Genomic DNA, 72,089 nt, shown 5'->3' with positions numbered 1-72,089 from the left:
ATTTAATAGCTTTGCGGGGCCCACTTCCACGAAGCAGTCTTAACGCTAAGATCACCTTAAGTGCTTAACTAACGTAAGGAGATCTTAGCACTAAGAACGGGGCCCAGATCCATATGTAAAACTGCCAAGACATTACAACTGAAATTAACTGATTAAAAATCGTCTCTAATTTTTTTGAGGTTCTTGCCTGTTGATTTTAGGGTTAGCTGTAATGCTCATTCGAAAAAGTACAAATAATCAAATATAGCGAAGGGGCGACAACTCATGTTTATTTGTAAATAGTATGTGTGCGTGGTGAATGGAACAGTTTTCTTACAACTTGCGATGATGAAGCGTTTACTTGACAATCATGGATTTTAAAAAATAATAAATTGTTTTTCATTTCATCGTGTTCTCCGATCCAGAGAAAGCAATACATGTTTGTTTTGGGGGGTTTTGTGTGGTTTTTTGTACGTTTGCCAGTCATGATAGAAAAATACTAAATAGTATCCTTTCAGTTTGGAAGTAGGCCATGGGCGGATCCAAGGGGGGGGGGACCAGGGGGACGCGTCCCCCCCCCAAAAAATTGTTCAAGTGCCCTCAAAATGTCCAAGTGCCCTTTTTGTTTGTAGAATTTTTTTTTTTTTAAGTAAACAATTATATTGTAGATAAATGAAATCAAGATTTTCGTGTACATGCGCAAGCTTGCAGATATGTGTCTGTGTTATTGAGTCTCAATGGGGCCCCATTGAGGTTCTAACGCGAGTGACGCCAATTTACTTCATTATTGCTAGTATATTATGACGTAGAACTGTAGGAATTCATATTAATTGTAAATATCAAAACTTGTAGTAAGGTGCCCTTTTGACGAGTCAATGTGCCCTTCTTTTTTGGTCCCCCCCCCCCTAAAAATATTTCCTGGATCCGCCCATGTAGGCTGCTCTTTTATTTTTATCTATACGAGAGAAGATCTTATTATTTTACTATAAAATATTGGTGTTAAGTTTGCTGGGGTTTTGTTTTTATTTGTTTGTTTAGGTTCTTTTATTTGTTTGTCTTTTTTTCTTTGGTGTGTGAGTGGGGGGGGGGAGGAAGTGTAACTCCTTCAGGAACGGCCTTGAATGAATATAATTAGCACATCCTTCTGCTTGATTTCGTATTCTTGTAATACCACGTTTTATTTCTCGACAAGAACATACCGGCATTCCATTTCCACTGTAGGACACACTGAGAACACGTCAGGCCGGGAGGTAATTTCGCCGTCACGATGACGTCACCCTCGGTGCCAATCAGGTGGTGTCTGGTACCGCCTCCTTCTAGCTGCAGCAGGTGCTGGTCTAAACACGACTGCGTAATGACCTTCGTTGGATTGTTGTTTGCGCATAACCGGAACTCAAACCAACCGCCGTGATTGGCTGTGATCTGGACTGAAATTTGAATGTCTTGGCCAGTGGTGTAGGTTTTCGTTATGATTCCTTTGCCGTACAGTCCTCCTGCTTCGTTATTTCTTGGCGTCGGGTCTTGCCACACATCTCCGCAGACGCCACATTTCCCGTGCAGTACATACCATTCATTCTAAAAATAACAACCAGTAAGAAGCGCACGTAAGCGTCAATGCAGCAGTCACAACCATATGCATCGGAATTGGGGATAGGGTGGGATATCTCTAAAGATAATAAAATGTTTCCCAATACCCACACACACACACACACACCACCACCACCACCACCACCAATGCTGTTATCTTTCGACACCCATGTGGGTGTGGTGACATCTTATTACAAACCCAGAAAGGCTGAAAAGAAACAAAGAAAGAAGGCAAAAAAAAGAAAGGGGTAAAAAGGTGGAAAAAACACGTTCTAAAATAAAGATGAAGAAAGGAAATGTTTTATTTAACGACGCACTCAACACATTTTATTTACGATTATATGGCGTCAGACATATGGTTAAGGACCACACAGATATTGAGAGAGGAAACCCGCTGTCGCCACTTCGAGGGGTGTGTAAAAAACAATGTAGGTCTAAGAGAGTAATGCGAGAACAAAACAATATTAAAGGCATACTGTCACGGATTTACGGACCTTATTTCTCTAAAAATGGATAATAAATTAAAAATTACATTAATTGTTGGAAACCAAATCTAGCTATTGCATCACCTTAACTGAACCATGATGCAGTAAAACTCATGTCAACCCTCTCAGCAATTTTATTTTTTGAATTATGGACCATTGCCATAATTCAGTTATTTTTACAAAATATCACTAATAAATGGAGTATGGTGGTTATGAAGATGATTGAATAAAGTACATTTAGGGACAAATCAAATTATTTTTGTTCAGGTAATACTTTGTTAGACCATTAAATAGGTCAGTGGTCTGTGACAATATGCCTTTAAATAGGTTTAGTATCGCAATATTCAGTTTCACAAGAAAATACTAGTACATGTAGTTTGAAGTATGAATGGATGGATTGATGAACGAATTAAATGAGTGACTGTTTAACAACACCGATGGTGTAGCCCAGTAGTTGAGCTATCAGACCCAGGCCTGGCAGGTACTAGGTTTGCATCCCGGTACCGGCCCCAACCAGAGTGAGGTTTAATGGCTAAGTGGGGACGTGCAAGACCACTACACCGACTATCCCCTCACTAACCACTACCACTCTGTCCTGGACAGAAAACACATATAGCTGAGAGATATGCCCAGGACAGCGTGCTCGAAACTACTTTAAAATGAATTGAAATATCTCGTGAGAATGCAACCAATTATGATTTTATTCTGCTTATCGGAACTAGTCCGTGTGATGGCTGCGGGTTTCTTTTCTTACACCCTTGTAACAGGAGGTGGGATTTAGCCTAGTTGATAGAACGCTCGCCTGATATGAGGTGCTAGGGTCGTAACATTGAACATCTTTGGCGGATGCATTGATTTTTTTCCTGTTCCAGCATTTGCCCCACGACTGGTATATCAAAGGCCGTGGTATGTGCTGACCTGTCTGTGGGAAAGTGCATATAAATGACCCCAATGAGGCAGTATAGCCAAAGGATATCAAAGAATGGTGTGTGATGGTAAATATATTTTGATGTTGATGGTCTGGGACCTAATTCACTAAACTCTCACAACTTTGCGATCTCGCAGTGCAATGCTAAAAGACTTGTAAAGAGAATGCTTTGTTATCTAGCAGAGCCTAAGAGAGCTTTATGAATTAAGCCCCTGATCTATAAACATTGTAGCACCCTCAATAATTCCAATTTAGCTTGACGTAAAAAGAAAAGAAACATTTTTTTGAAATTACACAAATTTACTATTATGATTGGTGGGGTGTGGGGGTGGAGAAAAGAAAAGAAAGTAAATTTTTTTTAATTTACGATTTAAATAAAACAGCAATATTCATGTGAAAAATGTCGTCTGTTCACGATGTTTGAAGCAAAAAAAAAAAAAAAATAATAATAATAAAAAAAATATAATAATATTTTTTTATTTGTTATATTGTATCATTATTATTATTTTATGGTACATGGGATGAATTTTAATCAAGAAATTTATATATCGACATACCAATGTTTTTTCACAAACTGCATTTTAAAATTGTTTATTAATTTTAGTATTCACATCAATTTAGAATGGACGTGTTAAATTGATATAACATAAGCTAACCTACTTACAGAAAACCCGCCACAGTTGAGAGCGTTATCGTTGTAATTAGGTGGTGTTTTGTAGCCCAGTCTCCACATAGACGACCTCGAGGGTGGATCCATCAACCGCCCGTGCCCCAAGACAAATGGCAGAAGTACAAGCACAGTAAACGTTATGCCACAAAACCTGTGCTTCATGGCTGCACCTTAACCGTTATTGAGAAATGAATAAAAACTTATTTTGAGGTGTAGTTTTATAGATATCTCTCAGTATTCCAGGTCCGTATACAGGAGGGGTGCACGTAAACTAGCAAGACGTGATTGTTGGAATACTCTACCCATTAAGGTTTTGAATGTCATAGCAATAAATATTTTGAAAACATAAAAATATCTGATGGCAAAAAAAAAACACCACACAAAAAAGCACAAACGCCCCCCCCCCCCAAAAAAAAACCCCAAAAAACCCCAACCAAATTCAAAATGTATATATATTTTTTAATTAAAAAAACTCGCTCCCCTCGCTATCAACAACAACAACAACAAAACCCTCCTTTGAATAAAAACTAGATTAAGGGTACTAAAGCAGGTGCATATCCGATGAAGGGGACCAAGGGGACTAGTCCACATTAAAAAAAAGAAGAAAAAAAGTGCCCCTTTTTAACCTTTTAAATTGTTTACAATTTACACTGAAATGCCTCTTTCAGTGAGTTGATCCATGTGCCTCTTTGCTATTGGCCCCCTTCCTGAAATATTTCCTGGATCCACCCTTGCCATATTAGATGATCTTCCCCTGGTAGACAAAAAGGATACTGCTAAAATGAGGGGTTTTTGGTTTTGTTCAGTTAGGTACGGACCTGTTGTTACTGTTTCTTGCAACTGTCAGTTTTTAACAAACACACACCCCCTCAAAAACGTTTGACTACACCCCTATATCTATAGAATTGTATTTAATTTCGACAAACAGATATCAACTGCACCATTAATACCATAAGCCGGATGTTGATATCTCGGTTTCTAAACTACTAAAATGTTCGTGTACACAGAAACCCAGGACATTAAAGGAATTTTTACTTGAATCCATTTTGTTTTGTGATACTATTGTCTACAGAACAAACATGGACGTCGATATAATGTCTTCTATAAACCAAACTGTAATCAGGTTGACGTCAGTCCGTGGAGTTTGTCTCAAACATACCACTCGCACCCATCAAATTGTTGATATATCCATGTCTGATTAAAACATGGCACTAGAAACAAAACACGAATTAATAAAACAAAAGATTAAATTGTTTTGAAGTTGTACAAACTGCATGGTACATGTAATACTTGTTTTTATTAAACACGTGTGATTCAATGCCTGACGTCAGCGGTTAAACCATTGTCCTTAAAGTTTGTTTTGTTTAACGACACTACTAGAACACATTGATTAATTAAACGTCTGCTATTGGAAAAAGGGTTTTGTTTTGTTTAACGGCATCACTAGAGCACATTGATTTATTAATCATCGGGTATTTGATGTCAAACATTTGGTTATTTGACATAGTCTTAGAGAGAAAACCCACTACATTGTTCCATTAGAAGCAAGGGGTATTTTATAGGCACCATGCCACTGACAGGAACGCCTATGATATACTAGTCGTGGGGCATTGGCTGGGACGAAAAAACGCCATTGATCTTACAATTAGTAGGCAGGGGCATAGCGTGATCTGGACCTGGGTGGGGGTGGGGGGTTCGAATATGATACAAGTAGACTTTTTTCTATTTTGTTTTTGCACCAACAGAAACTCCATATCTATAAACCTGTATGTTTTAGTTCTGAAAGCGGACCATTTGCTTCAGCTGGGAGGGGGGGGGGGGATTCGCCCGAATCCCCCGAACCCCCCTAGCCTACGCCCCTGGTAAGTATTGGGATCACATCCGGTACCAACTCTCATCAAGAATGAACAGTAGCGACCCAATGGGGAGATATAGAATCTCGTAATCCTTCGGCGCTCGCGTTTGATGACTTCCGTTTACATGAAATGGGTCTACTACTCTGGAAAAGTTGCTGAACTTTATGTTATGTATAATCATGTACGTTATAAAAACGTGTGATACTTGCATACCATATCGAGATATAGGACTTCTCCCTATGCTTGTAATTGTGTATCAAAGTACTGATGGTATCGCTAACGATCTCGACCAATGTTCTCAGGTACAAAATACAGTTTTCAAGGTTCCGTGTCACTAGCTACTAACAATTAAACACAGTGTTCAACGTTCTCTGTCACTAACTACTAACAATTAAACACAGTGTTCAACGTTCTCTGTCACTAGCTACTAACAATTAAACACAGTGTTCAACGTTCTCTGTCACTAACTACTAACAATTAAACACAGCTTTCAAGATACTTTTTCACTAGCTACTAACAATTAAACATAGTTTTCAAGGTTCTCTGTCACTAGCTACTAACAATTAAACACAGTTTTCAACGTTCTCTGTCACTAGCTACTAACAATTAAACACAGTGTTCAACGTTCTCTGTCACTAGCTACTAACAATTAAACACAGTGTTCAACGTTCTCTGTCACTAACTACTAACAATTAAACACAGCTTTCAAGATACTTTTTCACTAGCTACTAACAATTAAACATAGTTTTCAAGGTTCTCTGTCACTAGCTACTAACAATTAAACACAGTTTTCAACGTTCTCTGTCACTAGCTACTAACAATTAAACACAGTGTTCAACGTTCTCTGTCACTAGCTACTAACAATTAAACACAGTGTTCAACGTTCTCTGTCACTAACTACTAACAATTAAACACAGCTTTCAAGATACTTTTTCACTAGCTACTAACAATTAAACATAGTTTTCAAGGTTCTCTGTCACTAGCTACTAACAATTAAACACAGTTTTCAACGTTCTCTGTCACTAGCTACTAACAATTAAACACAGTTTTCAACGTTCTCTGTCACTAACTAATAACAATTAAACACAGTGTTCAACGTTCTCTGTCACTCACTACTAACAATTAAACACAGCTTTCAAGATACTTTTTCACTAGCTACTAACAATTAAACATAGTTTTCAAGGTTCTCTGTCACTAGCTACTAACAATTAAACACAGTTTTCAACGTTCTCTGTCACTAACTACTAACAATTAAACACAGTGTTCAACGTTCTCTGTCACTAACTACTAACAATTAAACACAGCTTTCAAGATACTTTTTTACTAGCTACTAACAATTAAACATAGTTTTCAAGGTTCTCTGTCACTAGCTACTAACAATTAAACACAGTTTTCAACGTTCTCTGTCACTAGCTACTAACAATTAAACACAGTTTTCAACGTTCTCTGTCACTAACTACTAACAATTAAACACAGTGTTCAACGTTCTCTGTCACTAGCTACTAACAATTAAACACAGTGTTCAACGTTCTCTGTCACTAGCTACTAAGTATTAAACACAGTGTTCAACGTTCTCTGTCACTAGCTACTAACAATTAAACACAGTGTTCAACTTTCTCTGTCACTAACTACTAACAATTAAACACAGCTTTCAAGATACTTTTCACTAGCTACTAACAATTAAACATAGTTTTCAAGGTTCTCTGTCACTAGCTACTAACAATTAAACACAGTGTTCAACGTTCTCTGTCACTAGCTACTAACAATTAAACACAGTTTTCAACGTTCGCTGTCACTAGCTACTAACAATTAAACACAGTTTTCAACGTTCTCTGTCACTAGCTACTAACAATTAAACACAGTTTTCAACGTTCTCTGTCACTAGCTACTAACAATTAAACACAGTGTTCAACGTTCTCTGTCACTAGCTACTAACAATTAAACACAGTGTTCAACGTTCTCTGTCACTAGCTACTAACAATTAAACACAGTGTTCAACGTTCTCTGTCACTAGCTACTAACAATTAAACACGGTGTTCAACGTTCTCTGTCACTAACTACTAACAATTAAACACAGCTTTCAAGATACTTTTTCACTAACTACTAACAATTAAACATAGTTTTCAAGGTTCTCTGTCACTAGCTACTAACAATTAAACACAGTGTTCAACGTTCGCTGTCACTAGCTACTAACAATTAAACACAGTGTTCAACGTTCTCTGTCACTAGCTACTAACAATTAAACACAGTGTTCAACGTTCTCTGTCACTAGCTACTAACAATTAAACACAGTGTTCAACGTTCTCTGTCACTAGCTACTAACAATTAAACACAGTTTTCAAGGTTCTCTGTCACTAGCTACTAACAATTAAACACAGTTTTCAAGGTTCTCACTAGCTATTGAACAGTTTTCGAAGGCATTTAAAGGGACATTCCTGAGTTTGCTGCATTGTAATATTTATACGATTAAACTTGCATATTAAATATATTTTCTTGTTTAGAATCTGTGTCTGTATATTCAATGTGTATATTCGTCTTAATATTTGTAAGAAGCCCAAACTAGATTTTGTGTTCAAATAATTTCAAATAATTTTCGAAAAAACTATATTTTAGGAAATAAAATGAAATATAACCTAGTACAAATATCAGAACGATCAGAAACACGTTTAATATACAGCCACTAATATTTTATGCAGAAAAAATATATTTGATATGTAAAACAAAATTGGTTATGTGCCAGTTTTAATTTTTTTTACAAGTTTGTTTTGTTTAACAACACCACTAGAGCACAGAAATTATTAACCAATGGCTAATAGATGGTAATTCTAGTATACAGTCTTAAAGAAAACTCATTATGCGTTTGCATTGAAATAAAATTTGTTTTGTTTAACGACACAACTAGAGCACATTGATTTATTAATAATCGGCTATTTGGATGTCAGACATTTGGTAATTTTGACATATAGTCTTAGAGAGGAAACCCGCTACATTTTTTCCATCAGTAGCGAGGAATCTTTTATATGAACCATCCCATAGACATAGCACATACCAAGGCCTTTGATATACCAGTCGTGGTGCACTGGCTGGAGTATTTGCATTAATTAGCAGCAGGCGGTGGGCTTTAGCTCAGTCGGTTGAACGCTCGGTTGGAGTGCTTGCGACGAAGGATCGAACCACCTCAGTGGATTCGTTCAACTGATTGAGTTTTTCTAGTTCCAATCAATGCACCACAACTGGTCAAAGGCCGTGGTATGTGCTTTCCTGCTTGTGGGGAAAGTGCATATAAAAGATCCCTTGCTACATTAGGAAAATGTAGCGGGTTTCCTTTGTTGAAGTACTACGAGTCAGAATTACTTAATGTTTGATATCCAATAGCCGATGAAAAGAAGAAGAAAAAACTATTATTAATTAGCAGTATTGGATTTTTGTATACCCCCACAAACAGGACAGCATATACCACGGCCTTTTGTATTCCAGACGTGAGGCAAAAATGGGTCCATCAATGGGATTTGATCCTACTACCAAAGCACGTCAGAATTTATATAATTATATATAATTGCTTTAAAATAAGGGGAAGCAAAATGGGAATATCCTAAGTATTTATTGTTATATACATAATATACTATATAATATATTTAAAGGGACAGACCCTAGTTTCAAACCGTGAAAATTAACACTAAGTCCAGTTAATCTACAAACCTGTAACACATTTGAATAACGTTACATTTGAGTGAAACATGAGTCTGTGACTTTGAAATGGTGAAATACCTTCAAAAATAGACTAAAACTCGACTCCATAACTGTTTCTTCTCAGACGCAGGCGCGTTTTTAAAAATATGAAAAATGTATTTTGTGATACTAAAAACCAATGACCAAAAATACTTCGAATGTGCGGAAATGGATAATCTAAACAATAAAATCTAAGTAAAGTGTGATTTCAGTTATCAAAAACGGCTCTAATGGTAAAAATAAATGCCTTAGTGTTTAAAAACTAGGGTATATCCCTCATTGTGTGCACTCACTGTAGCCTATTTTCAAATAATAAATTATTTTCGACAACTAAAGTCACATCTTGAATAATCTTTATTGTTTAGAATATCATGTTTTGTTTATCGAATGTGTTACTGGTCGTCCTGATGTTCGTAGTAGTTCGAATTACATTTCACTTATCCCCCCCCCCCCCCCCCCTTTCTTTGTTTTGTACGTACGAAATTATTTGGAGGTAAAGTACAATTTAGGCTACTAGAAACAGTAGGAAAACAAGAATACATTGTATAATACACACACTGACATTTTAATCAAGGAAATATATTTAATATGTCATTTTAGTTGTTAAAAATGCTCTGTTAGTCAACCCCTAGGATCGATCCTCATCGGTGGACCCATTTGGCTTTTTCTCGTTCCAGCCAGTGCTCCACAACTGGTGTAACAAAGGCCGTGGTATGTACTATCCTGTCTGTGGGATGGTGCATATAAAAGATCCCTTGCTGCTAATCGAAAAGAGTAGTCTATGAAGTGGCGACAGCGGGTTTCCTCTCTCAATATCTGTGTGGTCCTTAACCATATGTCTGACACCATATAACCGTAAATAAAATGTGTTGAGCGCGTCTTTAAATAAAACATTTCCTTCCTTCCTTCTTCCTTCCTTCCTGTTAGTCAACCTTTGCGTGTGCTGTCCCTCATCGTGGTGCAGTAAGGATCCCTTCCCAGGATATATATTTTGCAACCCCCTCGGGAAGGAAAAAACTAACCTGGGGAAAATAAAATTTAATGTACACATCACCACGGGGCCCCATGAAGCGCGGGACCCGAAGTATGTTCTACATATGTGCTATTACGATATTAGGATCTCTGCACAGCTCCATACACTGTTCCCATGCATGGTTAAAGTTAAAGTTTGTTTTATTTAACGACACCACTAGAGCACATTAATTTATTAATCATCGGTTACTGGATGCCAAATATTTGGTCATTCTGAGTTATGAGAGGAAACCCGATATATTTTTTCATTAGTAGTGAAGGATCATTTATCTTTGGAACATTTTATTTTCTGGTAATTAATCTTCACATGCTTTATTATATCTTTCAGAAATGTGTCTCTTTGATTAATGACAACACTATTATTGTTAGTAATTTTAGAATTTTACACTGATGTCGATCATCATATTTATTAGTTTGACACCCAATAGCCGATATGAGGTGGGTTTTTTTTTTTTTTTTTTTTTTTTTTGGTGCTGAGGTGTGTAGGTAAAACATGTTACAATATGGCTGAAAACTCAGGACAGTCCCTTTAATATTGTACATTGTGTTGTTGCATATATGTTTGTGTATGTAGGCCTAACTGAATTTTTATTTTATTATTTATTATTATTTTTTAAATTACATATTGCATCACATGTCCGGCCCTCTCTCCACCCCACCCCCCACCCCCCAAAAAAAAGAAGAAAAAAAGAAAGAAATGTGAGCCTAGGTGCATGTGCAGAGGGGGCTTGAAGGGGTCGAACTCCCGGCTCAAAGCGAATTTCCTTCACTCGTTTTAAGAAATAATTTGTGGGGGAGTAATACCTGAAACTTCGCTCAATACAATTTAGACTCCCCCTGCATAATTTCCTGTTAACATACCTGTGTGCGTGCATTGGCGTGAACAGAATTTTGAGTTGAAGTGGGGGGGGGGGGGGAGACATCCTCAATGACACTGTTATTGGGCAACAGGCAAATGTAAAATGGGGGGGGGGGGGGGCACGTATGATTGGGGAGGGGCCATTTGGTGCATACACAGGTACGCGTGTATGTAGTCCGAAGGGACGTAGACAGTGTGCGTCTTACTGTGTACCATGCACTAGCGTGTATGTACAACACGGCTGAAAAACGAATTAATATATAAATGCCCAAACGCATACCTAGTCGCTGACATTAATTATTTTACAATTATTTTTTATATAAATTATTTGAATATACTAGTAATTCGTAAAAAAAATTGGTTCTAGTTTTATGTCCGGTTAGGTTTGAGGTCAAATGTATGAACTTTCGCTGTCACGTGACATTTACTGCTAAACAGCCATCTTGGTTTACACATTTGTGAGCGAGCTCGATACATTGAGTGGTAAAAGCCTTAAACAATATATATTTTACATCTACTGCAGCACCACACTTGTAGAAAATTAAGCTATGTTTATTGTTTTCACAAATGTTTAGTTTGGTATATTTTCTGCCAACTTTGGGACTTGACATCTGGAGTCCCGAAAGTTAACACTAAACATGGCCCTCCCCAAGAATTGTTGCTAAATACGTCGTAAGACACGTTGGCATATGTTTTGTTTTTATCTTTGTTTGTTGACAACGTATGTGTTGGCAGTAAATGTAAAGGAACATTCACTACAATTAAAATACCTTACGGGTATCAAACTATATTATTTTGTGGAGATTACCAGTTTCTCTGGGTCACAGATGTTTATATTAAAAAAATATTGTTAACTTTGTACATTACTCCATTTGATTACTATTGTTTATGTTGAGTAATTTTTTCACACATCAATGAGGTCTGTTATTAACAAACCAGGCAAAAGTACCGTATTTTCCCCCCCTCTATTTTAAAGAAATATTTCTTGGAATTAGTTTAAGGTTAGGGTTAGCGATAGTTATATACAATATATTTTAAAACAATTTGTTCTGTAAAACCAACATGAAGTTTATATTTCGTAATCCAGTATCGCTATGTTTTGCCTTTGAAAAATTAGACATTTTGACTATTCTGTATAAAATTTCTTCCACACGGGTGCTTTTGATGGTGCTTTTGGAAGAAATATAGCACAGAAGACAGAATGAGGCATCATGGGACTAAATCTTCGTTTTATTCCGTACACGTTCGGTTCATTCCGTCAAAATACACCCTATGAGATTTATAAGTATTAAAATGCAGTTTCACTTGTTGATCCACTGCATGGTCGAGTGGATACAGTGGTCGGCTACAGTCCCGATGGTCTGGAGTTCGAATCCAGGCCTAGCACTACATCGTTTGTAGTGTTTAATGCAATACCCAGTTCATATGGTTAATTCAATACCCCAATAGTGGGGGAAAATACGGTACTCTTTCCTGCAAAACATATAGTGTATCTTCTGTTGTACGAGAAATGTATAGTTTGCTGGGTTGGTGGCGGGCTCTCAAGATTTGCAAACGAAGAGTCCTTATGACATTTAAAGTTTTGAAACCAAAATCGCAAACTGAATAACATATAAATTTACATGCTATGGGGAGCTAAAAATTAACTCTCCTTAAACTAGTCTCAGGGGAGTGAGAGTGATACATGTAGCTTCTCTTAATAGACGAGGTCTGTTGTAGTGTACATAGTTAAAATTTTATAATGTTGCTTGGTCGTGCGAGGCGTGGAAATAGTTAAAAATTGCAAAAACAAGACAACTAATGAAAAATAAATTAAGTACTACTCATTGCTGTAAATGATAGACATGTTTTCATATAGATACCAGCTTGTTATTGATTTTAATTGCTTTATATTTTTAGATACTTAGAATTCTGAAGAGAAAATGGCAGACACATTGAAGTTTGGTCCAGAGTGGTAAGATTTTATTTTAACTTATAGCAATATCCATCTGCAGTCGAGGCACAAAGCAAATACGTTTAATTTTTACGTCATCAGCTATGTTAATAGGAAATCTTGTGAAAATTCTACTCAGAATGTTATCCAAAACAAAGACGAAATCTGGTTGTAAGTGTTCACAGTTCAGTAAAAATTTGATTGGTTGGGGGAAATATGAAGAGTTCAGGCACAAATCGCGATATAAACCATTTTCTTTCTAGTTTTTAGTTAAAGCCATTATTGTATGTCAGTAAGGGCTAATCGTAGGCCCGCTGATTTGCTGCAAAACATGATTGATCCTTATGATATTGTATTGGGTAAATCACGTTTTTTTAAATTATTAAAACGCGATATATGCTAATTAAAAAACTCATTTTTACTGAAAATGGATATATCGCGTTTTGCGCCTGAACTCTTCATATCAAATGTGGAAGAAAAAATATTAATAAGGGCTAGCTTTGGCACTTGCCAAATTCGCCGATTGCGAATTTTGAAAGCAGTTGGCAAATTTTATTTTCATTTGGCGAAATAATTTTACATAATAACTAGACATTTTTTTGAAAATAACTGTTGATTTCTGCAATTTTTAAAGTTTAATTGACAATTTGGTGAAATATTTTGCTCGTCCAGAGCTAGTCATGTTAATATTTGCCACAAATTGTGGTAGATGATAAATTATTGTGATAACACAGGAAGTTACTGGAAGAACGTATTGATGAACATGTAGTTAGTATGAGACATCTAACTTACAAAAACTTGATGTAAAATCAGTGAGTTGCAGTACAAACTTGCCGGTACTGAGCAATTCAGACATATAATTGTTTTGCTGATTGGCATATTTTTTATTTTTACTTTCCATCTATATAAATGCCAGGAAAAACAAATCTGATTGTAAAAGATATATATATACAAAATGTAGTTAATTATTCTAGGATGGCACGTCCACAAACCCAGTGTTCGAAATCGGCACTTGTATGTTAGTCCTGACAAGTGATGATTGCTCGGACAAGCAGAATGTACCTTAATGTTTGTCCAGCGGATAAGTAAAAATTTATTGTGCTGTTTCATTTTGAACAATCAAAGACATTGTCCTTGCACTTGATTAAAACTAACAGGAACAACTTATTTGGACTGTAAGTGAAAATATTGGTGGACAAGTAGATCTTTAGATTTTTGTCTGGTGGGCTAGTAAAAAATTCTGCTTCTTTGTATCGCTAAAACCACTGAGGCCTTTTGCTTTTGGTTCTGAAAAAATTCATTTAAAAATGAAAAAAAGGTAAACATTTCATTTGTGTTACTGCATATTATGGACTGTCCAAACCAGCATCTGTGCAATCTGGATTTCTGTGTAAACAAACCATCACAAGCACAGTCCAATGTAGTGACAATAACTTGGATGAATTTTGTTTAATCCGACACAAACTGATTAATAATGCATTAGATTTTGAGAGATCCCATTTAATTCGGTTTAGACAAATAGTTCACTGCACTTACTTTGCTTTGCAGGCGTGATGTAGCCCAGTGAGTGATAAAGCGTTCAATTGATGCGCAGTCGGTCTGGGATCGATCCCCGTCAGTGGGCCCATTGGGCTATTTCTCGCTCCAGCCAGTGCACCACGACTAGTATATCCAAGGCCGTGGTATGTGTTGTCCTGTCTGTGGGATGGTGCATATAAAAGATCCCTTGCTGCTAATCGAAAAGAGTAGCTCATGAAGTGGCAACAGCGGGTTTTCTCTGTTAATATCTATGTGGTCCGTAACTATATTTCCGATGCCATATAACCGTAAATAAAATGTGTTGAGTGTGTCGTTAAATAAAACATTTCCTTACATTGCTTTGCAGGCTCCGTGCCCTGTCTGATGGAAACACTGTTGCCTCGCCTCCACCAACACCGAGTCTGGGCAAGTTTAAACTGGCGGAGTACCGGTACGGGCGGGAGGAAATGCTGGCACTGTTCCAGGAGAAATATGAGACACCCGCAGACTTACTAACGTGCCCGTCAGTCTGTTCGGAAGAAACGCAGAAACCACTGGCTTTAATTCCGCTCTCCGAGGAAGAACAGGTTAGTTGGCTGGACCACTGTATACAGTTTGATGACAGTGCTAGCTCAAGGCCCGTGCTTATAAAACTTTTATAGAGTCCAGACTCAATCTCAAATGACGTCACACACATACAGTTTGTATGGCGTTGTCATGACATTACTGTCTCTGACTCTTTATTGGAGTCGAGTCTAGACTCTAAAACATTTTATAAGCACCAGGCCTGGTACTTGCCAATTGCGAATTTTAAAACAATTTGGTGAATGTTATTTTAATTTAGTGAAATAATTTCATGTAATAATTGATATTTTATTAGAAAATGACAGGATTTTTGAAGTTTTAAAAGATAATTTGGCGAAATATGTTGGTAACCATGTCTGATTATGGGGAGGGGGGGAATGTTTTAACATTTAAAATTTGTAGCCATAGGCAACATAATAAATGTTTAGATATCAGGCAAATTCACAAATGAGCTTTTTAGCAAATTCATTATCCAGATTTTTTCTAGTTTGTGAAATCCATGGGTGAAATGCCAAACCATCACAATTTCTGCAATTCAGAATATATACAGCATGTTTTTTGTCTTTAAAGCTTAGCACAGTCTTCTTAAAGCCTTAATGTTATTAACAGCAGATGAAAAGTTGTGAATATTCAGAATTGCATTTCAAGTTATTTTAATCAAATTAAAGCTTTGCATATCAAGGGAAAACTGTTCTAAAATTTTGATTAGTAACTATTGTTTAATGTTTTAACAATTGTGTAGCTATCTCTAATGCAATACTAAACAAAATGTTTCCCGATTTTAGTGACCTTGAGGTGAAATGTTTTAAGGTCCGCATGTTTGTACTTCCATTTGGGCTTGATTATATTTGGGCACGATTATATTTGGGCACAATGCTTATCTCATTGTTGCAATCTAACACAGGGCTTGAACTTACAGCAATTTCCATCATTGAGTTATAAATTGCCATGGATTGTGAGCATCACTGAATAAACGTTTGTGCCACTGGATAAAAATTACTGCAGTCAGTAAAAATCCTCAAAAACAGCAAAATGAATATAATCTGGTGTACATTATCTGCCAGTGTTTAAAATTTTACCATTTGAAATATGTCTATACACAATAGATTAACCTTAAAGTCATATTTATTTGCTGCAAAAGTGACCTTTAAAAAAATGCCATTTGCAAGTTTAAAATTGCTGTCGGTGGGCCACTTCACCCACACAAATTAAAAATAAATAAATGCTGTGGTTGAAAAATTGTTACGTTTGAGCCCTGTTAACCTCCTGACTGTTGTCGTATTTAGTTGTTTGATTATTGTGTTTTAATCTACACAGAGGTTGATGTCCCAGTCTGTGAACAGCATGACAGTCCTGCGTGGAATGGGGCGTGGCGGGCCGCCTATGCGAGGCAGAGGTATTTCCGACAGAGGAAGAGGAAGAGGTATTACTTTCTGTTATTAACCTTTAGACACTGGATTAATTTTTGACAAAAACCATGTGAGTGGGTACAAGTTTATAGTTTTTACTTATATATTCACTTTAATGTTTTATATACATGCATAAAATAAAGTTCATATTTGAATCTGTAAGTATTATTTTTGTGTATTTTTCTAATTTTTATATTTTAGATCAGTTAATATTGATTAAAATTAGGCAAAAAATCTAAAAAGTTGCGTTTACTTAAGGGCATTTGTGGCCAGCTGTCCAGTATTTATGTCCATTATTCCCAATATCGGTAACTTTCTGACCAGAATATAAAAACAAAAAAAACTAACTAAGATTCATATCCCAATATTTGGTGATTTTCATTGTTGATAAAATATCAAATGTATTTTCAAATTAGCTGTCACAATCCGCCATCGATTCCTGAAAATTCCGAAAACCACATTTTCAACTAAAAATTCCAAGATATTTTACATTGAAAATTAAAAATCTAAAGACATGGGAAGTTGAGTTGTCTTCAGTTTCCTGTTAATAAATCATTTCATGTGAGTATCATGTGCAAAACTGCGGCTAATATGAATTGGGGAATGCACTGTATACAGTGTACAGTATGTCGACTGGCATGAGGTCGGGTGAGATATCTTGCCTGCAGTAGTCAGAAAGTTAACTAAAGAACCTTTATTGGTTTATCATCACGCCTTGTCTTCTGAAATATCTAACTGAGTGAAAAACAGCCCACCTAGATAAACATTTTTTTATTTTTTATTAAATGGACATAGGAACATGAAATAGCTGACAAATGTATTTTTATTGTCATATTAAGGCAAACAAATGATGTATTTCTGCCTTTTTGCACATTATGAACACTTTTTATAGGCGTGTATTATTTCTGCCCAGTCAAGTGATCGTTAGTATACCTAAAAGTGAATTATGGGCAGGTTATTGCCCTCTTTAAGAGATGAGACTTTATGTAAGATATATGTTTGGATTGTTGAGTCAAGATAAAACATGTATGAATGTAGTTAGTTAGTTTCTGCATAATATTAGATTTTAAATATAGTGTAGTAGGTAGTTCACTAGTTCATCAAGATAAACGTCTCCGGCACGATATTTATTATTGTGATGTTTATTGCTGTGCCGTAACGTTTATCCATTGGATCGAATTTTCCATTTGCAATCACGATTTAATAAAATCAGGCATATGTGCTTTATTTAAGAGCCTCAACACGTACAACAACATATTTTAATAAATTTTAGACAAAAATATTAAGTACAATACCTTTGGTAACCTTTCCAGGATTAGATGTTTGAAGATGACACATTTAAACATTTGAAAGCTATTTTTATCCTGGCATATCGAAAATGCGGAATGAAAATTTTGCGGAACGAGAATTATTCGTATCAAGCATTTTACGTACACCCAGTAAAAAGAAATATTGCGGAACTGAATGGAATTGATTATTAAATTTATTTATTTTGTTATTTTTGTTTCTACATATGTGCTTTGTGTTGGTTGCATTATATGCATTGTTAATAATATTATCACATTAAAGTTTTGGGGTGTATTATTCTTTTTTATTATTATTAAAAAAATAATGATTGTTAGTACAGGTCATTACTTATTTTAAGGCCTTCATTTATTTACTTTTTCCAAAATTATTATTTCCTTTAGTAATTGTTTTTAAATATTATTATTACAGGCCATTGCTTACATGTGTTTCAAAGGTTTTTTTCTTTTTTTTTCTCTTCTTTTTTGTTTTAATTTCATTTCTTTTTTTTAGCTATAATTACTGGTCATTAGTTATTTTAGGAGTTTTATTCAGTTAAATTTAATTGTTATTATTAATTTATTATCAATTAATTGATTTTTAAACAATATTATTCATTAAATAAGTTTATTTATTTATTATTATAAAACGTGATATTCCATTAAATATCGTGGAATAAACTCGTGAACCCGAGACGAATAATAATTAAAATAATCCGATTCCACCAACAGTTTTCAATCACATTTTAAATATGCTCACAATGGCCGGCGGGAATATTCGAGATTTTGTTCGTAACTGAAAATTGGATTAATGCAGGATTACTATTTGGACAAACTGTCTATTTATGCGTAAAACGTGACTCGGGAAGTTTTCTTTATACAGTAAGTGTTTATATTTATTGGTACATCTCATATTTCGCCACGAAATAATTAATTCCATGGTTGTATCGATTCCGCCTGAAATCTGGGCGGAAACAGCACGCTTGTTTTTGCTGTTCAAGTTGTAAACATCGGGTCCAATAAATGTCAAAATGTAAAAAAACGGACCGTAGATGTTTACCTTGGTGAACTAGTAGTTCACTACTACTATTAATTTTCTCTCCATTGCCTTTGAAATAAATTAGTTTTCAAAAGATAAAGGTGTTAATTTACTTTAAAATATTTCAATTGCATTTAATTTTGTTAAGTTTAGAATTTAATAAATCATAGAAATCAGCACCTGATCAACCAATGTTAACACACAAGCATAACAGTGTTCTTGCTGGGTGAAAATTAAAGGAGGGCGGCTGCGCGGCACCGCACCCTTCACACTTACAAAAACAAAGAAAAAAACAAAGGAAAGCTTGGTTGCCATATATCGTTGTGTGTTGGTTGACTTTGTGGAAAGACATACTCCTAATTTTCCCTCTCAGTATTTCGTATGAAAAAGTTGATACGAAATACAAGCTGACTCATCTTTTAATTGAACCGGAGATGTTGTCGGTCTCACATTCACGGGCAGTTCCGATTTTGCTGAACCAATCAAAGTTTTCATATTTTTATTTTAATAAAGATTTCAAGATATATTAAGAACAATAAAGATATTTGTAAAGTGATCCCTATTATTTGGCACCCAAGATAAATGATTTTAATGATAAACACTACCACTTCTGTTGTTTTTATAAGCAGTGATATCCCCCCAAAAATGAAAAGTTTATAATATTTTATATAAATTTGCTGAATAAACAGAATGACAGAAATGACAAAAAGTAAAAATCATCAGTTACAACCAATTAAATCTGCAAAAGAGGACAAAATATCAGACGATAGTTAGTGGAAACAAAAGACAGAATGACCGTTCTGATCACATGACAGATTTGGCGCCAAAGAAGTGATTTTTCTATCGGAGATTGCCGAATTGATAAAAAATTAAATGTTTTCATTGCTCAAATAAAATATATGGTTTATTGTGTGTATCAAATATACAAATGGATACAGGTATGGGACAAAATAGAGGCTGTTAAAAATACTGTTGAATTATGTTACGGTAACTATAGTAAGCTACTGAAGTTTTTTGTCAGTTGCTTTTTCGTACACACAACGCAGCTTGTTTCCTTTGATGTCCATTGTGCAGACTGATACATTTTTTGTGTATGGAAAAAAGTGTGCATTTGGAAATAGCAGAGATAGGTGCTGTAAAATATAGTAAGGTGTGAGAAAATAAAGAGGGGCGCAGAAATATAAAGGAGGGCAGCAAAATGCAATAGTGGGGCGGGCTGCCCCGCTTAAATGAAGCAGTGAGAACACTGCATAAGAGGTACAAAGGAACATCACTAGCTTCAGCAATATTTGAAAGTAATTTTATCAGGGGTTCTAGAATTTTTACAAAATGCACTAGCCATGGGATCAGTGATTTTAAAAATTTACTAGCCACAATTAAAAATTCACTAGCCGTACTTTACCTAATACAATTTTACTAATAGTAATAATCAGATATGTTACGTAAAGAGGGAGATAGAGATTAAAAACACTAAAATTGGTGGGTATGGTTGCAGGCAGGATATTAATATTTACAAAATAGACTTAAATGCAGCATTTGATAGCTCTTTTGTTTTTCACTAGCTGTCGGGCATGGCAATTGTAGTTATTTATTAACCGAACATTGAATATCACTAGCAATGGGAGTGGGACTACCATAATCTAGAAGCCCTGCATTTTCTTTACAAGCCCTAATCTAGCCTGCAAAATGTAGGACTTTACACCAAAAGTCGGCTTAAGTTGCAGAATTATTTGTAGTAGTGAGAAGTTGAAGTTGTTTGAATGTAATCTGATTTTAAAAACAAAATCACACAACAGATGTCAAGACACCAACTTGTTTAGTGTTATGGCTCACTTGACACATATATCAGACCCTTATTTTTATTTACAGACTATACATCACAGTAGCATGTCGTAGGGTTTGCAGTGACCAGTCAAGCATTGTTTAATTCTTGGCTAGATTTATTTTAGTAATGCGATAGAATACAATTTATTGCTTCCATTTTCCGATAACAGTGACACATTAATTAAATTACATAATACTAAAGTTTTTAGCATTTGTTAAAGGGACATTCCTGAGTTTGCTGCAATTTCTAAGATGTTATCGACTAACAGAGACTTTTTAACGATTGTAATTACATATCAAATATATTTTTCTGCATAACATATTAGTGGCGATATATTATACATGTTTATGATCATTCTAATATTTTACTAGGTTAACTTTAATTTTATTTCTTAAAATATTTTTTTTTTGTATGTACAAAATTATTTGAAGACAATATCCAGTTTGGGCTTCTTACAAATATTAAGACACCAGAAACACATTGAATATACAGACACTGATGTTCTAAACAAGAAAATATAATTAATATGTAAGTTTAATTGTAGAAATATTTTATTGGTCGGAAACATCTTACAATGCAACAAACTCAGGAATGTTCCTTTAACAAAATATTACGAATCGAATCGAGGGTACAATTCAGAATGTTCCAAATGAATGCTGAACATGATAAAACACTATTTTTTTTTACTAATAAATGTTAACTTCACCTAGTTTGATCACACTTCTCCCCTTTCTCTTTGGAAAGGATATGTCACTTCTACTTTTGTAATTCTAGATTAGGGCCCGTCTTTAGATTTGTTAGTACAATAGAAACTGAAAATGCTGCGTCTACATTATGTGATGTGTTTTATCTGCAGGTCGAGGCCGCGGCGAGGGCTTCATGTCACGAGGAGTGTCGCTGGAGAATGGGGAGACGGGAGGGGGATTTGGTCGACCACCCCCGCGAACAAATAAAGATGGTTGGGAAGAAGTGTCAGTATACTTTGCTACTTTAAAATTATAATTTTTAATATTTGGTCTGAACTTACTCTGTTTTTAAAATTAATGTTTTAGTTTTCTGGGCATTTTGCTCATTTGAGGGAGGTAGTTCATAGAAGTGGAATCTAGTGACCATTTCTGTATGTCAAAGGCTGTGGTATGTGCTGCTTGTGGAAAAGTGTAACAGGTTTACTTTGAAGATATAGAGTGCTAGTTTGAGGTGCTTGCATTGCAGGATCAAACCACCTCGGTGGATCCATTCAGCTGATTGAGGTTTTTCTCGTTCCAACCAGTGCACCACAACTGGACAAAGGCCGTGGTATGTGCTTTCCTGTCTGTGGGAAAGTGCATATAAAAGATTCCTTGCTTCATGAGGAAAAATGTAGCGGGTTTCGTCTGAATCAGAATTACCAAATGTTTGACATCCAGTAGCCGATGATTAATTAATCAATGGGCTCCAGTGGTGTCGTTAAACAAAACAAACTTTTTTTTTTTTACTTTGAAGACTGACAGAATTACCAAATGTTTGATGTCATGTAACCAGTAATGGTATCATTAAGCTAAACAGTTTGTATAATTAAAGTTTTGTCAAAGAAAGAAAATAATAGCAAAATTCCTGTGATGTTTTGTACCAAATTTTCACTAATATTGTTTTGGTTTTGTCAGTGTCAAAAACAAAGTAAATTATAATAAAAGTGAAAAACTGTGTTCCCCATTTATACTTCAGTATTTTATTCCTGATGTAAAATCAAACCAAATTGCACTTTGATGAAATACAATACGCAATCAAAACTTGTTACTGTAATTTTCAGTGGTAAAAAGTTCGACCGAGGTTTTACATCAAGAAGTCAAGACGATGGAATTCCTCCAGTTCGTAGGGAATACACGCGGTCTCTAAGCAATGACAACTGGCGGGAAAAGGATGAAGATGATGATGGAGATTGGAGGCGTGTGGGAGTCAAAGACAGATGGGGTGAGTAGATGTTTTTAGTATTGCAGTCAACAATAGACGTTTTTAGTATTGCAGTCAAAGATAGACATCTTTAGTATTGCAGTCAAAGATAGACGTCTTTAGTATTCCTGTCAAAGATAGACGTTTTTAGTATTCCAGTCAAAGATAGACATTTTTATTATTCCAGTCAGCGATAGATGTTTTTAGTATTCCAATCAACGATAGACGTTTTTAGTATTCCAGTCAAAGATAGACGTTTTTAGTATTCCAGTCAAAGATAGATGTTTTTAGTATTCGAGTCAAAGATAGACGTTTTTAGTATTCCAGTCAATGATAGACCTTTTTAGTATTCCAGTCAAAGATGGACCTTTTTAGTATTCCAGTCTAAGATTGACATTTTTAGTATTCCAGTCAAAGGTAGACATTTTTAGTATTCCAGTCAAAGGTAGACATTTTTAGTATTCCAGTCAAAGATAGATGTTTTTAGTATTCCAGTCAAAGATAGATGTTTTTAGTATTCCAGTCAAAGATAGACATTATTAGTATTCCAGTCAAAGATAGACATTATTAGTATTCCAGTCAAAGATAGATGTTTTGTATTCCAGTCTAAGATAGATGTTATTTGTATTCCAGTATAAGAGGCGTTTTAATATTCCAGTCAAAGATAGATGTTTTTAGTATTCCAGTCAAAGACAGATGGGGTGAATAGATATGTTTTTTTTTTTTTTATTCCAGTCAGAGATTGACATTTTTTAGTATTTTAGTCCGAGACTGATGGGGTGAATAGACATTCTTTTATCTCCACTATCAAGTTCGTCAGCAGAGCTTTTATAATACCGATTTGTCTTTTATCGTTTACATAACAAAATCATTTCTGAGCATCAGAATATTTAATTTTTAAATCTAGCACTGCTATAGTATGATTTATGAAATGACAATGTAGGTGCATTTGATAATTTAATGACACACAGTTGATGAGGCCATTATGTCTTTTTTAATGTCACACAGTTGATGAGGCCATAATGTCTCTTTTAATGTCACACAGTTGATGAGGCCATTGTGGATTTTTTAATGTCACACAGTTGATGAGGCTATTATGGCTTTTAATGTCACACAGTTGATGAGGCCATAATGTCTTTTTTAATGTGACACAGTTGATGAGGCGATAATGTCTTATTTAATGTGACACAGTTGATGAGGACATTGTCTTGTTTAATGTCACACAGTTGATGAGGCCATTATGTCTTTTTAACAAAAGTATATTCAGAAAGTTATTACTACAACTTGAATAAAAATGCAAAAGAGTCAATATTTAGTTTTGTATATTTTTCAGGAGCTAAGGGCAGTTGGCGGGATCCCAACTATCGGGCAGGGTTTGATCAAGACAGAAAGATAAATGGTCAGTATAAAGAGAGAATGCGTGGTGACCCAGAGGACAAATCTGTGAATCCTAGGACGAGCAGGAGCACTGAATCCTGGGATACAGATGGTTAATATTTAAATATGTATTGCACTATATGAAAACAGGGCTCGAACTTATCCACGGCACCGGCGGCAATTGCTGTAGTTGCAATTTGATTTGGTGTCGGTCAGAGGCTTCACCGACGGTAGTTTTTTGCCGACGGATAAAAATTATTGTCATTGGTTGAATTGACCATTTTTCAGGGGTGGGAATTCTCCTCGGATCAGCTGTTTTCCTCTTGTGGAAAATTGCGTTTCCTCGCATTTTAATCATCCTTTCCTCCAAAATGTGTCGGATGGCACAGATTTTAGCCTAGGATTTCAAGAATTTCTGGAACCCTTCTAGATTTCCTCTTTTTTTTTTACAGTTCACCAATTCCCATCCCTGATTTTTGGTTTTTATATTTGTTGCAAAAGTTACTGATTTTTGGCAGGTTCAAAATTAACGTCGTTGAGCATTTTACTTATCGCAAAACTAATTCAAAATTGCCATAGGTATCAAATTCTAAAGTTCAAGCCCTGTGAAAATTTGTCATACATTTATATCCATCGTTTTGGCAGCTGCCTCCTGCAATCATTAGTGGATTGCAATTCTCTGCTAGCTATGTAATATCCGTTTTTACACGGGAATAGCTATTTAATGATGTAGGCAGTGGACTGCTTCAGAAATGTTGGGCATAAATTGTGACGAAAGCGATAGTGTTTAAATATGTATTGTTATTGTTAGACCATTTATAGTAAAGCAGGTGACTTGAACGTGTTAGCCATTACAGATCTATGTATTTGTAGTCTGGCACTATTTTAGTGGATTTACTGCTCTGGGCCCCGTTCCACAAAGTGATCTTAGCCCTAAGATCACCTTAAGTTCATAGTTACCTTATGCACTAAGATGATCTTAGTGCTAAAATTGCTTCGTGGAACGGGGCCCTGGGCCCCATTTCATGAAGTAATCTTAGTGCTAAGATCACCTTAAGTGCAATAATGCCGTATACACTTCAGGTGATCTTAGTGCTAAGATCGCTTCACAGAACAGGGCCCAGAATTTGATGATCTTGAAAGCTGTATTTCATCACTTTTGCTGGGCTACACGTAACCCAGTGATCAAGCACTCACTTGATGGTCAGTGCACCACGACTGGAATATCAAAGGCCATGGTATGTGCTATCCTGTGTGGGATGGTGCACATAAAAGATCCCTTTCTACTAATGGAAACAAACCAGTCAAAATGACTAAATGTTTGACATCCAATAGCAGATGATTAATAAATCAATGTGCTCTAGTTGTATCTTTAAACAAAACTAACTGTTTAACTTTTCTGTATATAGATGTGCCAGAGTGGAGTGTAACTGGGGATGAAGATATGGATGGGCTGGGCACATTCGATGCTAGTGGTCAGTTTGTAACAACCGATTTGAAGGTATGTAATATTAATGCAGTGAACAGCTTGTTACAAGTGACTTGAAGTCATGAAATATCTGTGAAACAGGTTTAGTACACGGGCAACAATATCTCAAAATGTTAGGTAACGGGACATTTGTTACAACCAGTTTGAAGGTATTTAATAGTAAACCAGTGGATAGCTTGTTACAACTGACTTGAAGTTATATTGAAGTCTTAAAATATCTGTCAAACATGTTTAGTAGACGGGGAGACAATATCTCATAATGTTAGATAATGGGAGGTTTGTTACGACCAATTTGAAGGTATGTAATATTAATATAGTGGACAGCTTGTTACATCACAGCATCGCTTGCCATACCCTACGACAGTTTTACGAGATCGTAGCGCTAAGATAGCTGAGAAAATCTGTAGCCTGATTACACAAATATAATTCACATAAATGAAAACAAGGTTACCGAGGTAAAATACAAAGGAATTCACTTCCTGTTACCTGACATTTTGAGATATTGTCCACGGCTGTGCAGGCCACTGATAATTGAAAATCTGTGTGACCTATCTATTGGTACCTACATGTACAAAGGTTCTGTATAACATTGACAGTGCTCGAAATGGCGTCCAGTAAAAAGCCGTCCGTCTTTTATACATAGCAGGTGAAATAAAACCAGAAGACTTTACAACAGACAGATCTATTTTACGATTATCTCGTCTGCTATTTAGCTCATGATTTAATTCCACAATGCTCTAAATTACATCTCAAGATCCTAATTTTTTTACACATTGTCCCAAAAGCCATCCTATACGCCCATGCTGTCTATTTCCTGCAGGCTTTTTTGTTTTTTTTTGCACTGGACATTTCTTTTGGCCTGTCAATTTAAAAAAAATAACAGCAGGTCATATTTTACTTTATATTTTGAGCCCTGATTAACATTTCAAATATATATTTTAAATTAATTGATTCTTAATGAGATTGTATTTTTTAATTTAGCTACTGATGTATTACACATACGTGTCAAAAATCTGTCTAGAATGTTTTGCAACTTAATTTTAGAATGTAACAGTTAACTATGTTAACACTTAAAAAAATATTTTTGTACTGTTATTAGGATGACAATAAAGAAAAGAATGACCGAGAAGAAAAACCAGTTTTGCCACCAGAAAAAGATTCCGTTAACATATCAAGAAAGGTCGACAAATTGCCCTCCAAGGAGGAAAAGTCAACAAAAGATAAAGATTCACATGCAGATGAGAAGTCGGTAACCAAAGACAGTGCTCCTAAAGAACAGAGAAAAGTGAGTTTTGTGATGTTTAGTTTTCTATTATTTTCATGAAGAACCAGAGACGGATCTAGGGGGGTACCCACCGCCCTCCCTAAATTTTGCGACAGATCTAGGGGGGAACCCCCCCCCCCCCCCTTAAATTTTGCGATAGTTTTAATGTTGTTATATATTAATTTTCCTTTTTTTTTAATGATCCCCATCCAAACCTCCCCCAAAGTTCCCTTGGCATTCCACCTCATGTCACTGCCCCCCCCCCCCCCCCCCCCCCCCCCCCCGAAATGAATTTTCGGAGCCGCCACTGAGAACACAGAACTGAGTTCAGTGATGTTTTGTTTTCCATTGCATTCATAAAGAAGAGATAAAAATGAGTTCAGTAATGTTTTGTTGTCTCACCTTCATGAAGTAATATCCAGCCAGTGCACCACGACTGGTACATCAAAGGCTGTGGTATGTGCTATCCTGTCTGTGGGATGGTGCATATAAAAGATCCCTTGCTACTAATGGAAACATGTAGTGTCTTTCCTCTCTACAAGACTATGTGTCACAATTTCCGAATGTTTGACATCCAATAGCCGATGATTAATAATAATAATGTGTTCTAGTTGTGTTGTTAAACAAAACAAACTTACAAAATTACTTATGAAGTAAACAGGCAAAATATAGGTATTACATTCCCAATTGTGGTGATTCCCAATTGTGATGTTGCAGTTTAACATTAAAGTTTTGCATTTAGATCAATTTCTCACAAGTCCTAGGTTATTTAAACTTGGTTCGTAGTTGCACCTATGGATGTTCATCACAGTGCACAGGAAAAGTTTGTGGTAAGAGACATTTAGGTGAGCAAAATTCTTGTTTTTTGTTATGTTCATAAAAACAAATGAGTTTGGTGAAGTTTAGTTTTCAGTTACACTCACAAAGAACAGATTTTTCAATTATATTTCAAACTTAACATTTCTCCTTCCATAAACTGCAAAGAATGTCGGATTCAATCTTAAAAACAGCAAAGAATGTAACATGAATGGTTTGCCATAGCATAGCATTTCATTTATTTTATTTTCTTGGTTATGATCAATATGTTCTTGGTGAATGACCACCATGATGTGTATACCTTTCCTAATTCAGTTTCTGTAACCTGGTGACAATTGTACCTTTTTCCAAATAAATGCAGCCCTCTCTTGACTGTTTAACTTTAATGCATGCTGTTTTTGTCTGGTTTTTTTAAAGGAAAGTGCTAAAAAAACAAAACCTAAAGAGAATGGTTCTTCCGAGATTGGTGACAAAACACCTATGTCGCCACCTGAAGTGAAGAAAACTGAGAAGAAGAAATTAAAAACAGAAAAGCAGACAGCTCCAACCCATAAGAAGCAGTCTGCCGAGAGTTCAAAATCAGACAGTCCTGTAGTAAATAAAAAACACACAGCCGACAGATCACCGAGTAAAGCGGGAAAAGAAACCAAAAGTTTGTCGAGCAAACCGGTAGAGAAAGAAGTTCTTGACAGGCTGGAGAAAGAAGCTGAAAACCTTGTGGCAAATGTTACTTCAGAGGTTAGTCTTAGTTAGCAAAACCTGGAGAGGGATTCGGGCTTTCTGCCAGAAAATGATTTGAGGGTACCTAATAAAAACCAGGGGCGAGGCATAGCCCAGTGGTACAACGCTCGCTTGATACGCGGTCAGTTTGGGATTGATCCCCGTCAGTGGGCCCATTGCGCTATTTCTCGCTCCAGCCAGTGCACCACGACTGGTACATCAGAGGCTGTGGTATGTGCTATCCTGTCTATGGGATGGTGCATATAAAAGATCCCTTGCTGCTAATCGAAAAGAGTAGCCCATGAAGTGGCGACAGTGGGTTTCCTCCATCAATATCTGTGTGGTCCTTAACCATATGCCTGACACCATACAACCGTAAATAAAATGTGTTGAATGCGCCGTTAAATGAAACATTTCCTTTCCTATTACATGTCCATTTTCCTGTTAAATGATAACTGCAAGTGGTATGCTGCTACTTAAATAACAGCAAAATGAGGTGGCATAACGGTGAATAATTTAACATTTTCGTGGTCAACCTATGTTGATTTTTTGTGAATACACTTGCTAAAAATAGCAGTCACATAGCCCTTTCAATATTTTTCTATATTTTGTACAAAAAAAGTGAATGGCGGTGTGTGCTTCTGAAGATAGGATTGTGTGGCAGCTAACCTACAGAATAGAAATTTAGTCCTTAACATTGTGATATTCTGTTAATGACTTGACTTGCTAAACGTTGTTTCAGGAATCTGGTAATGAGGATAGTCCGGTAAAGAAAGAAGAGACAGCGCCAGTCTCTGTCGAACTAGCAGTGCAATGGTTTTATCGCGATCCTCAGGGAGATACACAGGGTAAGACATTTCACCCTCTCGTAGCTTTCATAGTAAACTGTTTGTCATTCCTGGTGCTTGGTAGATACACAGAGTGCAATGTTTTATTTCTCATTATTTTCATAATAAACTGTTTACCTGTCAAACATTCCTAGTGCTGAATAGGTAGAAACTAGCAGTGGAATAGTTTAATCGCATTCCTCAGGGAGATCTATCTCATGGTCCATTCCTTGACGTGGTGAGGTAGCTTGTATGTCTCAATGAGTTGGAGAGCTATGCCAGCTGGAGCATCACCTCCTGGTAGGGTCACCCAAGCTGGACTGTTTCAAAGGGTAGAGACTAGACTAATATGGGCCGGACAGACGAAGGACTGAGTCAAGAAAGACAACTGTCTAGGAGAAGCAAACTCCAAAATCAAAACTGGGCTGGAGAGGCTCAGAATCCTAGTAAGGAAATTCTCCTAGGAGAAGGAAAACTCCAAACTCAAACCAAGTACAGAAGCTATGCATAAGCATTAGCGTGGAAACCAAAAGGAAATGTCTGTACATGCACCAAGCTGTATAATCATTATCATCAGGGAGATAAATAGAGTAAAGCATTCCACCCTCTCATAATCTTCATCGTTAACCTAAGAAAGATTCTTTGTACTCGGTAGGTAGCAGTGTTCGAGATTAACGGTATCCCGATATCCCGGGGATACCATATATTAATTTTGGATACCAGACTTCAAGAACCCAGTATCCCACCGAGATACCATATAATGTTTTTTGTTTTGTTTTTTAATCCTGCGTTTTTATTTATCGCTAAACAATGAAAGTCGTCATTTACTGGCGAAGTTAAGTAACAGTATTTTCGAGCTCGTACCCAGTCTAATGCTATGCCATAACAATATCTCCCCCAACTCGTACCCAGTCTAATGCTACACTGGAGCAATAGCGGCGTAGCAATAGACTGGGAACTGCTAAGTCGCTATTGTTTTTGTTGGATGTTTCCTCCCTTCAAATTTTATTTGAGATATTGATTCCACATCTGCAGAAAATTGACATAGGTAGGTTTATCATTAATAATGTCAGAAACACTTATAAATTACTGCTAAATATTAATTTATGTTAATATTATTCAAAAATAGATTCCGTTTGATTGCAAATTTCACAAATTCCGCGATTGTGGCGTTACAATAGACTGGAAACGAGAACAGTGTCGCCCAAGTTTGTTACAATGTTATTTATGAATTACATTTAAGTGGGATACTAAATTCTCAGGTGGGATGCAAGATTTTGAAATGTTAGTATCCAAATGGTATACTACCCAAACATTTTAATCTCGAACACTGGGTAGGAACCCGAGATGGTTGGACACTTGTCTGTGAACTATGGTTTAGATCTTTGTTGCAAGACTTTGGGATTTATCTCCCTTTTAAAGCAGGTCTCTGTTTAGGTTATGATCTCTACCCAATCAGAGCTTTTCATGTCAAAGATCAAGGCGCACCATCATATATTTAATGAGTAAAAGGGGCTGGTGCAAAACTTTCTGTATTTGCATCTCTGCTATACCTGTTTAAACTATGTCCTTTTGGAGATGGCAAAATGTACCAAAATGTTAAACAAATCAATCTTATTAGCTGTAAATACTTAGTTGGATGTTTATTAATATGCTGAAATGAAACAAGAGTTGTGTTGTTGATATGATAATGCTGTGAAAGATGAAAGAGCGGTAATGGATTACTTCTTTATGAAGGGGAGATAACTGACTACTTTTTTTCTTTGTATTTTAGGTCCATTTACTCCTGACGAGATGGCACAGTGGTTCAGTGCTGGTTATTTCACAATGAATCTTTTGGTCAAACGTGGCTGTGACGAACGGTTTCAACAGTTAGGTACGTGACTAGACATAGGATTAAAGGCAGCAAACAGTGGATGAATATCACTGACAAACATACACAACATTTTTGCAATTAAATTGCTTGTAATGCAACTCTGTAGAGGCTGTAATAAAATCTGACAACATACCATATTATTTTTAAAGGTTAAATAATCGAATCTATGCCTTTTACCTTCCTCCATTTTAAGTATTGTTTATCAATATAATTTCAACTTGACATAAAAAGAAAAGAAAACCTGTTGGAAATTTTAAAAAAATATATAATTTTTTTATGTGCAATTTGAGTTTTAATTTTTAATTTTTTTTTAAATCCTGAATATTACTTCACAAATTATTTGTTGATTCACTGAATCATTTTGTTGTAGGAGAGACATTTTATTCCTAGGAATTTTTCTTCAAATTTGTGATTATTTTGGCATTACTTCATGTTGTAAAACTGGTGAGACGAAATGAAACGTTGACCTAATTGGTCTGAATTCTGTTTGCAGGTGAACTCATAAAGAGATGGGGACGAGTTCCGTTCCTTGGTGGACCATCACCGCCACCACTTCTGGTAGGTTCATAATTATAAGTACATTCAAGATTGACTAATAACCCATCAGTATATTCAGGATAATAGTTGATTTAAAGTTTTTGTCCATGGTCTAATTAATGACTTCTGACAAATCCCAAAGATAGATAGATGAAGTCTTTATTTTTGTGTATATTACATAGTAATATTTTTTGAAATGGTACTATTTGTGCTTAAAAGTTTTTGTGATTAGCTTTATCCTTTTTTCATGTTACTCAAAATATATACATATGTATGGCTCGGATTTAAGAATTTGTCACCGATAGCAGTTTGTTTTAACAGTTACTTTTGCTGCAGATAAACATGACTGAAAGGTTATTTTGCTGTATGTAGACATGAACAAACGTTAAATACTGGAGATAATTTACACCAGGTGTATACATTTTGCCATTGTTGAGTTTGAGTCCTACAAAAGTTGCCATGTTCTTGCTCAAACTTTTAAAGTCCACATTTTGTTAGAAAATATAAATGTTTTGTATACCTTCTAATTTTTAAATTTCTTTTTATTATTATTTTTTTTCTTTCTCACAGAACAATCCTGTGTCGACTGCTGGAAATGAATCTGCTGTAAAGGCTCCTTCCCCCCAGCCTGTCCCTATCCAGCCAACCCCACTCCAGCCAGGCCCCCCTCTCTCCAACCAGCTGGAAATGCTGCAACAACAGTTTCTCATGCAACAACTACTACAACAGCAGCTCGTTATGAGGTAAGGATTGTAGACTGTCTTCTGTATTTTAACTCTGTATTTAGTTACGCCACGGGTCCAGCATCATTTCACTTTTGTAACTGAGGTACGGATTGTAGACGGTCTTCTGTATTTTAACTCTGTATTTAGTTACGCCACGGGTCCAGCATCATTTCACTTTTGTAACTGAGGTACGGATTGTAGACGGTCTTCTGTATTTTAACTCTGTATTTAGTTACGCCACGGGTCCAGCATCATTTCACTTTTGTAACTGAGGTACGGATTGTAGACGGTCTTCTGTATTTTAACTCTGTATTTAGTTACGCCACGGGTCCAGCATCATTTCACTTTTGTAACTGAGGTACGGATTGTAGACGGTCTTCTGTATTTTAACTCTGTATTTAGTTACGCCACGGGTCCAGCATCATTTCACTTTCTTCTGTAACTGAGGTACGGATTGTAGACGGTCTTCTGTATTTTAACTCTGTATTTAGTTACGCCACGGGTCCAGCATCATTTCACTTTTGTAACTGAGGTAAGGATTGTAGACGGTCTTCTGTATTTTAACTCTGTATTTAGTTACGCCACGGGTCCAGCATCATTTCACTTTTGTAACTGAGGTAAGGATTGTAGACGGTCTTCTGTATTTTAACTCTGTATTTAGTTACGCCACGGGTCCAGCATCATTTCACTTTTGTAACTGAGGTAAGGATTGTAGACGGTCTTCTGTATTTTAACTCTGTATTTAGTTACGCCAAGGGTCCAGCATCATTTGACCTTTGTAACTGAGGGCAGGACGTAGCCCAGTGGTAAAGCGCTCACTTGATGAGCGGTCAGTCTAGGATCGATCCCCGTTAGTGAGCCCATTGGGCTATTTCTCATACCCGTCAGTGCACCATTACTGGTATATCAAAGGCCGTGGTATGTGCTATCCTGTCTATGGGATGGTATATATAAAAGATCCCTTGCTACTAATGGAAAAATGTAGCGGGTTTCCTCTCCAAGTCTGTATGTGAAAATTACCAAATGTTTGACATGCAATAACCGATGATCAATAAATCAATGTGCTCTAGTGTTGTCATTAAACAAAACAAACTTTATAATTGCATTGTAAACAAAGAAACAGTTACACTAATGTTTATTCATGAGCAAAATGCGAAAATATGGTGTGTTGGCAAGTACTGTAATACAAACCCAATACCAGGCAATATTTGGTTTTCAGATATTACAATTATTTACAGTTGCGTATCAACTGAAGATTAATTAGTAACTACTATTTACCATTTTAAAATTGTGTAGCATCTTCTGAAACTTGTATAGAGAATTGCGACACAATGCTGAACAAAATGTTCGAAAAGTACTTGACAACCTAAAGTCTAATGGTTGAACCACTATAATCCGTCCCATGCTTCTACCAAAATATTTTTTGTAAATAATTTCAGTTTGGTTTGACATAAGAAGAAACGTAAAAGTGTTTTGGAAATAACAAAGCCCCCATTATTTATTTGTGTGTACAATTTAAATTGTAATCTGCTCAGAAATAAATAGCTTGTAGTAAATTCTATAGTATGAAAAAGAGTGTCGTTAAACATTCATTCATTCATTCATTCAATTTAATGCTTTTGAACTGTTTTACAAGTACTTTCCAATTTTTAAGTCTAATGGCTTAAGCACTGACAGCCAAACCCATTGACTGGCATTAACATTTTCTTGTGTGCTACATGTACTTTCCAATCTTAAAGTCTAATTGCTTAACCACGAGACCACCAAAGCCAGTGACTGATGTTAACATCATCTTGTGTATTACAAGTCTGCGAATGCTTTGAATTGTGTTCTATGTATTTCCAATCTTAAATCTAATGGCTTGAGCACTAGACCCCCCAAAGCCAGTGACTGATGATAATATCATCTTGTGTGGGGGCGGGACATAGCCCAGTGGTAAAGCGCTCGCTCGAAGCGCAGTTGGTCTAGGATCGATCCCCGTCGGTGGGCCCATTGGCTATTTCTTGTTCCAGCCAGTGCACCACGACTGGTATATCAAAGACTGTGGGATGGTGCATATAAAAGATCCCTTGCTGCTAATCGAAAAGAGTAGCCCATGAAGTGGTGATAGCGGGTTTCCTCCTTCAATATCTGTGTGGTCCTTGACCATATGTCTGACGCTATATAACCGTAAATAAAATGTGTTGAATGCGTCGTTAAATAAAACATGTCTTTTTTTCATCTTGTGTGATACAAGTTTTTGAACTGTGTTGCAGACAAATGACGATGCAGATGATGACGGAGATGCAGGAACAGGAATCATTCAAGGCTCTTCCGCCGGCGCAGCAGCAGCAGCTGGCCACACAGATGTTGATGCAGACGCAGCCACTCCTCTTCCAGCAGCTACAGCAGATGCAACAGCAGCAGAAGACCGACAGACTTTCACCACAGTCAGTTTTACTTTCACTTTCACCAAATCGGTACAGCCAGTTTTACCTTCACCACAGTCAGTTTTAGTTTACCATTTCACCAGTCAGTTTTAGTTTCACCACAGTTAGTTTTAGTTTACCATTTCACTTCAGTCAGTTTTAGTTTCACCAGTCAATTTTTAGTTTCACCACAGTTAGCAGTGTTCGAGATTAAATTTTTGGGGCAGTATCCCAGTTGGATACTAACATTTCAAAATCTGGTATCCCACCTGAGAATTTAGTATTATGTGGTATCCCGGTGGGATACTGGGTTCTTGAAGTCTGGTATCCAAAATTAAATTCTGGTATCCCCGGGATATCGGGATACCATCTCGAACACTGGTTAGTTTTAGTTTACAAATTCACTACAGTCAGTTTTAGTTTAATCACAGTCAGTTTTAGTTTCACCACAGTCAGTTTTAGTTTAATCACCGAGTTTCACTACAGTCCATTTTAGTTTACCATTTCACTAAGTCAGTTTTAGTTTCACCACAGTCAGTTTGATTTTACCATTTCATTACAGTCCGTATTAGTTTCACCACAGTCAATTTCAGTTTCACCTCAGTTAAGTTTTACCAGTCAAGTTTCAGTTTCACGAATTCACCACGGTCAGTTTATTTTCACCACAATGTGTTTACTTTTACTTTTATCACGTAACCACAATGAGTTTTAGTTTCACTATTGCACCACAGTGCCTTTCATTTTCACCACAATGAGTTTGGTTTAAATTTTACCACAGTGAGTTTTAGTTTCACCACAGTTTAGTTTATTTTGTCTTACTACAATGAGTTTTAGTTTTACCACAATGAGTTTTAATTTCACCACAGTGAGTTTGTTTGAGTTTCATCACTTCACCACAATGAGTTGTAGTTTATCCGCAGGGAGTTGTAGTTTCAACGCAGTGAGTTTTAGTTTCAACACAGTGACTGCTAGTTTTATTAGTGAGTTTTAGTATAACCACAGTGAGTCTTACTTTTATCATAGCGAGTCCACATAGTTCTCCAGTGCCCCACAACTGGTACATCAAAAGCATTTGTTTGTATTGTCCTGTTCATGGGACAGACTGACCTCGGTGGTGTCGTGGTTAAGCCATCGGACATAAGGCTGGTAGGTACTGGATTCGTATCCCGTTACCGGCTCCCACCCATGCAGAGTGAGTTTTAATGACTCGGTGGGTAGGTGTAAGACCACTACACCCTCTTCTCTCTCACTAACAACTAACCCTCTCGGTGGACAGATAGCTGAGGGGGGTGTGTGCCCATGACAGCATACGTGAACCTTAATTGGATATAAGAACAAAAATAAGTATAAATGAATTTGGGAAAGTGCTTATAGAAGATCCCTTGCAGTGTTTTTTTTCACCGGATTAACATCTGTGGTGGCAGCAAAGTGTAGAGACCAAGTAGTCCTAGTTATGTGTTGAGGAGTCATTAAACAAGTGTTCTTTTCCTTTCAGTTTGTGAGAAGTGATAGACCCACCAAACTTTATACACACACATGCTCCGCATTGATTTCAGAGCATCACTACTCATGTGCAGGCAAAGTGAAAATAAATCCCCTGCGGTAACACTGTCAATTGCTGTGACATTGTATCTGTTGCATTATTTAAGCTGTCAGTTGCCAAATGACCAATATGAATTGAAGTTGAATTTGGAGAATGTATTATAATATAAATAAATGCAACAAAACAAGACGAGAATTGGCATCTTTCAATGTTTTGTTTGGCTAATTTGACTTAATTTTTAAAAATAGATTTTTGCTACATCATAAACAAAATATTTTTGTCTAATAGAAATTCTAAATCAAATTTGTGAAGCCTACCACCACATATGTTAATGAATATTCATAGCCACACCTATTTTAATATATTTGCTGTGGTCCCCTTTTTAAGTTTTGGAGCAGGATGGGATGGGGGAAGTACCGTATATCTTCGCCTGTAAATCGATCTCGGCTATAAGTCGAGTCCCTAATTTCAAGTCCTGAAAACGTATTTTTTTATTGACCCGTTTATAAGTCGACCCATGAAAAACTACTTATAAATATTGAAATATTTCTTATTTTCAGCACATGAGAACAATAATATTTGAACAAAAGAAAATTATTTTACAAACTTTTTCACGTTTTGTACATCGCAATATAATCAGACTATTCCAATCAAACTATCATTATTACATAGAATCAAAACGAAATATTCCCTTAGTAGAGAGTGAAAGCTTTTTGACTGTTACTGTATAGTACTGTACAGATGGTTTTGTGCACAGACAACAACTTTATTTATAAACACTGACAACAGATCACTATGATAACTGAAAAGTATCACGTTTTGCCGCCATATTAATACATGTAAGGAGGATAACTCTGGAAAGTACACTGGTTTTTGTACCAAATGATGTGTGTCCCTATTGCTCTAGATAGTGAACTGCAGAGATCAGTCTATTTTAAGGGAAAGCTCAGTAATATTCATGAAGTTAATCACCGCCAAAACATTGTTTGAACAACCATTAATGCCAGTGACCAGATTTCAAAATAAACTCGGGCAACAGGTAGTTAGTATTGTTTACATTTTTACTATTAGTGATGACTGTTAATTTAACTAAGTGGACTGTTCTATTGGCATGTGAGTGAGATCGCACGCCTTTTTGAATAACCAAAAAAAATAGGTTATAAAAAATAAATGTGTCAAATTAACATATTTGAGTATAAATACATGGCATACTTCAACAATAAAACTTGTAAAATAATCCCCAAAACTAATATTTTTTGGTGAATTTTTTTAACCCTCTTATAAGTCGACCCCCCAAGTTATAAAATAATTTTTGGGTGAAAAAAATTCGACTTATAGGCGAAGATATACGGTAGTTTGGTTTGGGGGAATAATTGAAAAAAAAGAAAGAAAGAAGAGGCATCTTGAAGTGTGTACAGGTTATATATACAAGACATTTTTCTGTTTGCCTGTATCAGGCCTTTGAAAATTGCGAAAACGATCGTTTCATTCGCACATTGCTCATGCAAATATAATTTTGCATAACCCATTTTTTTAATATAATTTATTGATGTCATTATGAAGGGGGTGGGGGATCTGCTCGGCAAGCTTCGATCACCCACAGTGTAATTCAGGTTTTTTAATTCCTAACCAGTGCCCCACAACTGGTACACCAAAGTCTATGGTTATGACAATAATGTATTTGTTGTGTTTTACAGACCTGCTACTTCGGAGGCTGCTAACGACACATCACCTCCCACATTCCACAGATCCACGTCACAACCAGTGACCACGGCCAACATTCAGGACCCACCAAATATATCTGGTATGTGCAACACTAATCTCATGTTTGTACAGTGAAACTTGTTTAAACCGGATCATGTCGGGGACATAAAACAGATCTTGTCAGGGACATAATTTTATTCGATTTAGACAGAATCCAGGGTTTTAGAGGGTCGCGTTGTAAAATTTTGGAACATTTGGGATCGTGAAACGTGGCCGGTTTTGACAGGATTCCATTTTGTTCAGGGTCCAGTTTACACAGATTTCACTGTATTTACTTTTGGGAGCAGATTCTCTTTGTACTAAATCACTGCAAGTTCTCTAGTGGGTGTTTGTAGGGTTGTCAAATCTTTGTAAAAATGTAAAATTTCTATTTTTATATTATCGTTTGTTTATGATTAATAATAATAAATTCTATAATATGAATTTGCAGCCTAAAGACTTATCTAAAAGTTTTTAACTGTACAATTAATATTTTTGTGGTAAAGTAAATTATGGAGATTGTTGTTTTGGTTTTAAGATCGACTAATAAGTAAAAATAAATTTCAGGCTCTTGGTCTCAGCCAACCAGTGTCTGGGATTTGGAGCAGCCGAAAACGAGCATATCACCCAATGGTCTCCGGTCTCAGATGGAAACACAACGCAGTGTGAGTAGCAGTTTTATATTGATAGAACGTAGAAAACGGGCATATCACTCAATGGTCTCCGGTCTCAGATGGAAACACAACGCAGTGTGAGTAGCAGTTTTATATTGATAGAATGTAGAAAACGGGCATATCACCCAATGGTCTCCGGTCTCAGATGGAAACACAACGCAGTGTGAGTAGCAGTTTTATATTGATAGAACATAGAAAACTAGCATATCACTCAATGGTCTCCGGTCTCAGATGGAAACACAACGCAGTGTGAGTAACAGTTTTATATTGATAGTATGTAGAAAACGAGCATATCACCCAATGGTCTCCGGTCTCAGATGGAAACACAACGCAGTGTGAGTAACAGTTTTATATTGATAGTATGTAGAAAACGAGCATATCACCCAATGGTCTCCTGTCTCAGATGGAAACACAACGCAATTTGAGTAGCAGTTTTATATTGATAGAACGTACAAAACGAGCATATCACTCAATGGTCTCCGGTCTCAGATGGAATCACAACGCAATGTGAGTAGCAGTTTTATATTGATAGAACGTAGAAAAACGGGCATATCACCCAATGGTCTCCGGTCTCAGATGGAAACACAACGCAATTTGAGTAGCAGTTTTATATTGATAGTACGTAGAAAATGGGCGTATCACCCAATGGTCTCCGGTCTCAGATGGAAACACAACGCAGTGTGAATAACAGTTTTATATTGATAGAACGTAGAATACGGGCATATCACCCAATGGTCTCCGGTCTCAGATGGAAACACAACGCAGTGTGAGTAGCAGTTTTATATTGATAGAATGTAGAAAACGGGCATATCACCCAATGGTCTCCGGTCTCAGATGGAAATACAACGCAGTGTGAGTAGCAGTTTTATATTGATAGTACGTAGAAAACGAGCATATCACTCAATGGTCTCTGGTCTCAGATGGAAACACAACGCAGTGTGAGTAGCAGTTTTATATTGATAGTACGTAGAAAATGAGCATATCACCCAATGGTCTCCTGTCTCAGATGGAAACAACGCAATGTGACTAGCAGTTTTATATTGATAGAATGTAGAAACGGAGCATATCACCCAATGGTCTCCTGTCTCAGATGGAAACACAACGCAGTGTAAGTAACAGTTTTATATTGATAGAATGTAGAAAACGAGCATATCACCCAATGGTCTCCCGTCTCAGATGGAAACACAAGCAAAAATACATGGTGAAAACCACTTTTTCAAATCAAAATTTCTAGATATTTAAAAATAGAAAGAAAAAAGTAAACTAAAACAGCCATTATCTAGCTTAATCTTGATCAGTGTTGTTCTATTCTTATTTTCGGTAAGTGCTGTGTGCAAAACGGCGGGAAATACGAATGAATGAATGTACTGTATTCAGTATTAAGTGTCGACTTACTCGACGTTGGGCGAATTATCTCGCCTGCAGTAGTCAGAAGGATAATACTGGTGTTTTCAAAGTTCAAAAGAACACAGTTTACTGTTTTTGTGAAATGGTGTGACGTAAGCAGACCTGACGTGAAATTCTTTTGAGGGGAGTCATTAATTGCTCCCCTAACTTAGATTATGGGGAGCTATTTAAAACATTTTAATTATCATATTGATGCCATATAAATTCAAATGCTTAGGGAAGCTAAACATTGCTCTCCCTGAACTAGTCTCAGGGGAGTGATGGAGAGCGAGAATGGCTTAAATGGTGAGATTTGGATAAGAGTGAGAATGGTGATTAAAGATCTGTGTTGTTTGTTGCCAGTTGCAGGAGGACGAAGACCAGCGGAGAAAGCTGGACGAGTTTCAACGAGCGCAGGACGAGATTCGCCGACAGCAGGAAGAGTTGGAACGACAGCGAGAACAGGTGATGAGAGAGAAGGAAGAGTTGGAAAGACAGAAACAGATGGAGTTGAAGGTACGCTACTGTCATGTGTTTAGGAGGCCAAACATTTGCTAACAATTTGACTGGTACAATTTTCTAGTGCTATCATATTACATTCATCTAACATTAGGTGTAAAAACCAGTCTAGGGAGCGACTGCAATTGCTTGCCCTCTAGAACAGACTTCTGTTGTCATTCACATAAAATATCTGTCATCAAAGCTGCAGAAACTAGTTTATGAGGTGTGTACCTTTTCTGTTTTGTGTAACATTTGTTTTGTTCTACTAAAAATTTCTGGTCAACCAGAAACAAATTGGATTTGCAAAAATATATAATCAAGAAAAAGTTTGTTTGAGTGCTGTTTAAGTTTGAGTGCTGTTCCTCATTGTGGTGCAGTCACGACTGGTATATCAAAGGCTGTGGTATGTGTTACCCTGTCTGTAGGATGGTGCATATAAAAGATCCCTTGCTGCTAATCGAAAAGAGTAGCCTATGAAGTGGCGACAGCGGGTTTCCTCTCTTATTATCTGTGTGGTCCTTAACCATATGTCCGACACCATACAACCGTAAATAAAACGTGTCGAGTGCATTGTTAAAGGGACAGACTCTAGTTTCAGCCCATGAAACTGCACACTAAGTTTAGTTAATCTACAAACCTGTAACATATTTGGATAAAGTTACAATTGAGTAAAACATGAGTTAGTGTCTTTGAAATGGTGAAATATCCCCTAAAAATAGACTAAAACTCGACTCCATAACTGTTACTTCTCAGAGGCACGTGCGTTTTTAAAAATATGAGAAATGCATTTTGTGATATTAAAAACACCAGGATGACCAAAAACACTAAGAATGTACGGAAACGAATAATCTAAACAATAAAATCTAAGTAAAGTATGATTTCAGTTATCAAAAATGGCTCTAATAGTAATAAATATGCCTTAGTGTTTAAAAAGTAGGGTATGTCCCTTTAAATAAAACATTTCTTTCATTGTGGTGCAGAGGTGGCAACATTTACCTGAAGCTTTCCTTGAGAGTGACAAATAAAAGCGCACAATAATCGAAAAAGTGTTCTTTGATATATATGTATATATATGTTACAGTCAATCTGTGAAACCAGTCATTACGCGTAATGCCTAAACAAATCAGTCATTTCGAGAAGTGCCTGTGACCACCAGGCAATACGCAAAATGACTGAAAATTCCAGGCATTTCACGAAATGACTGAAAATCATGGCCAGCCATTACGCAAAATGACTAAAGTGCTATCTATAATACCACACCACTCAAGTCCTAATGTAACGCTTTATTTAATCTCAAATCAAATCACTTCAGAAGTTGTACATGAAGATGAAGTTGAATGTTACCAAGTAGTCGGTGTCAAATCATTAAACTAACATATTGGTATAGAAAGATCACTTTGATAGCAGATAGTATCCATGTCTGCTCTTTGATCCACTATCAGCTGCTGCTGTTTTAAGATCTTCTAGCATTGTGAAATATGCATCTTTTGGAATTAACACTTTTCTACAAACTTCATACTTTTTGTAAGGCTCAGTTTTAAATTTATCTTCATTGGACTCTGCCATCATGTACTGGTTGCAACAGAAGAACTTTTGAGTAAACCCCAGAAACATATTTAGTTTTATAAATTTGTACTAAGGAATTAGAAGAAGCCACTGAAAGTAGCCATGTCTTGATGCATTTGTTTATAGAAACACAAAGCAAGGGTAGGTTTGAGAATAAACCAGCGAACCATTACAACTAATCAGGGATGGAAAGAAGCTCCTAGATAACAAGACATCAATAATATAGCAGATTCTGTGTTGTTTAAGAATAAACCAGAGAAACATTAATTACCAGAACCTTTTGTTAGTAATATTCAAGTGGTATTAAGCATATTTTGTATAAGATTCTTTAATCTGAAACTATAGCGAAAGTTGAGTAATAATTCATATTAAGTAGTATTTTAAATCGTGTAATCAATATACTTATCCTTGTTTGTTAATATTATGTGGTTTTATCAATATTTAAGACCAAAAGCCTGAATACGAGTGTCAACAATAACACTTGAATCACTTTAGTCATTTTGCGTAATGGCTGGCCATGATTTTCAGTCATTTCGTGAAATGCCTGGAATTTTCAGTCATTTCGCGTATTGCCTGGTGGTCACAGGCACTTCTCGAAAAGACTGATTTGTTTAGGCATTACGCGTAATGACTGGTTTCACAGATTGACTGTAACATACATATATATATATATATATATATATATATATATATATACACAGTAGAATCTCGTTGGCTCGACCTCGGAAGGGTCAAACACACCGCAATGCTCGAACCAAAAACAAAGTCCCAAGTTTTGTGTTCGGTAAACCCTTATATTAACTGCTGATGGGTCGAACATGTCCAGGGTCGACTATAAGCCTTCGTTTGAACTAAATTATCGGTCCCATCTGTGTTAATAGCTATATTTCCCTTGAACTACTGGTGATCCATCAAATATCAAATGGTAGTCCACCAAACATGACGACCAATAATTGCTGCGATTGTTGTTGAAATATTCAAATTGTTTAGTAATAAATTCATGTAACTACAGATTAAGAATTTCTCATTTATTTATTTTATTTCAGTGCACTTGCATGCATTACATAATTTGTATCTAATTCAACTTTCTAACTGATATTACGGCAATGTCCGATGTTCACCAAATGGTTCAGTCAATGTGTAACACTTTCTCAAGCATCGACACGGTTCGAGCCAACGGGATTCAACTGTGTATATGTATATATATATATATATATATATATATATATATATACATTTTGCAAATCTATGTTCTTTTTTTATTATTGTTTGATCTGTAGTGTTGATCATTCATGTTGTTTTTAGTTTTGTTATCGTGGTTTTTAATTGCTTGAATAACATTCACCACAGCTTCATACACTGTGTTTTAACTAACTCTGTCATCTTTCATGCTTGAGCCTTTGTCTTTTGATTTCCTATTGTGATGGGTTGTTGTTGAGCTTTCTGTCATTCATTGTTTATCAAGAGACTGGAAGAGGCTCGTCAGGATGAAATCCGGAAACGGCGGGAGCAGCAAGAGAGAGAACGCCAGGAGAAGGAAGCCTCAGAGAGAATCCTACAAGTCGAGATGGAGAACCGACGAAGAGAGGAGGAGGAGAGACAGAGACGGGAACAGGAAGAGAGACAGAGACGGGAGCAGGAGGACAGACAGAGACGAGAACAGGAGGACAGACAGAGACGGGAACAGGAGGAGAGACAGAGACAGGAAATAGAGAAGAGGAAGAGGCTGGAAGCAGAGCGTCACATACAGGAGGCAAAGCGACAGATGGAAGAAGCAGAGGAGAGAGAGAGGAGGGAGGAAATGCTCCGACAACAGGTAAACAAATTGGGGAGAATTTTGTTCCATATTGTGTTGTCATTCACTAACAAATACAAGATTGCTACCCTATTCTAAAATGTTAAGTAATGATTGCTAATCAATTTTCAGTAGTAATTTTCAATTTTCAACACTGACTGATAAAAAGTTTTTAAGAACAAAGCATTTCCTCATGACGTGATATAAAACAAATTAATTTGAAACAAAGCATCTTAAATTTGGAATTTGTATGACTGTGTTAAAGTGTGAATTAATTGTAATTAAATTTAGCCTTTGTTAAAAGTATGTTGAAAACTTAAAGTATGTGTACATGAAAAATGTCAACTTTATGTCCCTAAGTTAACAAAACAGGTCAGTAATTTCGACAGGCGCATTTGGATTTTTTTTTTCTTCATAATTAGGACATAAAACATGTATAGCTTTGAGATGAAAGACCATTGCATGTACCATCCTATCCGTGGTGGGTAAATATAAAAAGATCCTTTGTTGCATTATTACCAGCAGGTTTTCCTCTCTATCTCTTGATTAATTGGTGAAATGTTACCAGTTAGCCAAAGTTTTACAATGTGCTGAGGTGCCATTACACTGACATTCCTTTCCTTTGTTTGGCCCGTGTTCAGGAAGCACAAAGGCAGCAGGATGAATTCTTACGGCAGCAGGAACTGCAGAAACAGGCAGCGGAGGAGGAGAAGCAGAGACAGATGGAGAGACAGAGACAACAGATTCAGGTAATTCATTCTGTCAGTAGTAAAACACATAAACTGATTGAGGTGGGCTGCGCTCCTACGATCAGTTCATCTTGGCAGAATTCAAAGATTGAAAGAGACAACAGATGCAGGTAATTCATTCTGTTAGTAAAACACAGAATCTTATTGAGGTGGGCTGGGCTCCTACGATCAGTTCATCTTGGCAGAATTCAGAGATTGAAAGAGACAACAGATGCAGGTAATTCATTCTGTTAGTAAAACACAGAATCTTATTGAGGTGGGCTGGGCTCCTACGATCAGTTCATCTTGGCAGAATTCAAAGATTGAAAGAGACAACAGATGCAGGTAATTCATTCTGTTAGTAAAACACAGAATCTTATTGAGGTGGGCTGGGCTCCTACGATCAGTTCATCTTGGCAGAATTCAAAGATTAAAAGAGACAACAGATGCAGGTAATTCATTCTGTTAGTAAAACACAGAATCTTATTGAGGTGGGCTGGGCTCCTATGATCAGTTCATCTTGGCAGAATTCATAGATTGAAAGAGACAACAGATGCAGGTAATTCATTCTGTTAGTAAAACACAGAATCTTATTGAGGTGGGCTGACCTCCTACGATCAGTTCATCTTGGCAGAATTCAGAGATTGAAAGAGACAACAGATGCAGGTAATTCATTCTGTTAGTAAAACACAGAATCTTATTGAGGTGGGCTGGGCTCCTACGATCAGTTCATCTTGGCAGAATTCAAAGATGAAAAGAGACAACAGATGCAGGTAATTCATTCTGTTAGTAAAACACAGAATCTTATTGAGGTGGGCTGGGATCCTACGATCAGTTCATCTTGGTAGAATTCATAGATTGAAAGAGACAACAGATGCAGGTAATTCATTCTGTTGGTAAAACACAGAATCTTATTGAGGTGGGCTGGGATCCTACGATCAGTTCATCTTGGCAGAATTCATAGATTGAAAGAGACAACAGATGCAGGTAATTCATTCTGTTAGTAAAACACAGAATCTTATTGAGGTGGGCTGGGCTCCTACGATCAGTTCATCTTGGCAGAATTCAAAGATTGAAAGAGACAACAGATGCAGGTAATTCATTCTGTTAGTAAAACACAGAATCTTATTGAGGTGGGCTGGGATGTAGCCCAGTGGTAGGGCATGATGTGTGGTCGGTCTAGGATCCCTGTCGACGGGCCCATTTTGGCTATTTCTCCTTTCAGCCAGTGCTTCACAATATGGTGTAACAAAGGCAATGGTATGTAGTATTCTGTCTGTGTGATGCTACATATTAAAAGATCCCTTGCTGCTAATCAGAAGTAGTAGCCCATTGCATGGTGTCATTGGGGTTTCCTGTGTCATCTGTGTGGTCCTTAACCATATGTTTGATGCCATATAACCGTAAATAAAATGAGTTGAAATAAACCATTCCTTTCTTCTGATTGAGATATGCAGGATCAACTCATCTTGTGAACCATTTGGGCACCTTTTTTTTTTACTGCAAAGATAGAGAGGCAGAGATAAGGAATATTTTGGTAATTCGTTTCGTCAGAAATACAGAATTGGATTGAGGTGATATGAATTGTGTTTCTCCTTTCAGCCAGTTTTTACAAAGGTATGTGTTATTCTTTCACTTGAAAGGTCCCTTGTTGACTGTTCTAATTTTATGATCATGATTCTTTTAGGAATGGCAGTCACACATTATTATCTCTTAACACTTACTCTACCTAAATGTACCTGGATGTAGCCCAGTGGTATAACGTTCGTATGATGTACAGTCGGTCTGGGATCGATCCCCGTCGGTGGGCCCATTGGGCTATTTCTCACTCCAGCCAGCACCACGACTGGTACATCAAAGGCCGTGGTATGTGCTATCCTGTCTATGGGATGGTGCATATAAAAGATCCCTTTCTGCTGGTCGAAAAGAGTAGCCCATGAAATGGCGACAGCGGATTTCCTCTCTCAATATCTGTGGTCCTTAACCATATGTCTGACGTCATATAACCGTAAATAAAATGTGTTGAGTGCATCGTTAAATAAAACATTTCCTTCCTTCCTTCCCAAAATGTGTTTTTGTTTTTATTTTGCAGCAAGAGATGCAGCGTCAACAGGAACAGCAGCGGCAGCAGCAAGAGGCCCTGTACAAACTACAGCAACAGCAGCGTGAGCAACTTGCACACATGCAGGTAACAAACTCTCACAACAAGGGGAGGGGAGGGAGGGGCAGAATTTAGCTCAGTTGCTAAAGCACTAGCCTGAAGTGCTTGGGTTTTAAGATCAAACCACCTCGGAAGACCCATTGGGATTACCTGCCCCCCCCCCCCCCCCCCCACCCCCCACCCCCACCCCTCATTCCAATCAGTGCTGCCAATGTGGGTGTATGAAAGGTTGTTGCAAGGTGAATATAAAGGCTCTGAAGGGTGTATACTACCAAATCAAATCCCATAGACGACAATAGTAACATATGTGGCTAAAACTCCTACCTGCAATGTATCAATCGACATAGACGCCACGGATATAAATACTACCACCCCTCACCCTTAAAGTGAATCACAAAAAAGTGGGTGTCAAGCTGCTCATTTCTGAGATAACGGGTAGCGTCTATGACTACCCTAGTTCCGCACAAAATTTTAGTACTTTTTTTTACAGGTACCCCATACATGTTCTAAGCACAAGGCTACTTGACACAGTGGTACTAGATGAAATAAAATTGCATACTTTTTTTTAGCCCAGATGAAACTAATTTTTTTTACAACCAACACACTCACATTTATAACCAATCACAGGACTTGTGGTGTTCACTTCTCTATCAAAAGTTGGGTGCACCTCGAACTTTGACCCAGCCGGAAGTAATTGGTTTAGTACTACCTGAAGACTAAATGTCAGAATTACAAAATGTCCAATATCCGATGATTAATTAATCAGTGTGCTCTGTTGGTACAGGAGTAGGATTTAGCTCAGTCGGTTGAGTGCTCACTTGAGGTGCATACATTGCAGGATCGAACAACCTCAGTGGATCCATTCAGCTGATTGGGGTTTTTTTCCCGTTCCAACCAGTGCACCACAACTGGACAAAGGCTGTGGTATGTGCTTTCCTGTCTGTGGGAAAGTGCATATAAAAGATTCCTTGCTGCAATAGAAAAAATGTAGCAGGTTTCCTCTCATGACTACGAGTCAGAATTACCAGATGTTTGACATCCAATAGCCAATGATTCATTAATAGATGTGCTCCAGTGGTGGATCGTCTTCGGTGAACCCATCAAAATTTTCCTTTCTCAGTTGTGGCCCTTTTCCATTCTGTTTTGTGTGTAACTAAAAACTTATTTTCATGTATTTCTGTACGAGAATTTTTTATTTTTGCTTTTCAGCTTCCACCATCAGCCAAGTGGGCTGAGAACGACAATCGCGGAAAATCGAAATCGTCGCTGTCTCTCGCCGAGATACAGGAGCAAGAGGAGCGAGAAAGACAGGAGAAGGTAAAGTCACAGTGTGCACTGTCTACTGAACAACTCTGTGTTTCATTACTGGTTAATCGATCGTAGAGGTCATGGAAATCCTGTAACGTCATGTTTTGTTTTTCAAATGCAGTAAAATCCATCTTAATCAGACATCCACGAGGCCATGTAAAAAGTCCAGTTTTTAGGGGAATTCAGTTTACAGAGGTTCTGTTCTATACTGATATTTAAAAAGGGATCATGAACAATGTTTGGGGCAGGAAGTAGCCCAGTGGTAAAGCGTTCGCTAGATGCACGGTCAGTCTGGGATTGATCCTCATCGGTGGACCCATTGGGCAATTTCTCGTTCTAGCCAGTGTTCCAAAACTGGTGTAACAAAGGACATGGTATGTGCTATCCTGTCTGTGGGATGGTGCATGTAAAAGATCCCTTGCTGCTAATCGAAAAGAGTAGCCCATGAAGTGGCGACAGTGACGTTCCTCTTTCAATATCTGTGTGGTCCGTAACTATATATCTGACGTCACATAACTGTAAATAAAATATGTTGAGTGCGTCATCAAATAAAACATTTCCTTCCTTGAACAATGTCCAGTTTTGAGGGTATTCCAGTTTACTGAGGATCTGATTTTAGGGGTTTCACTGTACCATTTTCCAGCCTTTCAAATTTTGTGTTTAATGACGGAAAAAATTTCAAAATTTAAATTGAGTTTTTTTGTGGGGTTTTTCCTTAATTTAATGCTATAGGGTGTAATACACATCAAAACATTTTTAAAATTTGAGAGAGAAAAAAAAAACAGTCTTGGAAAATTGCCTTTAAAAGTCATATAAAGCCATAGAATTAGATTAATAAAGTTCATGAACAGTGCTGCACTTGGTAAGGATTACAATTCACTAGAATTCATAACCATCATACCTGCCTTGAAAACCGAAGATCCCAATAAATATTGGGGGCTGTACTTTTTCTTTTTATGGTTAACTTACTCCTTTCTTGTCTTTTAAAATGCCGTTATCTTGGGTGTAGTGGGGAGTGGAGCATGCATATAAAAAAAAAAAATCATTTGTATCCAACCTAAGTTTATACACAATCATTTACCAACAAAACCCCCCACTTACTAATATTAATTCAGTTTACATTAAATAACAGAATAATGTTAATTTTTGTACAAAAGACATCACCTCGGTCACTTGAATTGGTTTCAAGTAATCAAACTGAACAAGTTGTGCAGATTTGGTTGCTTTGTGAAGATCAGTAGTAACAATTACGTTTTAATTTATTTACTCTAGCAACGAGTCCAGATGGAACTACAGCAACAGCAGCAACAACAGCAACAGATCATGTTCCAACAACAGCAGCAGCAGCAGCAGCAGAAATCTTGGGCCAATCATATGTAAGCATTTGGCTGCTTTTCGCAGACTTACCCGTGAAAGAAACCCAAGTGATTAATTGCTCAATTAACTGTGTGTACAACTTTATCAGGTAGAGTTTCATATCATTTCAACTTATTTTCGTGCTTATATCCAAGTAAGGTTCAAGCACACTGTCCTGGGCACACACCTCAGCTATCTGAGCTATCTGTCCAGGACAGTGGGTTACTTGTTGGTGGTTAGTGAGAGAAAAGAGGGTGTAGTGGCCTTACACCTACTCATTGAGTCGCTAAAACTCGCTCTGGGTGGGAGCTGGTACCGGGCTGCGAACCCTGTACTACCTACCAGCGTTATGTCTGATGGCTTAACCACGACGCCACTGAGGCCGGTTGTTTCATATCAAATTTGACCTACGTGGAGATTTATATTTATGGCCCTTGAAGTTAGATAAACATTTTATTGGACCAGGGCCCATGCTTATAAAACTTAGTCCAGACTCCATCTCAAATGACGTCACACACATACAATTTGTATGGTGTTGTCATAACATTAGTGTCTCAGACTCTATTAATAGAGTCTCGAGTCTAGACTGTAAAAGTTTTATAAGCACCAGGCCTGGTCAGGGACATCTATTGCTTTAGCATTACTTTCAGAATGCTTGTTAATACTCACTCATTGGCGGTTTTAAAAAAGATTTGACCGTATAATGTATCCCCAAGTATTGTTAGCATTTCAAATTTATTGAGTACCTTCAACTTTTTTTTCATATTACAATACTTTTAAATGTTGAATTTAAAGTTACATTATCTGGTTACCATATTATAACATCATGTACAAATGTGAAATACAAGCTCAAATGTACTTTTTAAAAAGTCGTGTTTTCGCTATGAACGAATATCGTCGAACGTATACGCTTGATTCGTCGCCTGTGCCGCCATAACTCGGCAAAGCACAAACGACAGCCTGTTGTCAGTTCCAGTTAACACGTGCGTTTGCCGATTTCAAATTGTAGGGTTCGTCTCAAAAAATTAAAAGACAAATCTTGCGCTGTATTTAAAACCGGTTTGATCTTGACAACGTATTATCGACAGTCTTACCTTCCTATTTCAGAATTGTTATTTTATAAAGTGTTAGCAGAACTTTCAAAGTTTAGTTTGTATACTAGTAACACATTAATCATGTATATATTTTAAAAATAAAATATACTGAAGTAGATAATGAACATTTTCACTTCTTAATTTTACGTGTTAAAATCGACAAATTCAAATAAATATTAGTTTGTTTGGAAAGGATAAAGTTGGGGGGCGGGGGGAGGGGGGGTTGTTTAACAACATCAAAGATAAAGCATATTGATTTAATAATCATCCGACCCCATAAAACCGTAAATAAAATGTGTTGAGTGCGTCGTTAAATAAAACATATCCTATCCTTCCTTCCATCTGCTGTTGGATGTCTAACATTTGGTAATTTTGACATATAATCTTAGAGAGGAATCGGGTGCATGTGCAGGGGGAGGGTATTGGGAGATCGAAACCCTTACTTGTCCAAGCTTAAAAAAAAATTGAAATGTATTTTGGGGGGAGCATGGCCCCATATAAACTTCGCTTAACACAGTCTATAACCCCAACCCCGCTGAAGTCCCTGCACACGCGCCTTGGAAACCTGCTTTTTTTTAGCAAGGGATCGTTTATATGTACCATCCCACAGACAGGATATTACATACCATGGTCTTTTTGTATACCCACCGATGGGGATCGATCCTAGACTAACCGTGCATTTCCAAAAAACACCTTTTTAGGTCTAAGTAATGAATAAAAATAACATATAGTCTTGAAAAATGTTACGTAAATCGAACACAGTACCCTCTTCCTCTACCCCTAGAGTGTTACGTAATTAGTAACACCCCCTTACATCTAACGGGTATGCCAACAGCTGGCCACTGTCAAAATTTCAAGGCAAATCCCCCACTCACCAACCCCTGGAAAGGCATCGTACCATACCTCTATGGATATAAATATGTTTTGGAGATATGAGACGACCCCTCAATCAAGACAGTTAAATTTGTTAAAAAAATTGCAAAATCTCACGTGATCTCTTGTTGGGGAATTCTATACTTGTGATAAGCCAATGAAAACCGAGATAGGTACGAGCCCGTCAAAAGTGTTCCACTTTCAAATTCATGGCTTTGTTTTTGACCTGAATAAGCCAGCGTAGTGAAACCAATGCGGAGTGCGGCGTCATATATGCACCAAACGTAATTGGATTTTCTGTTCTATATGCTTAAATAATAAAAATATTCCAGGGAATGTAGTTTTAAAAAGGTGACTTAAAATGGAGCTATTTTTATACGCCTGTCTTTGCATTGTGGGGACATCCATCCGTAAAGGGGCGAGACGTAGCCCAGTGCTAAACCGCTCACTTGATGTGCGGTCGGTTTGGGATCGATCCCCATCAGTGGGGCCATTGGGCTATTTCTCGTTCCAGCCAGTGCACCATGACTGGTACATCAAAGGCCGTGATATGTGCTATCCTGTCTATGGGATGGTGCATATAAAAGATCCCTTGCTGCTAATCGAAAAGAGTAGCCCATGAAGTGGCAACAGCGGGTCTCCTCCCTCAATATCTGTGTGGTCCTTAACCATATGTCCAATGCCATATAACCGTAAATAAAATGTGTTGAGTGCGTTGTTAAATAAACCATTTCCATTTCCATCCATCCATCTGTAAACGTTTTGTTTCTAGAGCTTATCTTCTTTATAAATTGATATAGGATCATCAAACCTTGCATGAAAGTTTAACTTGGGATAGCAGTGTGTTCCATACATTAACTAGGTCACTACGACCTACTTTTGATGGGCATATCATGTACCTCACCAGCACTCTTGTTTACCATTAACTTACTACACATTACTTACAAGTTTGCTTAAGATTATCAATTCTGGCAAATCTCATTTTTATGATGGTTCTGCTTTTTGTAGTAGCTCAAAATGGCCAGTGCACCACAACTGGTCAAAGGCCGTGATATGTGCTGTCCTGTCTGTAGGAAAGTGCATGAAAAAGATCCCTGGCTGCATTAGAAAAAATGTAGCGGGTTTCCTCTGATGACGTCATATAACCGTAAATAAAATGTGTTGAGTGCGTCGTTAAATAAAACATTTCCTTTCCTCTGATGACTATATGTCAGAATGACCAAATGTTTGACATCCAGTAGCTGATGATTAATTAATCAGTGCTCTAGTGGTGGTGTTAAACAAAACAAACTGTAACAAACTTTAGCTCAAAATGGATTCTATGCAAAACAGAAAAAAAAGTATATACTTTGGGAACTAGCATCAACAGTTTTACTCCTTGAAGTGTACTAAATTGCAAACTGACATTTGTACTGCAGGCAAACGGTAAACGTAGGCGATGGTTTGAAGACGTTGCTGGAAATCCAGGCCGAGCAGGAAATGCAGCTGGAACATGACAGAAAGAAGAGAAAGCCGCACCAACAACAACAACAACCCCGACAGATGGCAACGGTGAAGGTAACTAGCGTGGCCACAACAACTGGTTTACACGGGTGGGAATTCTCCTCTGATCCTCCAGCCAGTGCACCACGACTGGTGTAACAAAGGCCGTGGTATGTGCTGTTCTGTCTATGGGATGGTACACATAAAAGATCCCTTGCTGCTACTCGAAAAGAGTAGCCCATGAAGTGGCGACAGCGGGTTCCCTCTCAATAGCTGTGTGGTCCTCAACTATATGTCTAACACCATAAAACATTTCCTTATTCTCTTCAGATCCACGGTTTTCCTCTCATGGAACATTGCATTTCCTTGTATTTTAATCGTCCTTTCCTCGGGGGAGAGGGGGGGGGGAATCAGACATGTAAACTTCTGGGTCCAGATTTTCAAAGCTATCTTAGTGCTACGATATCGTAAAACTGTCCTAAATGATGACGTTACACATCAGATTACGTTGTGACGTCATTATGAATCTAAATGCGGCTGCGTTTCTTATTTGATTTCATTTGCAAAGTGGGGGGGGGGGGGGGGGTGGCGGGTTATGCCCCTTGACACCTAGATTTCCTCTTCTGTTTTTTTACAGTTCACCAATTCCCACCCCTGGTTTTACCATTTGTAGCCAACAGTGTATTTCACCTTGTTCTTAACTGAATTTTATTACCATTTACAGCAAAGTGTATTTTACCCTTTTTATAGCTGAATATTTCACCCTGTTCATAATTGAATATTTGTACCATTTGTAAATAACAATGTATTTCACCTTATTCATTGCTGAAGATTTTTACTAATGTTTATATACTGGTAAATCCACTGAAAAACTAAATTTGGCTCATACATTAGTCCTTTGACAATATTTTAGTATATTTTGAGAAAAAAAATTGTTTGAAACTAACTTCTTTCCAATATGAAAACAAAGATCTACCCCTCATGCCCCCCCTCCCCCCTTATAAACCACATTTCACTTTCATGGAATCTAAAGGCATTGCCACACTATATGAGTCATATGTACTAGAATAGCCTGAGAATAATTGATTGCATAGCAGTAGATGAAATCTTAATGTATCTCCATGGTACGTGATATCCTGTCTGTGGGATAGTGCATATAAAAGATGCCATACTACTAATGGAAAAATGTAGCCGATTTCCTCTCTAAGATACGGTCAAAATAACCAAATGTGTGACATCCAGTAGCCGATGATCAATAAAATCAATGTGCTCTAGTGGTGTCGTTAAACAAAATAAACTGTTTTGAGGGTTTTTTAAATCAGATCGTTTTGGAGTTGCCTCCCTTGATATGTTAGACCATTATATGTTTGTCTGTTCCTCTAGTAGAACTATTCAGATTGTTTTGTCATCGGATTTAAGTTTTGTATGCAAGCATATCCTACAAATAAAAATATTGGGATAACTAACTTTGCTTTGAAAAACACAAAAGTTGTTTATTGAAGATATGTTACCGTTTCCGTGTGTATTGTGTAAGTGCATAAGATGTCAGTTGTTTATTGAAGACATGTTACCGTTTCTGTGTCTATTGTGTAAGTGCATAAGATGTCAGTTGTTTATTGAAGACATGTTACTGTTTCCGTGTGTATTGTGTAAGTGCATAAGATGTCAGTTGTTTATTGAAGACATGTTACCGCTTCCGTGTATATTGTGTAAGTGCATAAGATGCCAGTGGTTTATTGAAGACATGTTTCCGTGTGTATTGTGTAAGTGCATAAGATGCCAGTTGTTTATTGAAGATATGTTACCGTTTCTGTGTATATTGTGTAAGTGCATGAAATGCCAGTTGTTTATTGAAGACATGTTACCGTTTCAACGTCACAGACTCTTGTTGTATCCAAATTTGTTACAGGTTTGTAAATTAACCAAACTTAATGTCTATTATTTTTGGGTTGAAACTAGGGTCTAGTATGAAAAATATGCCTCAGTGTTTAAAAACTAGGGTCTGTCCCTTTAACGACACCACTAGAGCCCATTGATTTATTCATCATCAGCTATTGGATGTCAAACATTTGGTACTTTTGATATATAGTGCTAGAGAGGAAATCCTCCCCCCCCCCCCCCCCCCTCAAATTGTTTTTGTTTGTAGCAAGGGATCTTTTATATTAACCATCTCACAGACAAGATAGCACATACCACGGCCTTTGATATACCAGTCGTGGTGCACTGGCTGGAATGATATATTTTAACTTGAGACGAGATGTGGCTTGATGGTAGACTGGCCGTAGTTCCATATCATGTGCTTCCATTTCAAGTTTTGAAAAAACGCTTCAGATATTTTTTTACGTGTTCTCAGCAAACTTTTGTTTGCCTGATGCATTGTCAGTCTAGAATCGATCCCGTCGATGTTAAACCATTTTTCATTCCAGCCAGTGTTCCACAACTAATGTAACAAAGGTTGTGGTATTTACTAAAGATTCCTTGCTGCTAATCGAAAAGAGTAGCCCATGGAGTGGCGGCAGTGGGTTTCCCCTCTGTGAGCGGCAGTGGGTTTCCCCTCTGTGAGCGGCAGTGGGTTTCCCCTCTGTGAGCGGCAGTGGGGTTCCCCTCTGTGAGCGGCAGTGGGTTTCCCCTCTGTGAGCGGCAGTGGGTTTCCCCTCTGTGAGCGGGACTAAGCCCAGTGTTAAAGCGCTCACTTGATATGCAGTCGGTTTAGGATCGATCCCGATTGGGCTATTTCTCGTTCCAGCCAGTGCACCACAACTGATATACTGAACAAAAAAAGAAACTTCTGATTTGTACATATAGTATTTGTTGTGTTAAAGAATTCATTGTGTAATGAAATTATATAGGTAGTATTAGCCTTGAGCTGTATTATCAGGATTCATGAATTTTATCGATTATTTTTGCACTGTTAATCGTCGACAACGTGAAATTCAATTTGCACGTGCATGCGTGATTCGACATATCCCGTGTAGTATTCGGTCAATTTGTTTTACTTGTCTTACTGACATTGTTGTCAAGTGAACGAAAACGCTTCAAAATTTGTAAAAAAAATTAAAGTTTTTTACATTGTAGCATTTTTAGTATGCCAAGAATACCCAATAATTTACGCGAATGGGCGATTGGCATGCTTGATGCTGGCATGTCGACAGAAGACTTTGCAAGGCATGTTGGGAGTTCTAGTCGAGCGATAAGAAATCTTGGCGTAAGATTTCGAACGACAGGAAGCACCAACGACTTGCCGCGTCGTGGACGTCCGCGTGTTACAACGCGTGGTCAAGACCGTTATATCATGAACACACATTTGCACAATCGATTCCAAACTGCCACTGCTACTGCTGCTAACACACCTGGGCTTCATAATAACCGAATCAGTGGGCAAACTGTTCGTAATCGTCTGCAGGAGAACGGTTTACATGCACAATGTCCTTACGTCGGATGCGTTTTAACGCAACGTCATCGTCTAAATTGTCTTAATTGGGCACGTGTACACACTCGTTGGATACGGCGACGCTGGAATACCGTTCTTTTTTCGGATGAATCCAGATTTTCTTTACAACGTGGTGATGGCAGGGTGCGCGTTTACCGTAGGAGAAATGGACGCTATGCTGACTGTTGTGTTCTTGAACGAGATCGTTTCGGGGGTGGGGGTTGTGTCATGGTCTGGGCAGCCATTGCCCATGGTTATCGTTCACCACTAGTCGTCATTGATGGCAATTTAAATGCTCAACGTTACTGTGATGACATTCTCGCTCATCACGTCATTCCTCTTGTTCCATAACAACGCCAACATCTTGATTTTTCAGCATGATAATGCCACCTCTCATACAGCTAGAGACACTGTAAATTTTCTTAGGACAAATAACATTGATTTCATTGATGATTGGCCCGCTAAAAGTCCTGATCTCAACCCCATCGAGAATGTCTGGGGTAGTCTGGACAGACGATTGAGGCGTCATCCCAACCCACCCGTTAACGTCAACGAACTTCGTCAAGCGCTCATTCAGTAATGGAACAATATTCCACAGGCAGAAATCAACACTTTAGTCAATTCTATGCACCTGCAATGCACTGCAGTGGTCAATTCAAGAGGTGGTCATACCTGTTATTAAGTGGGGTTTTTTTTTTTTAAACCCCTACCACACTTGGTCAAAATTTCTCCCAGTTTCTGTTAACCTATGGCCATGATTTTTGCACCAAATGATGCATCATGGAACACTCTTTAAACGCATATATAACAATTATTCCCCTAGTTTGTTTTCATCAAGTTATGTTCAAGCAAAGTTAGCGGAAGTTTCTTATTTTGTTCAGTATATATCAAAGGCCATGCTATGTGTTTTCCTTTCTGTGGGAAAGTGCATATAAAAGATACCTTGCTGCTAATGGAAAAATGTAGCAAGTTTCCACTGATGACTATGTCAGAATTACCAAATGTTTGAAGCTTGTGATTACTTAATCAGTGTGCTCTAGTGGTGTCGTTAAACAAAACAAAGTTTAACTCTGTCTCTGTGGTTCATATTACCATAGCTAAATGTGTTGAGTGTATCATTAAATAAACGTTTTCGTTCTTTCTTTGTTTTCCAGCAAGATACCGAAGACACTGCGTTCGGGACATGGAATGCACCGCCTGCCCCCGCACAGTCCGGCTGGGGAGACAACTCTATCTGGTCCTCGGACAAATCCACCGCACTCGGATTCTGGGACGATGCCATCATTTCTACCAGTAAAAAGGCTCCAACGAAAAACAAGGATCAGTACGTTTCAGATAATATTCAGTTAGTTCTGCAGTATATATCACCCCAAGATTTGTGAATGGCAAGGCTTGTGTCGTTTGTTGTCTGTGTTGATAACAATGTAGAAATGAAGACTAGAATCAAGGTGGTATAACATTTGTGTGAATATATAGAGAATAACTAGTTAATGACGTCAGATATCTGCTTTATTCCGTGAAGATAAGAATGGGAAGCCGAGCTGAATTTCTCATTCAGCCTGAACAGGATAAAGCAGATATCCGAAGTCAGTAACTAGTTATTATTTTTGTCCTGCAGACCATAAAAATTGAGGGGAAAAGCTATTATTTCTATTATTTCAGCCACATTGAACGATAGGTCAAATGAGCAATTTTGTAATGTAGCTATGCGTAAGACATCATATGAGTGACGTTAAAAGTGATAATCTGCTAGTATACGATTACGACTTTGCTTTAATCTATCATCATAATCTGTCAAAAGCGCTCAACAGTGGTTGAAGGATAAAAGAAAATATTCCATGAACTTTTGGCTGGCTGTTGTCATATTTCATGATCTTTAAATTAGACTGTTTAGTAATTCACGTTGCTGATCTGTATACCTGAAATATCAAAGCATTTATTTGTAATTCCTACTTACTACCAGCATTCCTATCCATGATTACCGAGTTAACTAGAACTGAATGCAAATTAAACATACTAAAAATCACCATTTTGATCATTTATGGAACAGAACTAATTGCAGTCAAACGTAGTGGGTTTTTTTTGGAATATATACTCTTCCAAAAAAGTAGAGGAACTCTTAATAAGAATTTACAATTGCCAAAATTGTAAGGTATATTAGCTGTGGGGAATGGTTGTATGATAATAGTGAATTAATTGGGCAAACATTACAACCGGTAGTTCAGTATTACAGTAGGTTTTAGGACCAAAGATCACCAAAGATCTTGAAGGATGATTGGGGTCAGAAGTAAAATTTGAAAGTTGACATTTTTTAATCAGTAAATTGCAAATTCAAACAATAAAAATGACTAGAAACAAAACGATAACAACTGTATGATCAACAGAATGAAAAAAGATTGACAGAAATAACGTTCCACAGTGATTAGTCGACCTTCCTGGAAATTGTCAAAATTGAGAATGATACCCCAGGCACGTGTAATATCTGCAACTGTGTGAAGCATGTGCAAACTATGGAATGTGTTTCGGTGTGTTGATAAACAGACCTGAACATTCTTTACTAGGATGTCTGTGGTCAAAATGTATGTTCTGTCTAACATTAATATTTCAGATTCCCCTACATTTTTTGAAGAGTGTATAATAAGTGATTTTATTTTCTTTTTTCTTAAAGGGGAGAGTTTCCTGCCTTGGGAAATAAGAAGCAGGTTCAAAACCAGAAGTCTGCAAACCGTTCAAAACCAAAATCGAACATTAAAGAGAAGGTGAGTTTCAGTAATTCGGTTGTGCCTATTATTTGTGTATAAAGATATTCTTGTTTCGGTTATCTTCCAACAGCCAGTACAGATTGGTTCTCAATGCAGTTATATAAGAACGGTCTTGAAATTATAAAATCTTATTACAACTATTTTGGAAGGAAACTATTTATCAGTCCCGAGTTACCCAGTTTTGAAAATATTTTAGCATCAGTTGGGGTTTTTTTGTAAAATGAAACGGATTCAGTATTGAAAAGTAATGGACAGATTTGTATTGGTTTTGTGGTTGAGATCTGTGTACTGTAAAACCTGTCTGAATGTGTCCATCTGTAAACTGGAATTATTTCAAAACCGAATGATTTTCACAGTCCCTTTTAATTATAGTGATGTCATAGGTTACAATGGTTTTACGATATCGTAGTGCTAAGATAGGGGGAGAGGGCGGGACGTAACCCACTGGAAAAGCACTCACGTGATGCGCGGTTGGTGTAGGATCGATCCCCATCAGTGGACCCATTGGGCTATGGCTCATTCCAGCCAGTGCACCACAACTGGTATATCAAAGGTTGTGGTATGTGCTATCCTGTCTGGGAAGGTGCATATTAAATAAAGATCCCTTGCTACTAATGGAAAAATGTAGCAGGTTTCCTCTCTAAGACTATTTGTCAAAATTACCAAATGTTTGACAAATCAGTGTGCTCTAGAGGTGTTGTTAAAGAAAACAATTTTTTTTGCTAAGATAGCTTCGAAAATCTGTGGCCAAGAGTATTAAAATATCATTACAAAACCCTCTAAATTGGATATTCCTTAAACCCGACTTTTTTATTTGATCCATGGAGTGGGATGTAGCCCTGTGGTAAAGATCTAGGATCGATATCTATCAGAGGGCCAATTGGGCTATTTCTTCTTCCAGCCACCGGCCTCAGTGGCGTTGTGGCAGGCCATCGGTCTACAGGCTGGTAGGTACTGGGTTCGGATCCCAGTCGAGGCATGAGATTTTTAATCCAGATACCGACTCCAAACCCTGAGTGAGTGCTCTGCAAGGCTCAGTGGGTAGGTGTAAACCACTTGCACCGACCAGTGATCCATAACTGGTTCAACAAAGGCCATGGTTTGTGCTATCCTGCCTGTGGGAAGCTCAAATAAAAGATCCCTTGCTGCCAATCGGAAGAGTAGCCCATGTAGTGACAGCGGGTTTCCTCTCAAAATCTGTGTGGTCTTTAACCATATGTCTGACGCCATATAACCGTAAATAAAATGTGTTGAGTGCGTCGTTAAATAAAAGATTTCTTTCTTTCTTCCAGCCTGTGCATCTCGAGTGGCATGTGGTATGTGCTATCCTGTCTGTTGGATGGTGCATATAAAAGATCTCTTTCTACTAATGGACAAATTTAACATATGTTTGACATCCAATAGTCGATGAAATCAATGTGTTGTTGTGGTGTCATTAAACAAAACAAACTTTAATATATTTTTTTTCTTTGTCCTGTGGGTGTCCAGTTTACAGGGGTTTCACTGTATTTTGATTAACACTAAAAGATTTCCGTGTTTGGTTACAGGAGGTGGTGCAGAGATTGTTTCAGTCTTCCAGACCGACAGATGACTTCACCCTGTGGTGCGAGAAGGCTCTCAGCAGCATGGCCTCGTCGGTTGATGGTAAGTTCATTGTACCAGTTCCCTTGTCCAGTGTTGGAGATTAAACATTTTTGGCAGTATCCCAGTTGGATACTAACATTTCAAAATCTGGTATCCCATGTGAAAATTTATTACCCACTTAAATGAAATTCATAAATAACATTGTAACAAACTTGGACAACACTGTTCTCGTTCCCAGTCTATTGCTATGCTGCAATCGAAATCGTGGAATTTGTGAAATCGCAATCAAACGGAATTGGCAAAAAGAATTGCTGCATCTATTTTTTAAAGTAATACTGACATAAATTAATATTTAGCAGTAATCTATAAGTGTTTCTGATATTACTAATGATAAACCTACCTGTATCAATTTTCTGCAGATGTAGAATTAATATGTCAAATAAAATTTGAAGGGAGGAAACATCCAACAAAAACAATATTGACTTGGCAGTTCCCAGTCTATTGCTACGCTGCTATTGCTCCTTTGTAGCATTAGACTGGGTTCGAGTTGGGGGAGATATTGTTACGGCATAGTGCTCAGTAGAGTGGGTATGAGCTCGAAAATACTGTTAATAAAAACGCAGGATTGAAAAAAACCCACCAACCTTATATTGGTATCCCTGTGGGATACTGGGTTATTGAAGTCTGGTATCTAAAATTAAATTCTAGTATCCCCTAGTATCCCCGGGATATCGGGATACTGTTAATCTCGAACACTGTTGTCATTCTGTCAAGTTAGGGACGGGACGGGACGGGACGGGACGGGACGTAGCCCAGTGATAAAGTGCTCGCCTGATGCATGGTCAGTCTAGGATTGATCTCCATCAGTGTGCTCATTTCTCGTTTCAGCCAGTGCTCGATAACTTGTGTAATAAAAGTCGTGACAAGTGCTATCCTTTCTGTGGGATGATGCATACAAAGATCCTTTGCTGCTAATCGAAAAGAGTAGCCCATGGAGTCATGAAGTGGCGGCAGTTTGTGTCAGCACCCCCTTTGAGATGATCTTGATCTGCTCTCTGCTTTCGTTTCAAATTATTTTCATACCATCTTGGAGTGGCAGTATTCCTGGAGATAAGTTGGGGTGGAACATAACTCAGTGGTAAAAGCACTCGCCTGATGCACTCCTGGTGTAACAGAGGCCGTGGTATGTGTTATCCTGTCTGGGATGGTGCATATAAAAAAAAACATGTTACTAAATCAGCAGCAGGTTTTCTCTCTCATTATCTGTGTGGTCCGTAACCAAATGTCTGATGCCATATAACCATAGATAAAATGTGTTGAGTGCGTCGTTGCATAAATAATTTCTTTGTTTTTTTATTTTTGTTAATACTCATTTGTTTTTTCTGCTTAAAAATTAAAACACTTATTAAAACATAGACTTTAATAGGCTGTATTATTGTTTGTATTTTAAATATTTGCTTTTTTTCTTGTAGTTCCCACTTTCATTGCCTTTCTGCAAGATGTTGAATCTCCATATGAGGTATGTATTTTAATTTTTACACCATTGCCATTCATTGAAAGGTGATGCATTAACTGTGCTCAAGTTTTTGTGTTAGAAACATTTGTAATAATTATTAAATGCATTCCGATTTACCTACTACCTTGTGCAGCTCCCCAGATTATCATTCTTTTAACCTATTTGCAGGATTATATTTAAGATTCCAGTTCAAGCATCAATATGTGAATAACATTTCAAGACACTTATGTAGAAAATTGATTCTGGCATTTTTAATGTGTTGAGTGCATCGTTAAATAAAATATTTCCTTTCCTTTCCTTTGCCAAATTAATTTTTTTTTATCATATATTTTTGTTCTTGTTTCATGCTTTATTTATTATCACATGCTTTTTTCACAATTTAATGAATTTGTTTTGTTTTGAAAGACTTGACTTTCTCCGCTACAACTTTTCTTAACGGTTGTCTCTGTACCTCTCTGTTATAGGTTCATGACTACGTAAAATCGTATCTCGGGGAATCGAAGCAAACTTCAGATTTTGCTCGACAGTTTCTGGAGAAACGAAGTCACTACAAGAATAAGGCTCGCTTGGAAAAGCAACAAGAGGAGGTAAGAGAAAAAACATGCAGTAATCTTCTACAGGACACAGTATTTAATGCGAACCATTGCTTAGTTCACAAGTCAGTTACGCAACTTCAAAATCACATGCATGAGTTATGTCAGGGCTTCTAGAATGTTGACCGGCCTCGGTGGCGTCATGGCAGGCCATCGGTCTACAGGCTGGTAGGTACTGGGTTCGGATCCCAGTCGAGGCATGGGATTTTTAATCCAGATACAGACTCCAAACCCTGAGTGAGTGCTCCGCAAGGCTCAATGGGTAGGTGTAAACCACTTGCACCGACCAGTGATCCATAACTGGTTCAACAAAGGCCATGGTTTGTGCTATCCTGCCTGTGGGAAGCGCAAATAAAAGATCCCTTGCTGCTAATCGGAAGAGTAGCCCATGTAGTGGCGACAGCGGGTTTCCTCTCAAAATCTGTGTGGTCCTTAACCATATGTCTGACGCCATATAACCGTAAATAAAATGTGTTGAGTGCGTCGTTAAATAAAACACTTCTTTCTTTTTTCTAGAATGTTTATAAAATCCACTAGCCATGGGATCAGTGATTTAAAACATTTACTAGCCACAACTAAAAATTCACTAACCCTACTTTAAGTCAATTCAATTTTACTAAATGATAGTAATAATTAGACATGTCACCTAAAGAGTGTGATAGAGCTTAAACACACTAACATTGGGTGTTGTGGTGGGAGTAGGATATTGTTATTTACAAAATAGACTTTACTGCAACATTTTACCAAAATAAAATCACTAGCTGTCTGGCATAGCCGTAGTAGTTATTAACTAGCCCATTATTGAATATCACTACCCATGGGAGTGGGGCTACCATAATCTAGAAACCTTGTCTGGCATGGCAGTAGTAGTTATTTACTAGCCAAACACCGAATATCACTAGCCATGGGAGTGGGGCTACCATAATCTAGAAACCTTGTCTGGCATGGCAGTAGTAGTTATTTACTAGCCAAACACCGAATATCACTAGCCATGGGAGTGGGGCTACCATAATCTAGAAACCTTGTCTGGCATGGCAGTAGTAGTTATTTACTAGCCAAACACCGAATATCACTAGCCATGGGAGTGGGGCTACCATAATCTAGAAACCTTGTCTGGCATGGCAGTAGTAGTTATTTACTAGCCAAACACCGAATATCACTAGCCATGGGAGTGGGGCTACCATAATCTAGAAACCTTGTCTGGCATGGCAGTAGTAGTTATTTACTAGCCAAACACCGAATATCACTAGCCATGGGAGTGGGGCTACCATAATCTAGAAACCTTGTCTGGCATGGCAGTAGTAGTTATTTACTAGCCAAACACCGAATATCACTAGCCATGGGAGTGGGGCTACCATAATCTAGAAACCTTGTCTGGCATGGCAGTAGTAGTTATTTACTAGCCAAACACCGAATATCACTAGCCATGGGAGTGGGGCTACCATAATCTAGAAACCTTGTCTGGCATGGTTATGTGGCAAACTGCTGTTTTAAAACTGAATGAATGGGGCGGGATTTTGCTCAGTCGGTTGAGTGCTCGCTTGAGGTGCTTGTGTCGCAGAATTGAACCACCTCGGTGGATCCGTTCAGCTGTTTGGGTTTTTTCTTGTTCCAACCAGTGCACCACAACTGCTTGGTCAAAGGCTGTGGTATGTGCTGTCCTGTTTGTGGAAAAGTACATATACAAGATCCCTTGCTGCATTTGGAAAAATGTAGTGAGTTTCCTCTGATGACTACGTGTCAGAATTACCATATGTTTGACATCCAATAGCCGATGATTAATTAATCAATGTGCTCTAGTGGTGTGATTAAACAAAACAAACTTTTAAAAGTAAACGTTTCACACAGTTATAAACATGTTTTGGACAGCTGATTCACAGCATATCAGTTACAATACCAGTCTTGTGGTAACTTTAGAATGTTTGGATATAGTGTGAAATGTGTATACATCTGTACAACTATCTACTGAGATGCAAACAAACTGTCCTAGACATGCAACCCAAGAACCAGTAGCCATTTTCACAAGGTTAGCAGTTATATGTATCGTGTGTTTACATATGTTTATCATCTATTTTACATAGATAACGCAAGGCTTCTAGAATTTTTCTAAAATCCACTAGCCATGGGATCAGTGATTTTTAATATTTACCAGCCACGGTTAAAACTTCACTAGCCCTACTTTACATTAAGTTAATACAATTTTACTAAATAATAGTAATAATCAGATATGTCACCTAAAGAGGGAGATAGAGCTTAAAAACACTAACATCGAGGGTTTGGGGTGGGGGAAGAATATTCATATTTACAAAATAAACTTAACTGCAACATTTGACAAATTGTTTTCACTAGCCGTCAGGTATGGCAATAGTAGTTATTTACTAGCCCCATTTTGAATATCACTAGCCATAGGAGTAGGGCTACCATAATCTAGAAGCCCTGGATAACGAGGTCATTATGAAACATTAGTCGAAATAAAGATAAAAGAAAATGATTCTTGTAAATTTCAGACTATTATTTTAACTGTTTGTAAATGTAAGAATTGATTTTTAGAAATGAATGAATATTTTAGACACCCCATCACAAAAATACACATTGGCTCTTGAGTGTCAAACAAAGATAAGTATATAAATATAATTACATTTAATTCGAAAACTAGGCTTAAAATGTCTTGTGAAATTGGTCCCAGGCCTAATGCTTAGAAAACGTTTAGAGTCTAGACTCGAGACTATAATAGAGTGAGACGTGAACGTCATGACAATGCCATACATATTGTATGTGTGTGACATCATTAGAGATTGAGTCTGGACTCTAAAAGTTTTATAAGCATGAGCCCAGGTCTGTTCAGCTGATTGTATGAGTTATACAGAATAAGCTGCTGTTTTCTCAAACCGGTTTTGTTTCCTATCTGCAGGATAGCATCTGGGGCCCTGCCCCCGCTGTCAACCCCAAAGAGACTCGCTCAGCACTCACGGACGTGGAGAAAGCAAAAGGCAAGAAGAAGAAGAGGATGCAGAAGATCGACCAGAGCATTCTGGGATTCACGGTCCATGCCAGTCAGAACCGCGTGAACGCGGGGGAGATTGACCCGGCAGATTGAGGGGTAGGGAGGAAGGGGGTCTCCCATCTGGCTGATTAATTGGTTGCTTGATTCAGTGGATTGGTGTCATCGTTTTCGTAGAGATAAACCACGCACAGTTAGTGTCTTGGAAGTGTTTTTAACCAGCAGAGTGCTATATTACATCTTGTGAGTCGTCTTTGTAACAGATTGGGCTCTCCCCGTTTGGATATGGGACGTCGTCTTAAGCTTGTTATTTGTTATCACAGGACAGGCTCGTCCCATTTGAATATGGGATGTCATCTAAGCTCGTTATTTGTTCATCACAGGACAGGCTCGTCCTGTTTGGATATGGATGTCATCTAAGCTCGTTATTTGTTCATCACAGGACAGGCTCGTCCCATTTGGATATGGGATGTCATCTAACCTCGGGTTTTTTACTGTTGCAGGACAGGGTTGCGTTGTGCGGGATGAAAACATCACAACATGAGTAGCTAACTGGCAGCTGTGCTCGTTTGCTTGTCAAACCGACAGGTTACCTGTGTTCAGTTACGTTTGTCACAGCAGTGGTGATGTGACTGCGTACCCACTTAATGTTAGTGATGCTGCTGCTACATGTGTTCTGGGTTGGTCATAGCATTGAGGTGGCTCGCCCACCTTTATTGTTGGTTACGACAGTGTTGATGTTCATTCACACAGGCTGCATGTGTTCTGTGTTGGTTACAACCAGTCTGAATGTGTTTGGTGTTGGTTACAACAGTGTTCAACCAGTCTGAATGTGTTGATGTGGCTTCACATGTTCTGTGTTGGTTACAACATTGTTGATGTGGCTTCACATGAGCGGCATGTGTTCTGTGTTGGTTACAACACTGTTGATGTGAGTTGACACAGGCTGCATGTGTTCTATGTTGGTCACAGCAGTGTTGTGAGTTGATACAGGCTGCATGTGTTCTGTGTTGGTTACAACAGTGTTGATGTGAGTTGATACAGGCTGCATGTGTTCTGTGTTGGTTACAACGTTGTTGATGTGAGTTGACACGGGCTGCATGTGTTCTGTGTTGGTTACAACAGTGTTGATGTGAGTTGATACAGGCTGCATGTGTTCTGTGTTGGTTACAACGTTGTTGATGTGAGTTGACACAGGCTGCATGTGTTTTGTGTTGGTAACAATGTTGTTGATGTGGCTTCACATGAGCTGCATGTGTTCTGTGTTGGTTACAACAGTTTTGATGTGAGTTGACACAGGCTGCATGTGTTTTGTGTTGGTTACAACAGTGTTCAACCAGGCTGCATGTGTTCTGTGTTGGTTACAACAATGTTGATGTGAGTTGACACAGGCCGCATGTGTTCTGTGTTGACACAGGCTGCATGTGTTCTGTGTTGGTTACAACAGTGTTGATGTGAGCTGACACAGGCTGCATGTGTTCTGTGTTGGTCTCAACAGAGTTGATGTGACCACAGATGTTGGGACAAGCAGGGGAATAGTCACGCAGATGAACTGAATCGAATATCTGATTCGAATCTCGGGTTCAAGAATTGTGAAGGAACAAGGCACATGGATCTATTGAAATGATGGTGTAGTGATGTTCTTGACTGTATGGCATTACCGAGCAGAGAGACATTGTGAAAAACTATTCTTAAGCATCTGTGATAAATTACCTATTTCACTGTGGATAAAGACGGTATATTATCTCTTTCAATGTGGAGCAGAATAATACATGATTTATTTCTTAAGCAGTAGCACAATATTTTATCTATTTCTTTATGGAAAAAAACACAATATTTTATCTGTTCCTTTATGGAAAAACACAATACCGTATCTGTTTCTTTATTGGAAAAACACAATATTTTATCTGTTTCTTTATGGAAAAACACAATACCATATCTGTTTCTTTATTAGAAAAACATAATATTTTATCTGTTTCTTTATGGAAAAAAATAATATTTTATCTGTTTCTTTATGGAAAAAAAAAATTCCGTATCTGTTTCTTTATGGGAAAAAGACAATATTTTATCTGTTTATGTAAAAACACAATACCGTATCTATTTCTTTATGGAAAAGCACAATATTTTATCTATTTCTTTATGGAAAAATGCAATACCGTATCTGTTTCTTTATGGAAAAGCACAATATTTTATCCCTTTCTTTATGAAAAAATAATACCTTATCTGTCTCTTTATGGAAAAAACCCAATACCATATCTGTTTCTTTATGGCAAAAACAATATTTTATCTGTTTCTTTATGGAAAACCCAATACCGTATCTCTTTCTTTATGGGAAAAACAATATTTTATGTTTCTTGATGTAAAAACACGATACCGTATCTATTTCTTTATGGAGAAGCACAATATTTTATCTATTTCTTTATGGAAAAACACAATACCTTATCTGTTTCTTTATAAAAAAACACAATATTTTATTAGTTTTTTATGGGAAAAACACAATACCGTATCTATTTCTTTATGAAGAAGCACAGTACCTCATCTATTTCTTTATGGAGAAGCACAATACATCATTATCCATTTCTATAAGGAATAGCACAGTATATGATCTGTTTCTGTAAGCCGTAGCACAATATATTGTCTACTTCTTTATGGAGAAGCACAATGTTATTTATTTCCATAAGGAGTAGCACAATACCTGATTTTTTTCCTTAAAGGTTAACCTCGTAATAAAATTGATAACCTATGAGCTGTACGGTTTAAATCTACTTTACTGTAAATGTATTCACAATAATGGGTAAACAGTGTTATTCCTTCTTATGCTTTCACATAATTGCTGCAAAACATCTTATAAAATACCTGGGGGCGGGTTGTAGCCCAGTGGTAAAGCGCTCGCTTGATGCACGGTTGGTCTGGGATCGATCCAGCCAGTGCCAGTACCATGACTGGGGGATGGTGCATATAAAAGATTGCTTGATACTAATTGGAAAAATGTAGCTGGTTTCCTCTCTAAGACCATGTGTTAGAAGTACCAAATGTTTGACATCCAATAGCCGATGATTAATAAATCAATGTGCTCTAGTGGTGGTGTTAAACAAAACAAACAAATAAACAAATTTGTAAAATACCTAAAGGAGGAAAGGAACTGTTTTATTTAACGACGCACTCAACACATTTTATTTACGGTTATATGGTGTCGGACATATTATGGTTAAGGACCACACAGATATTGAGAGAGGAAACCCGCTGTCGCCACTTCGTGGGCTACTCTTTCGATTAGCAGCAAGGGATCTTTTATATGCACCACCCCACAACCGGGATAACACATACCACTGCCTTTGATATATACCAGTTGTGGTGTACTGGCTGGAGCGAGAAATAGCCCAATGGGCCCACCGACAGGTTTCGATCCCAGACCAACCGCGCATGAAGCGAACACTTTACCACTGGGCTACGTTCCGTCCCTACACTTTGTTAGAGAACAATGGTAATACTAGTATTCCTTTGTGGTCTTGACGCCATATAACCGTAAATAAAATGTGTTGAGTGCGTCGTTAAATAAAACGTTTCCTTCTTCCTTTGTGGAGTCTTGTTCATATTCAGTATGTTACTACACTGCTGCAGTTAGGGGGAAAATTCAAGGGCATTAAAACAATGTTACTTTTTCCTTTTAGCCCCAAAACGGATCAATTCAGGATTTTCTATATTTTTTGTAAAATTGAAATAGCCATTGAAAACATGCATACCGTATATCGCTGTGTATTAGCCAACTTTTTAAGTCTCTAAATACCACCAAGACAAGACGGGTCGGCCAATACATACAGTGGACAAAAAATATCTTGAGAAAGTACCAAAAACAATATTGGTTTGTACAGAAATACAATACTAATGAAAACTCATCGGTTAATCAAGGCTTCAAAACCTTACTGTCACCTTATTTAACCAGTATTTTTAACAGCCTCTATTAAGTCCCGTGCCAGTGTCCATTTGATTGCTTGATACACAATAAAAGTTTATATTTTATTTGAGAAATTAAATCAATTTTTTTATTTTTTTATTGTGTCAACAATTTCTGACAAAAGCCACTGACAAGTAGGACCAGTATTTAGCGCCAAATGTGTCGTGATCGGTCAGTAAGACTTTTTATGACCGTTGATATTTTGTCCTCAATTGCAGATTTAATTGGTCAGAACTGATGATTTTTACTTACTGTCATTGTTGATTCTGCAATTCCAAATAAATTAGACCGGCCTCGGTGGCGTCGTGGCAGGCCATCGGTCTACAGGCTGGTAGGTACTGGGTTCGGATCCCAGTCGAGGCATGGGATTTTTAATCCAGATACCGACTCCAAACCCTGAGTGAGTGCTCTGTAAGGCTCAATGGGTAGGTGTAAACCACTTGCACCAACCAGTGATCCATAACTGGTTCAACAAAGGCCATGGTTTGTGCTATCCTGCCTGTGGGAAGCGCAAATAAAAGATCCCTTGCTGCTAATCGGAAGAGTAACCCATGTAATGGCGACAGCGGGTTTCCCATCAAAATCTGTGGTCCTTGACCATATGTCTGACGCCATATAACCGTAAATAAAATGTGTTGAGTGCATCGTTAAATAAAACACTTCTTTCTTTTTCCAAATAAATTATTAGAAATTATGTTTTATTAGAGATACCACCACTTATAAATAGATTTCAATAATCTAATGTGGGTCTTAAATAATATTTACACCACTGTATAAAAGTGAAACTATATTTATCGGCTAGCGATGTCCATGTGATCGATTAAATTGAGAAATAAAAGAACAGAACAGAGTTATCCCACATTGGGCGATTATTTTTATAAACCTTTATTTTATTTTTTAGCTATCTTAAAAATCTTTATTAAAATAGTTTTTATACTTTATACTTTGATTGGTTCACCAAAACAAATTCCCACGATTGACTGTTGCACGAGACCAACATTATCTCGATCGGATATATCTATATTTTTGCCTGTTTCAACTACATAAAAGTTGAGTCGGCCTATATATCATACCAACCTTTTTGTACCAGATATTGAGGGGCAAACTAAGGGGTCTGCTTATCTACAGTGTTGGTGAATACACCGAGATATAGGCAAAAAATGTTTTGTCTGGATTTAATTTAACTTTATTATAAGGTTAACCTTTAGGTAGTAGCACAATGTTATTTATTTTTAAAAAAAATAGCACAATATGTTTTCTATTCAGGGTTAAGGTTGGCATTCGACAAATCACCATGTGAAAATCAGTGTTGAATTTGGTGGATTTATTTAATTACTAACTCACCAAATAGCTAATTGGAAAATTGCATGCCATTTGTAGATAACTGTCATTTGTCATTGCTGGCTCACCCTATTGCTATCTCTCTCAGGATAAATGTGTTAATCAATGGAGATGTCCAAATTACTTAACTATGTTGCCGAGGGGAAAATTGAAATACCTTGACCTTTGACAAATTAAAAAAGAATTAGATGTGTCAAATAAATTTATTTATTTAAAGAAATTTTTTAAAAAATTTTTGGTAATGGAAACTTGAATTTGGTTAAAGATTTTCTGTCCAAGTTCGTCCACTTACTAATAATTTATAGGATCTAGCTTAAACCATGTCTCATCTGAACAGTAGCTTTATCCGAGTTGAAGTATACTGAGAGGCATAAAGAATGCACTGGATATTTTAATACAGAAATGTCGAATCATATATACTAAGCATGCGGACAAGTGACATATTTGTAACAACTATAAAGTGAAAGAGGATTTTGTTCAAATCAGGAAAATATGGAATGAAATGAGTTTTCAGCAAAAAGCATAACTTGAGTGTTTATTGCAACAACACAGCATTGCATATGAAATTTTTTTTGCATGTGCATTGCCTGCTCTCGTCTCCCTATAAAAGCAACCAGGTTTTTTTTTTGGGGGGGGAGGGGGGGGGGTGTTCCTGTCTTTCTTTTCTTTTCTTTTTTTAATGTCCCACTGTTTAAAAAATGCTGTTATATTGCCAAAAAACCAAGTTGTTTTTTAAAAAAAAAAAACCCACATTTTATTTTTTAAAAAGTCCTAATTAAACAATATCTTCTTTCAGATACAGTTGCTACCAATATGTCGTTTGTCTGTCTTAATATAGATGACATAATATTTCTATGAGCAGATATCAGCAAAACGCCCATTGCGTTATTTATGCATCTCCGTATACATCAAGTATATTTTTTAACATTTTAAATTTTCTGACTTGAAGAAACCACTCACAATCCACTTGATATGATGTATACAGAATCAACCATATACACACTACAGATTG

The 72,089-nt window shown here is 37.4% G+C and overlaps 2 protein-coding genes across 4 annotated transcripts in view; one reads left to right on the top strand and one right to left on the bottom strand.

Moving 5' to 3' along the window:
* Positions 1 to 3,811, bottom strand: part of LOC121389749 — a 4,971-nt gene extending 1,160 nt beyond the window's left edge. The window contains exons 1-2 of the mRNA XM_041521397.1: positions 3,644 to 3,811; positions 1,179 to 1,554 (exon numbers count right to left, since the gene is read on the bottom strand). Of these exons, the coding sequence (XP_041377331.1) occupies positions 1,179 to 1,554; positions 3,644 to 3,811 (544 nt within the window). The remainder of the gene's footprint in view (positions 1 to 1,178; positions 1,555 to 3,643) is intronic.
* Positions 3,812 to 11,542: 7,731 nt separating this feature from the next.
* LOC121390197 (GRB10-interacting GYF protein 2-like) lies at positions 11,543 to 68,766 on the top strand. 3 transcript variants are annotated; one of them, XM_041521957.1, is made up of 30 exons: positions 11,543 to 11,608; positions 13,025 to 13,079; positions 14,944 to 15,163; positions 16,479 to 16,584; positions 21,574 to 21,688; positions 22,507 to 22,667; positions 23,980 to 24,045; positions 25,433 to 25,524; positions 26,612 to 26,797; positions 28,010 to 28,330; positions 29,055 to 29,160; positions 30,914 to 31,015; positions 31,509 to 31,573; positions 32,123 to 32,295; positions 34,533 to 34,706; positions 37,926 to 38,032; positions 38,539 to 38,636; positions 40,395 to 40,547; positions 43,564 to 43,914; positions 44,535 to 44,642; positions 46,714 to 46,809; positions 47,992 to 48,099; positions 49,363 to 49,466; positions 52,832 to 52,970; positions 57,480 to 57,649; positions 58,994 to 59,084; positions 60,635 to 60,731; positions 62,144 to 62,190; positions 62,652 to 62,774; positions 65,692 to 68,766. In XM_041521957.1, the coding sequence occupies exons 2-30, from the start codon at positions 13,048 to 13,050 to the stop codon at positions 65,875 to 65,877; spliced, it is 3,897 nt and encodes a 1,298-aa protein (XP_041377891.1). In that variant the 5' UTR covers positions 11,543 to 11,608; positions 13,025 to 13,047; the 3' UTR covers positions 65,878 to 68,766. The 3 variants fall into 3 exon arrangements, with proteins under 3 accessions (XP_041377891.1, XP_041377890.1, XP_041377892.1); XM_041521956.1 differs by having other exon boundaries at positions 23,980 to 24,135; XM_041521958.1 differs by lacking the exons at positions 62,144 to 62,190; positions 62,652 to 62,774; positions 65,692 to 68,766 and adding an exon at positions 61,560 to 61,873 and having other exon boundaries at positions 23,980 to 24,135.
* The last annotated feature ends 3,323 nt before the right edge of the window (positions 68,767 to 72,089 follow it).

The sequence above is a fragment of the Gigantopelta aegis genome, chromosome 15, assembly GCF_016097555.1.
Source record: "Gigantopelta aegis isolate Gae_Host chromosome 15, Gae_host_genome, whole genome shotgun sequence".
Taxonomy (NCBI): Eukaryota; Metazoa; Mollusca; class Gastropoda; order Neomphalida; family Peltospiridae; genus Gigantopelta; species Gigantopelta aegis.
This window is presented reverse-complemented; position numbering and strand designations above follow the sequence as displayed.

Excerpts from the sequence above, each read along its gene's own strand:
- LOC121390197 (XM_041521956.1), top strand. The coding sequence starts at position 13,048 with ATGGCAGACACATTGAAGTTTGGTCCAGAGTG. Across the intron at positions 40,548-43,563 it reads AGAAACAGATGGAGTTGAAG|AGACTGGAAGAGGCTCGTCA; the intron begins GTACGCTACTGT and ends TTGTTTATCAAG. Across the intron at positions 43,915-44,534 it reads AGGAAATGCTCCGACAACAG|GAAGCACAAAGGCAGCAGGA; the intron begins GTAAACAAATTG and ends GCCCGTGTTCAG.